The 72,089-nt window shown below is 37.4% G+C and overlaps 4 protein-coding genes across 5 annotated transcripts in view; 3 read left to right on the top strand and 1 right to left on the bottom strand.

Annotated features, from left to right (window-relative positions):
- Positions 1-12,677: 12,677 nt before the first annotated feature.
- LOC103453566 (protein HOTHEAD) lies at positions 12,678-19,759 on the top strand. Its single transcript, XM_008393107.4, has 7 exons — positions 12,678-12,935; positions 13,092-13,294; positions 13,903-14,278; positions 17,336-17,646; positions 17,945-18,330; positions 18,791-19,359; positions 19,503-19,759. The coding sequence occupies exons 2-7, from the start codon at positions 13,213-13,215 to the stop codon at positions 19,555-19,557; spliced, it is 1,779 nt and encodes a 592-aa protein (XP_008391329.1). The 5' UTR covers positions 12,678-12,935; positions 13,092-13,212; the 3' UTR covers positions 19,558-19,759.
- A 916-nt stretch (positions 19,760-20,675) lies between these two features.
- Positions 20,676-25,820, bottom strand: LOC103453567 (receptor-like serine/threonine-protein kinase ALE2). The gene is made up of 9 exons (XM_008393108.4): positions 25,049-25,820; positions 23,760-23,969; positions 23,587-23,679; positions 23,388-23,495; positions 22,929-23,300; positions 22,510-22,803; positions 22,006-22,398; positions 21,638-21,881; positions 20,676-21,494 (listed from the first exon to the last, which is right to left on the bottom strand). Exons 1-9 carry the CDS (start codon positions 25,122-25,124, stop codon positions 20,828-20,830), a joined length of 2,457 nt encoding a protein of 818 aa, XP_008391330.1. The 5' UTR covers positions 25,125-25,820; the 3' UTR covers positions 20,676-20,827.
- Positions 25,821-41,404: 15,584 nt separating this feature from the next.
- On the top strand, positions 41,405-44,384 carry LOC103453568 (NDR1/HIN1-like protein 13). 2 transcript variants are annotated; one of them, XM_008393110.4, is made up of 2 exons: positions 41,405-42,405; positions 43,918-44,384. In XM_008393110.4, the coding sequence occupies exon 1, from the start codon at positions 41,596-41,598 to the stop codon at positions 42,358-42,360; it is 765 nt and encodes a 254-aa protein (XP_008391332.1). In that variant the 5' UTR covers positions 41,405-41,595; the 3' UTR covers positions 42,361-42,405; positions 43,918-44,384. The 2 variants fall into 2 exon arrangements, with proteins under 2 accessions (XP_008391332.1, XP_070661323.1); XM_070805222.1 differs by having other exon boundaries at positions 43,748-44,384.
- Positions 44,385-70,194: 25,810 nt separating this feature from the next.
- The window catches only part of LOC103453565 (chaperonin CPN60-like 2, mitochondrial), a 5,403-nt gene continuing 3,508 nt past the window's right edge, over positions 70,195-72,089 (top strand). Inside the window, exons 1-4 of the mRNA XM_008393106.4 lie at positions 70,195-70,389; positions 70,798-70,929; positions 71,210-71,369; positions 71,493-71,668. Of these exons, the coding sequence (XP_008391328.1) occupies positions 70,330-70,389; positions 70,798-70,929; positions 71,210-71,369; positions 71,493-71,668 (528 nt within the window). The 5' untranslated portion in view covers positions 70,195-70,329. The remainder of the gene's footprint in view (positions 70,390-70,797; positions 70,930-71,209; positions 71,370-71,492; positions 71,669-72,089) is intronic.

Below are 72,089 nucleotides of genomic sequence, written 5' to 3'. Positions count from 1 at the left end.
ATAAATCACACAAAACACAAAAACATAGTAAATAGCTCAAAAATATAAGGAACTAACTAAGAAAAGACAAGTGAATTTTATGTAAAATATATATAAATATGAGCTTATCACACCTCAAACTCAATAATTTAGAAACACAAAAAAACTAATTTGTTTTGTATTGAGACGAAGGGAACAAAAAAAACTTCGGGTTTACAAATAGATAGATGATGAGTTTTGTTTCCCTTCTATCTGAATTTTTAAAGTGTTTTTTATTTCAATAGTAAGATGTTTTTTCTTATTAGCATATGGAACTAAAAAAACAATCATATATTTCGAGTCTTTAATTGATATGTATTAGCAATGAATAAGCACTAAAATTAAACTTACTATCAATAGACATACATACATTAATTTCTTGAAGGTTAATGCTAGGGATACCAGATTTATAACCATATGATGTAATTGTTGATGATTGGATTATTAGTTAAATGTTGATTAATGTGCTTTTCTCCTATTGGTGACACACCATATTGTTTGCAAATTTAGTCTAAAAACTTGGTCTATTCATTACTCTTTGTTGAAGTTAGACTTAAATTAGAATGAATGTCTAAAAACTACAATCCACATAGTTACTAGCTAGTAATTAAAAATAAATCAACAACCGAACATACATTCGTAAAAATTGGAAAGAATAAAAATGAACATAGCATTTCAAACTTAGGACCTCTCGTTAATTTTAAACATGAACAACTACTTTTGATCAAACCTCTTGATCATTTAACCAAATTTTATAAATATATACTCTTATGAAAATAAATTCGTAAAAATTGGAAGGTAAAAAAACGAACATGGAGTTTTGAAATCAAGACCTCATTGTTAATTTTAAACAGCATAAATCACCAATTCTAGTTAAATTTATAAATCATTTGACCAAATTTTATAAATTTATACTCTTACGAAATAAATTCGTAAAAGTTAGAAAATAAATAAATACATATAAAGTTTTGAACGAATGACCTTCTTGTTAATTTTAAACAACAAAAACCACCAATTCTAGGTAAACTTCTTGATTATTTAACCAAATTTTATAAATTTATACTCTTATGAAAATATTTATGAATATACCACCCTAATAATTTTGGTGCCTCCAATTTTTTTGAGCCCCGAGGTCGCCCAACTCGCACTGGGCCAAGGCGGGCCCTGGGTGTGTTATAAATAACAAATATAGAAAATGAAATACACAAAATATAATATTCATTCTAGGTTCTGTAATTTATCATATTGATGTTTTTTGTGTGTTTTTAAGAATAGTTTTCAAATTACAAAGTAAAACACAAGATTTACGCAATAAAGTTAAGAATTTTACTATCATCACAAACAATATCTCAACCAGTTGCTGCCGCCTCCACTACCACCACTATTACCACCGCTATCATCACCCCACCACCACCACCACATCACCACCATCGCCAACATATTTGTCATCACCATCTCCCACCATTACTACTGCCATCACTGCAATCGGTATCATAACCCCACCATCGTTGCTGTCACCACAACCACCACCAACCTCCTTGCCATCACCACCTTCCACCATTGCTACCACCGCTACCGCCACCACTAACACCATCACCATCACCACCACCAACATCACCGCTATGGCCACCATCTCCACCATATCCCCTGCCAGCTCTTAACCACCATTGCCACCACCACTACTCACCACATTGTTACCACAACCACTCACCGCAACCACCACCAGTACTCCTCGCTACACCACCACTCCCACCACCAATGCCTCGTCCCCACTCCGTGATTGCCACTAACCATACACCGTCAACACCATCACCCGTAACCACCATCTCTATCACCATCACCACCGTTTTATAATTATATAACACAAACAATACAAAAACACTAATTATTATTTTTTACATTTTAATATTTGTATCAAACACATTTTCAATGTTTACTTTCTCAAAAAAAAAAAAAACATTATGGGATTAATTCACCAAACGCATTTAATTGTATATATTGTTTTCATTTTACAAAACAGTTATTCATACATTGTTTTGTAATACATTACCAAACATGCCCCAACAGTCTTTTCAAATTTCAAGTAATGAATATTGTATCAGTGCTCATAGCATTTTTCATGTAGTTTTTTGCACAATCTTTTTGTAAGATCCCACATCGCTTAGGGGTGAGGATCCTGTAAGCCTTATATGTATATTCCCATCTCTACCTAGCACGAAGCTGTTTGGGAGCTCATTGGCTTCGGATTCCATCGGAACTCCGAAGTTAAGCGAGTTCAGGCGAGGTCAATCCCAGAATAGGTGACCTACTGGGAAGTTATTGTGTGAGTTTCCAGCAACAAACCATGAGGGCGTGGTCGGGCCCAAAGCGGACAATATCGTGCTACAATAAAGTTGAGCCTAGGATGTGGTAGGGGCCTGGGCCTAGATGTGACAAAATTTGGTATTAGAGCCAATCCCTGGCCGGAAGTGTGCTGACGAGGATGTCGGGCCCCTAAGGGGATGGATTGTAAGATCCCACATCGCCCAGGAGTGAGGATCATGTAAGCCTTATATGTATATTTACATCTCTACCTAGCACAAGGTTTTTTGGGAGCTCACTGGCTTCGAGTTCCATCGGAACTCCAAAGTTAAACGAGTTTGGGTAAGAGCAATCTCAGGATGGGTGACCCACTAGGAAGTTCTCGTGTGAGTTCTCAGAAACAAAACCGTGAGGGTGTGGTCGAGGCCCAAAGCGGACAATATCATGCTACGGCAGAGTCGAGCCTAGAATGTGGTGGGGGCCCAGGCCGGAATGTGACACTTCTATTTTTCTCGGCACTAATTCTTTGTATTTTTGTTTTTTTATTTTATTTTTTTCTGTCTTTCCCGAATTCTATAAAAGGTCTATATATAATGCATGTAGGAGCTTCTTCAGATCATACAATTAATTACAGGGACCAGCCCATATTGTGTCACAGACCATGCAAGCCTCACAATCCATTTTTCCATAAATACGAATGTCTCTAACTTCGTGCCTTTCCAGCCTCATCGATCATTGAATGTAGATGGTACGGATACATCGTCGACCGTTCAATCATTCAATGAAGAAGCAGTGGTCGATCAAGTTTTGTAAAGGAAATATGTAGGTGCCTCCTTAGAACACGGACACTTCAAAATTTGTTCTCATTTTTGCTTCTTTACGTGTGATTCAATCTCTTAGTTCATATGCTGATAAAGCTAGCTTGTTCATACCCGAAGCTTGCAGACAATTTACTCCCAACAGTTATGACTCTTATCTTCTCTGCGATGCATGGTTGCATGAGAAAGAAAAGATTAAGATCTGTAATCCTGTTGACGTCGACGTATTTAAACATACGCTTAGTTAACAGACTTGAGTCATGGTCAAATATTTTAATACGTTCGATGTACCATCTCATAACGTAACATGTTAGATTATCTCGCGAGAAAAAGAAAACATATACTCTCGTTTGATGAAAAAAGGGTAAGAAGCTGTATTTTATTATGTTGGTAGGGTACGCACATTTTGTTTTCGGAAAAAACAGGGCTAGCGGAGAGTTGATTTTTCCGATCAGTTTGAAAGATTAGAGTTCATTCCAACACTAGAAGCTGCTGGTTTGGTTAATGTGTGCAGACACATAGTTGGCTTGTCTATTGCAAAAATTTAGAGGTTGTTTGTCTGTTTGGTGAGCTGTTCTCAGCTAGAATGGAAGGCAGGCTTCACAGAGAGGCATATATTGTCATTGTGGGCAAAAACCAGCAGACCTAAATAGTAAAGAATAATTGAATAAATAATGAGATGAGCTATGTCCAAATTCACGGCTGTATACAGAAAGGCTTTGTCCTGGCTAGCTAAAACTCTTTAAAACTTATCAATGTGCATAACTAGTTAACCTGCACATTCATAACCCTAAATATTTAAGGCTCTTTCTTTCTTTTCCTCATTAAAATCAGCACTATTCCTTGTTAATAATACACTCCCCTAAAACTCAGTTATTAAGGAATGAACCACCACTGCATAATTGTGTCCAACAACGTCCTGTACGTACGCACAGATGAATGAATACAGAAAAAGATCGTGAATTAGAAGCTTCGACCTCAGAACCTCCTCCAACAAGAGTTCGATATCATTTTAATTAGACAGTCGTTCGAGTTGCTAGGAAACGAACAACCATGTCTATCACCACAGTAAGAAAAGGAATTAACGAAAGAGCAATGCTTATTTCTTGAGTATGTGCAAGATATCCTTTCAACAACAACCACCATATATTGTTGAAACCAGAAATTGACTAGACGAAGCGGGATCTTGGAATTGATGAAGGCAAATAGTAATCATCCTTAAATGGTCATTAATAGGGTACCTTAGAGCTGTTGTTGATTTTGAGCAAGAGCTACCAACTTCATGGACTTTATCTCGTGCCGTTTGCTAGCTGAATTTCTATATTCCCATGAACTTGTTTCCATTCCTTTGATGATAATCAAACTTGCTATACTAAAAGAGATCGATCGCTTTGATTACTATACTTCTTCTATATTAATTAGAGACTTCATCTTTCTAATAATGTCAGATAACCGCTAGCACAAAAAGCTATGTTGTTAAGAAATGAGGTAACAAATATAGCAAACTTAATTACATTATATCTTGATTTATGTTGTTAAGAAATGAGCTAATAAAGTATATCAAACCTAATTACATTATATCTTGCGTGCATAGTCATCATGCACGTGAATAGGCAAACAAATGAGAGAGAGAGAGAGAGAGAGAGAGACGATCGTATACGTGGAGTAACCTCACCTCATCTTACTGTATGGATGTAAGTATAAGTTCCAAATCGGAGAGTTAATTAAGAAATTCCTCACAAAGTTTATTAGGAGTTGTGCCATAACTCTTATTGCCAATTGATTTTGGGATTGAAACCTTAGCTTTCTTTATGGTACTAGAGCATATATGCTTACATGTTAAAGGAAGTTGAGTTTCAACCATAAAAATATTTGGTAATATGGGGAATAGTCCAACTTACTTATAAATCTACGTAAGGTTCGTTCTCCCATCAATGTGGGATTCGTTCTCAACACGCCCTTCCTGTGTGACAAATTTTCAAGCCAAATACGTGGACATCACAAATGGAATGACGTGGAGCGCGTGTAGCCATTTAGCTTCACATGTTAGACAACTTGCTTTGATACTATGAAAAAAGTCGAGGTTCCACCATAAAATCAATTGCCAATATAGAGAGTAGCTCAACTACTTATAAGCACATGCAAGGTCCTTCCTCTTATCAATATGAGATTCATTTTCAACACATCTGAAGTCCAACGACCACATTTGCTCAACATCACCAGTCCTAAAAGCTTAAGTTGTTAGGGAATTGACCAACGATAAATGTATGGCTAATACGTCCCTCATTCTTGGTAAGAAAGAACGTCCCTCATTCTCTTTATGATCTTCTAAAAATCATCTCTAATAAAACTCATTATGAGACTTTTTAGTCATCTGTATGAATAAAAGAAATTGACTGTCAACGGTCGTCATGAAAGATGCAACGTTAACATATGGATGGCTAAATGGTTTCATTATTGAATATTTTTTTTAGAGATGATCTTTAGATGATAATAAAGAGAATAAATGATTCTAATTATGATTTGAACGGTGAAATGATGTCACGTTAAATAGTGAGAAATTGAGAGCTTTCTTCTTTACTGGGAATGGTGGAAGTATTACCTTGTATATCAAGCTTCAGACGTAATCCATTACGAAAAATGTGATCAAACAATCTATTAAACCATGTGGTACGTACATTGCAGTGCTTATTTGCATATGAACCACAATCAGATGATTCCAACATCCAAGCAGTAATAAGCACATTTATACTGTCATGAAACTCGTGGATAACTTGAAAACCCTTCTAGTGGTTGACTTGATTAGGTGAAATTTGGTCCAGCAATGCATACAACCAAGATCTAGCTAGCTACAGCTGACCCTATATATACATCTTCAATTCATCCAAGCATCTTTTCGAAAAAAACATAAATAAAATTAAGGGATATTTTGGATGCGGTCCCTAATCCTTAACATTCTTTGATTAAAACCTTAATAGTATTCAAAGTTTGATCAAGGTCCCTTGACTTTGTACACTTCATTATATTACTATTAATATTTATATTTTTATAGTTTTGACATTAATTGTTTGATATTTTATGAGATTTATAATCCTATAAATTTAAAATCCCTCATTATAATACTATTAGAAACGGTTACAATAAAAAAATTTAAATATTTTGATTGAATAAATGGATAAAAACTATATAAAAATAAGAAATAATAAATGGCAAAAGAATGTATCCATAGTGTTAAAAAAATTGGTACATTTCACATATAACAAAGTGGTACATTAATAAAGAATAATGGGTACATTAGAAATAAATTAGAGTACAGATAAAAGATTAAAAATTATGAATACAAATGAATTTTTAAAAATATAGGCGCTAAAAGAAATTAATACATGGGTACAAAATAAAACTAAAAAGAAAATACTACAAATTTAAAAAAAAAATGTTGCAAATTAAAAGTGGGTACAAACTAAAAATATATATGATACAAAGTTTAGGCATAAAACATAAATATACCATATGTAATTTTTCTATCATTGATTAAATATACAATATCACGTGACGGTATACACATGGGTACAAACACAAATAAAACTTTAAAAAATATGGGGACAAAAAAAAACTAATATATGGGTACAAATTAAAAATGAAAAGAAAATTGGTACAAATTAAAAAATATTTGCAAATTAAAAATAGGTACAAACTAAAAATAAAAATATATGATAAAAAAATTTAGCCATAAATATAAATATACTAATTGTAACATTTTTAACATTAAAGAAATATATTTAAAACTAAAAATATTTTATTATTCAAATAATTAATGATGTTATTAATACCCAAGGACCTTGATCAAAAATTGAAAATGAATAGGATTTTAATCAATTGAGTAACAAAAAGAAGGATGTGAACCTAATTTTCCCTAAAATTAATTTGACACAGGTCCTTGGAGGAGAGAGTCAGAGCAGACCCAGGCCCTCCATGTTTCTCCTAATAGTATATTGGTGAGAGTATTAAAGATTCCAGGACACCTACAAGCCATGGTTGATGAGAACTTGAGAATGAATTCTTATAGGCATCTTTTGTTTGGTAGAGAAGATTGGTTTGAATAAGATTGTTCACTATATTGAAGGTATTCTAAACGTAGAAATGAATGACAACTTTTTTATTTTGTCCAAGTTAAATATTACTCATGAAAAAAAATAATCTTACCATTTTTGTGGGAATTAGTAGTGATAGAAACCCTCAATTTGAAAAAAAATATGAAAGTTGTCATTCATTTCTTCTTTCAAACTGGCTTCAATATAGTGAATATATATAGTCCTATCCACGCCACTCTTCTCTAACAAACAAGGCCATAAGGAGCTGCATGTGCGAATTAATTTAAACTTACTGTTTTCAAGCTCATACATACGTACATAAATACATACATACATACATACATATATATATTCGTTTTGAGATTTGAAGGACATTTTTGTTGTGAATAATATGTGGATGACCCACATGAATAGTCTGTTACTATTTATGCACAGTATTTTCACTATTCATTTGTGGAAATTTTGTAAAGTGAATATTGTTGCTACAGTAACTTTTTCCTATAAAATGAAAGTACGGGAAGAAGAGAAGAAGTGAGTGAGAGACTTACAGAAGAGGAAGAGAGAAAACAAAGAAAGAGAAGAGGAGATAATAGAGAGAGTTATCTTTGTACTCCTATTATTCCAAATTATAATGAAAGCACCACTGCTGCCCCGAGGACGTACTCCAGTCACACTGACTGTAGAGGAACCTCGTAAATTTTGTGTCTTTTTTCATTTATTCCACTGCACCCACCGTCGATTTTATAACACGTTATCAGCACGAGAAGCTCTCGTGTCAGTGGAAAGCACAACGTCACAAATCTTGTTCACCTCGGTTGCTTGGAATCTCATAGATAAGAAAATCTTTTCATTTCATCTTAAAATCTTTGTACTACTGATTTTCTTGAAGCAAATATATATATTGTTATATGACTGTATATCATCATTTGCAGAAGCAAAAGAGTACAAATTCAAAAATTCGTAAAGACTCTAACAGCCATGTAAACAGCCTCGGAACTCCAACTTGCAGATCTTGGATTGAAATATTTTCTTCTTAAAAGTTGTTCGTCCGCTCAGTATCTACAACATATCAAAATTTCAGAAAACTCTAACGGTGCGATCGTCGCAGAAGTTTGAAATACCAAACCAGTTTCTAATTTCCGCAGAAAACTGGACAGCCACCTTATGAGTACCACAACCCCATTTCTGTAGCTCAAATCGAAATTGTTTCTTCACGAAAGTTGTTTAGTATCCTCTTATCCATATCATACTAAATTTTGAACTAAAGCTAACGGTTTGATCTTCTCATAAGTTGCAGACACTCTTGACTCCAAAATTTATGGGAACCGTTTCGACTTTTTCGAAACTCACGGAGGAGGAACACCAATTGGAACTTATTGTTACTATTATTTACTGAGTAACCAAAATGACTTTAGAACTATGAAATAAAAATAAAAATAAAAGGAATCAAACAAAAGAAGTGGCAGACCAAGAAAAAGAAAAAGCAAAAGATGAGGACTTAATCATTGCATTTTCTGTTTTGGCATATTTATGTGTATGGTGTTGGTTTAAAGCCCATGTCACAAGTTCTATTTATTTAAAGCAATTTATTTATAGTGGGTAGAATTATTACCTTTTGCCTTAAAGCTTTGATATTTATGTGAATGGTGCTGAATCAAAGTCCTTGTCACAAACTTTATTTACTTTAAAGCAATTTATTTACCATGGACGGTTTTACCGCCTATTGTTTTAAGTTTTGATTTATGTGAACGATGTTGAATTAAAGCACTTGTCACAAGCTTTATTTATTTAAATGCAATTTATTCATTATGGCTGGAATTACCGCCTATTGCTTTAATTTATTTATTGTACTTATCTTTTGTTACAATGAGTATATATAGGACCTGAAGTTTCTTGATCAGATCAAAACCTGCAGTTTCTTGATTCTCATCATATAAAAAATGATTGGACCTGAAGTTCCATCATGCAAAAGGATCAGGCATGAAGTCCCTTGATCTTGAAGATCAAGACATGAAATTCCTTGATGAGTATCGCAAGTTTGAAATGTCACAGTGCCTTAACTTAATTGTAATAAAAGCCATAAGAGTCTCAGTCTACAGACTATTTAATAAGGACTAGAAGTTCCTTATGTCCATACTCAAAATGGTTTAGCAGAAGCATTTATTAAGAGGATGAAATTGATTACCCGCGCTCTGCTTATGAAAACGAAATTGCCAGTTTTGACATGGGGACATGTCATTTTACATAATTCACTATTAAGTTTGGTTGAGACCAGTTACCAACCATCAATATTTCTCAGTACAACTCGTGTTTAGGCACCAGCCAATCATTACAGGTTTATGAGTTTTTTGTTGTGTTCTATGTGCCTATTGCACTGCCACAACGTATTGAAATGAGGCATCATCGCGGATTAGGCATTGATGTTGAACACCATCTATCATTCAATATTTGGAATCCTTGACTGGGATATGTTTACCGCGTGGTTTGCGGACTATCATTTTGATAAGACAAATTTTCCGCCATTAGGGGGAGAAAATAACATTATTCCAGAAGAACGATGAGAAAATATCATTATAGAAGAATGATAAGAAAATACCGTTCCAGAAGAACGAAGAGAATTTGTCTTATTTTGATTCACGAAGCAATCAATGAGAAAATGAAATAGGAATAATTGAATGATGCAACGAAAGTGATGAAATTATATATACTTGCTGCAAATGTGCCTACAAGAATTGATGTCCTTGTTGGACAAAATAATGAGACAGTAAATGATTTATTTGTTGCACGCCTGAAGCGTGGCAGACTTTTAGACTCAAAAGGTTTAGTCATTTGAAAGAAGAAGAATATGGCACTACTGAACTATTACATTCCCGAAGCATAACTGTTGCATGCCAGAAGCATGACAGTCGCCGCTAGGGGTGGATCGGTATGGGATCCCGATCCGAAAATAGGATCCCGAATTCCAAACCGATTCTTTTTGGGATGGAAATCCAAATCCCGATCCCAAACCAAAATTTCGGTATTCCCGAATTTCGGGATTCCCGAAATATTTTCGGGATTTCGGTATGGTTTCGGGATTCCAATTCAATAGAAATTTGGCTTCTTGTTAATAGAAGAAGCTGATAAATTCATTTCAAACCTGCAGATCGAGCATGCAAAGCAGAAAAGAAATCGAACATGCATAGCAGAAATCGACCATGGAAATCCAGAAATCCAAATCTACCAAATCCACATAAAATTAATCCAGAAATCCCCATAAAATTAATCAAGAAATCCAAATCCAAATCCAAACAATTAAAAGCTCTAAATAGTAAATCCCTAATTTATAAATCCTAATTCAAAGCCTAATTCAGAAAAAGCTTCAGAGAGGATAGAGAAGATGGGTCGAGCTTCGAAGATTTGAGAGAGCTTTCGGCAGTAGCTCCTTCCTCTCTCTGCTTCTCAACACGAAGAGCTGCTCTCTGTCTCAGGAGTCAAAACCAAACTCAAGAGCTTTCGGCAGTAGCTACTAGCTCCTTCCTCTCTCTTCCCTTCTCTGCTTCTCAACCCCAAGAGAGCTGCTCTTTACGCCTTCTGTTAGTGGGAGCCAAAAGCCTCTGCTTTTGAGTTGGGAAGTGGGAGAACCGAAAGCCAAAAGCCAATTTTGTGCCTTTTCTTTTTTAATATTATTTTTCTACCTTCACTTATTTTTAATATTATTTGTGTGCCTTCCCTTATTTTTAATATTATTTGTGTGCTTCTGTTAATGGGAGCCAACCTACTTTTGAGTTGGAAAGTGTGAACCGACTTCTGTTATGGGAAGTGTGAATTGAAAGCTAAAGAAACAAAACGTTTCGGGATTTCGGGAATACCGAACGTATGGGATTTGAAAACCAATCCCATACCGAATACTTCGGTATTTTTCGGGATAGGAATACCGAACTTCTGGATGATTTTGGTTTGGGATTTTTTGGTTTGGGTTCGGGATTTTTTCGGTTTGGTTTGGGAATTTCGGGAATTTTTTCCAGCCCTAGTCGCCGCATGGATACACGTCCCAGATATGACAATCCACGAAAGGGACAAAATTAACCATTTTTGTTGACAAAATATGTCAATATCCTCATTAAGTGGAGGAGTTGGTTAGACAACAATACCCCAAAAAAGGTAATCGCGCGATTGCTCACATGACAATTTAACAGAATATTGACAAATTTCTCATGGAAGAACCAAAATGATGTACAATGGACAAACTCATGAATCACTTCTATCAAATTCCATTGTTAGGGCCAGAGTGACATTTTGGCTAAAAAGAGTTGGTTTGACAAAAATACCCTTAAAAAGGTGGTCAAGTGGTAGCTTACGTAACAATTTAACTATGATGTTGATAGATTTTTCACAAAATGATCAAAATGATTTACGATGGACAAATTCAATGACCACTTCTATCGATTTTCAATCTCATAAATTAAAATGAAGAGTTAGGCTAATCTCAAGATTATTTTGACTAAAAAAATCATAAACAAATAATTGATATCGGTATGGAGAAAGAGTTGAGGAAATAAATCATTAAATCTAATGGGGTTCATCATTAATTTTTAATTACTATAGGATTTGTTTTTGGTTATAATAATCGACTACTCAAGTATGAGTAGAAATTCCTATTCAAAATTCGTCATATTCAAATAACAAAATTTTGTACTTATGATTAAAATTGTTCATATTATGAATCTAAACATCATTTCTGCAAAAAAATGAATTAAAACTAAAATCGTTTAGCCAATCTATTGTAGTAAATACATAGATGGTTTGTAATGCTTTGACCAATTCCGTTCATTTGTTTTATACAGTTCGATGTTTAAACGACCTTAGTTTGATTTTTTTTTTTTTTTTTTTTTTTTGCAGAGATGATATTTATAAAGTAATTTATAATACGAATAGTTCTAATCATAAACACGAAATTTTGTGAATCGACAACGAACTATTTTAAGTAGATACTTTTATTCATCCTTTAAATGTCAATTGTTATTCTATTTTTTAAGCTAGCTTTCAGTTAGGAGTTACCCACAAACTGTAGTCCTTTTTCCAGGTACCCAAAATAGTAATTTTGTAGCACAGTTTCACTCTCTAAATGCAGATATTCAATCATGTAAATATGATTTTGAGTTTTTACTTCACCTTCACTATTAACTAACCTTTGGCTGAAGCATGAGAGGACTTACATAAAACGGATTCGTAGTCACAGTAATGTTTGTGTTGAACAATATAATGTTATGTGTAAATTTCTTTTTACATGATATTATATTATTTAATTAAAACATTATGCAGCGATGAACTTGTTTCATGTAAATTGCTCTTTCCGAAACAAAAGATGAAAAACACATAGAAGAAAGAAAGAAAGAAAGAAAAATAGAAAAAAACAGAGGTGTAGCTCCTAAAAGTAAAAAGGATAGATGGAGTGAGCTGTCGTACTGATGGAAGAACATGATGAGATAACAGAGGAAGATGTTTAATCTAACGGCCACGCCTTCCTAACTCAACCATGGCATTCATTTCACCATTAATGACTTTTCCAGTTGTGGTTGAAATGATCTGAACTACAGCTGGTCGAGCTGCTGCATTCCCTGTTGTATTATTTACTTTTATAGTAATAATATGTAATATTTTTTGAAAAAAATATTCTCATGGGAACAAATGTTATTATTTATTTATTTATTTCATGAACTTAGAGGTATTTTTTTCTAGGAAAAATTTGAAATATGTTTAATTTTATAGGTCTATTTTTGAAATATGTCCAACTTTTAGTGATTTTTGACTTCTGAAATAGGTCAAATTTTTAGTTGCTTTTAACTCGTGTCAAAATATCCTTCTTTCTTGGTATATATAGGTGTGCGCACACACAACAAGGCCAACCAGTGGAAGCCACATAGAGGTTGAAGAGGCAGCTTCTTCTTGGTGACCGAGTGAGAGAAGTGCTTTTCAGTGGCGTTTGTCTGCTGCCCTTTCAAATGGCCTTGGTTTGGGCGGTGAAGAAGCAGCTCCTTCTGCTTTTGGCTTTTTGGCTCGTCAACTTTCTCCCTTCTTCTCATGGTTCTTTTTCTTCCTCTCACTTCTCCTCCGCCACCTTATCTTATGCCTTCACTTCTCTCTGTTTTTACTTCCTCTGTTTCTCAAGGTTCTTTATGTTTGATTAATAGGGTCTACAAGTTTCGTACAACTCCATGAAATAAGAGTGGAATCACCGTATATAAGTTACCCTATTTTTATGTTTTTGAATTTTTTTTGTATTCATCTTTATGATCATGCATAAATATTGTCTTGGGGTGTTTTTTTCTTGCAGTAATCATGATGTTTGGATACAATAAGTAGAAAATGTGCCCATTTGGTAATCTCCTAATTAGATGGACAAACACTAATTAGGAGATGATCAAAGGAACGTTCAACTAGTTTGTTTTGGTTTTAACATTGTTGGTTATATGCACCATTTGTTGGTTCAGTTCACTCTTTTCCTTTCCCACTAGGAAAAGCAAATGCAAGAACTTAAGGGGTCGCTGGTATTCGATTTGAAAACAATTAATGGTTTCAAAAATGATGAACGTAACTAAATTACTCGGTATTCATGAGTTTCAAAAACAAAAAATTGGATCCAAGAGGACACTGAACGTAACTAAATTACATGCCCGTTTCTGTAACTGCAGGGAAGGGGAATTTCTATGAGTTCAGGTACCCATTCATCAAGAGAGCAAGCTCCTTCCCATCAGTATCATCATCTTCGTCCAGTGGGCACAACAATGGCTATGACTACATAGTTGTGGGAGGAGGCACAGCTGGGTGCCCATTGGCCGCAACCCTCTCAAAGAACTTCAATGTCTTGGTGCTTGAAAGAGGGGGAGTCCCTTTTTCCAATGCAAATGTCTCATTTCTTCAAAACTTCCACATTGCTTTGGCAGATACTTCACCTACTTCTGCATCCCAACCTTTCGTTTCAACAGATGGAGTCATCAATACTAGGGCTAGGGTTTTGGGTGGGGGCTCTTGCATCAATGCCGGCTTCTATACTAGAGCAAGCACAAGGTATGGTGAAAATCTATTCTCTTTTTGGAACAAAAGGAAGATAATTAGCCAATTGTTTCTTTTCATTTGATGGTTTAAGTGGGGGTGTTTAGTTGCTTAACCAATTGAGTTCAAGTAGATGAAGGACAAAATAAAGGAAAAAAAAAAAAGAGCTACTAGATCCATCCCATTGTCTTATTTTCCCACCCACGTTATAATCCCACCCACCTTAAAAAGTTAAAAAATTAAAATGTTATTTCCCCACCTACTATTTTCTCAAAATAACCTTTAATATATACATACATGTGAAATTATAAAATTGTCTCTTAAAAAATATAAACATATAATATGTAAATGAAAATCACTAAGATCTGCAAATTCAAATAGAAACAACAGAGGTATCCAAATTCAAAAGAATTCGACAGCGACAAATTCAAAAATACGATGGACAAATTCAAATGACCCACACACAAATTATTCTTCTACCTTTTCAATGGAAACATAATCTTCTACCTCTTCCGTTGAAGCGCCATCTTTCACCTCTTCAATGAAAAAGTCACCTTCTAAGTCCACTGATATTTTTTTACTTTCTTTGAATGAAAGGAGATGAAAATATGAGTTAGGGTTTAAGGTAGACAAATCGTCTCCCACGCCCAACCTTTTTATTTTTTTTAAATCAAGCAAAACAAGATAATTAATGTCATTTTCAGTCTGTCTACAAATGGACAAATTTGTAATTAAAAAATTTATTAAAAGGTAGGTGGGAAGATAAGACATTGGGGTCAGAATAACATGGTGAGTGTGTAAATTGCTTTTAAGCCTCAAGGATTCACCACCCTCATGGAAAAAGTGAGGAACAAAAAAAAAGAAGCCTTGGTTGCCCTTTCTTTCTTATATGCAAATCAGAGTTTGACATATGTTTAAAAAACTTTTCATTTTGTAGTTTTTTTGTATACGTGTCAATGTTTGATTTGCTGTTATAGAGGAACTAGTTTATTTTTACGTAACTTTATTTTTTTATTTTTAAGAAAAAGTGCAAGGCTAGGTAGTGCGTGTGGGTTTTTGATCTTGGTGTTTTTGTGTTTTTCATTTTTAATCTTTGATGTTAAAACATTACATTATGGTCATCTGAAAGTATATTACTTTTGATAGGTAAGCATTGATTTTTACAATTAATGGATGCCTCCCTTATTGTTGCTTCCTTGCCATGTTATGGGTATTATTATTGTCATGACTCCCACCACCCATTGTTGTTGTTTTTTTTCCCTTGTGCATTAACTTTAACAAAATACTTTATGCCCTTATTTTACAATAATTATCATCTACATTTAGAAAGAAAAAAGTCATTATCTACTAGAGTCCAACTAAATGAATCTTGTCTATAGGTATATTTGATGAAACTTAATGGTGTAACACATGAAAGCTTCAGTAAAAATGTGTGCCACTTAACTCATGGATCATTCTGCAGATCTGAGTTTAATCAAGTTGGTTAGAGAAGTTTGCTCCATTCTCTACACCTAAGTTTGAATCTTCATCCCGTAGTTTAGAGAAATTTAATATAATTATCCTTTTTTTTTTTCAAAAAATCATGGATCGCCCCAAAAACAGACACACATATATAATTTGGGTGCTATAATTGATTCATTAGGGGGCTTAACCCATGGATGGTGACCGTACGATTTTAGTTCATGACAATGCATGTACATTGTTAAACCATATCAAGGCATTTATCGTATAGTCTTTTCCTTTCTGTTTTCTTCTATAGACTAAATGCTAGTTGTGTGCCCCATGTTCTAAAACTTAGTAGCCATTTTTATGGAGGTAGACTAGGCAGTGAGATTGTTAGACCAAACAAGTGTAACATTTATAGCGTGTTTACCTAACGGGATTGAAGTGGGAAGCAACAGAATCGCACTCCTCTTAATTCTTAAAGCATTCCAGTGTTTACTAACATCTATTTCTCTGTTTGCCAACTCACACCTTGACGACTACCACGACACCACCCTTACAACTTCACGACAACACCAGCAAGACCACAAAAATCACAAGTTTTACTTAAAAGAAAAAAGAACTAGCATATAAAAATAGAGATTATTTGGAATAAGGACATTTTAATAATCACATTAGTTTTTATTCTGATCCATTTGAATTAGTAAACAGCTTATATAAATCAATACTATTCATACTCAAAGTTTTGACACAATTTTAATAAGAATTTGATTCTGAATCTACCTTATTTCAATTCCTCCTTAATTCAATTTCTCTACAATTTACTTTACCTCGTTTTTGTTACGGGTTAGTGAACGAGCATTAAGGCAACCCTAGTCATTAGTTAATGCTTGCATTTATTCAAAGTGGTCCGTGGTCTTACAAGCACGAAACAATGCATCCTATAACCTACCTGTATGATTTCTTCCCTCTAGTTTTATCCCCACCTACCAATATTTGACCATAGAAAAAACAAAGTGCAATTATTTTCTTTTCTTTTCTTTTCTGAGTTGGAAAAATAGTTAATTTAAAAAAAAATAGTTATTATTAATTCAATTCAAATATGAGGGGACCTAAAGTCTGATTCTGACTACAGTCATCATCTCATTAAGATTTAATGTGTGTGCTTAATTGCTTAATTTAATGTTCTCTGTTTTTTATAATGTTGAAGCCTGATTCTATGTGTGCTTAATATTGAATTAATGTATCCAAAAGTGAATACTCAAATGTGTATATCAAAATGTACATACCAAAATGCATTATATTGAGTTAATGTATATACCAAAATATTCAAATGTATTAATGTACCTAAATGAAGAACATACAAAATTGTTGTCGGAATGTATATTATAGAAAAAATTAGTTGCCTAAATGTAGACAATAAAATATATTATGATGAATGAAATGAAATGAAAATTTAAATGAAATTAATACATTAAAATAGGAATAAAAGGATAAATAAAACATCAAAATATAACTAATAAATGAGATGATTAAATGTACTAAAATTGGATTTGAATCTTACACAAAGTTATAGTCTAAAACTCATATTTTTTAAGAATTAAAATGAAGTTTTCTATATATATGCAGGTTTATAAAGAGAGTGGGATGGGATGCCAAGATAGTCAATGAGTCCTACCCATGGATTGAGAAGCAAATTGTTCACCAGCCTAAGCTTGAGCCGTGGCAGGTGGCCATAAGGGACAGTCTTTTGTCTGTTGGAGTTTCACCTTTCAATGGCTTCACTTATGATCACGTTTATGGAACCAAGGTTGGAGGAACCATTTACGACCGCTTTGGCCGCCGTCACACTTCTGCCGAGCTACTGTCGTCTGGGAACCCTCAGAAACTCACTGTCTTGGTCTATGCCACGGTTCAAAAAATTGTCTTTGACATATCAGGTAATATTTTGATAGCACAAAATAGGATTTAGAGCATTTAATTGGTTAAGAGCATTCACTATCGCACTCAAGGTCCTGAGTTTGGTTCCTTTTTTTTCCCTAATATCGCTCATTGAATAGAATCCACATTCCATCAACTTAAGCATAATTATTTTCTGACTTGGGAGCAGCCTCTCCATAAATGGGGGTAAGGCTAGCCAACATTCACCTCTTCCAGACCCTGCGTAAAGCGGAAGCCTTGTGCACTGGATACGAACTTTTTAGTGATTAAGCAACCAGATTATTTTGATTAATGCAGGGAAGAAACCAAGGGCAGTGGGAGTGATCTTTAAAGATGAAAAGGGGAATCAGCACCAGGCATTGCTTGCTGATAAGCCACAGAGTGAAGTGATATTGTCTACTGGAGCAATTGGAAGCCCTCAAATGCTATTGCTAAGTGGGATTGGACCAAAAGCTGATCTCCAAAAATTGAAAATTCCAGTGGTGCTTGATAACAAGTTTGTTGGGAAGGGCATGGCTGATAATCCAATGAATGCAGTGTTTGTCCCAAGCAGCAAGCCAGAAAAGCAGACACTAATTGAAACTGTAGGGATCACCAAGATGGGTGTCTACATTGAAGGCAGCAGTGGGTTTAGCCAGTCCAAGGATAGTATTCAGTGCCACCATGGAATTATGTCAGCTGAGGTAAGCTACTTATTGGTATTTAATGACGAAGCTGGAGAATTTTTTTTGTCTGACCGTAACACTGTCATGTGGTATTACTAATTAACATGTTATGTCAGGTAACATCATTGATGGTGTTACACTCGCACTAAAAAAAATTCTCATGACGCTCAGTCCATGTAATGTTCCCATGAGTATAATTTTTGTCCTATATATTTCATGAATTTCATTTTCATGTATTACCCTAATAAGTGGGGGTAAGGCTAGCCGACATTCACCTCTCCCAGACCCTGCGTAAAGCGGGAGCCTTGTGCACTGGGTACGACCTTTACCCTAATAAGTAATATATTACCTAGTATTACTAATCTCTGTCTTATAACTGATGGTAGTGTTACGGTCAGACTGAAAAATTTCTTGTGATGCTCAATCTTCATAAGATTCTCATGGATTTGATTTTCTTTTATTGTTATACAAATTGTAGATTGGGCAGCTATCTACTATTCCCCCAAAGCAAAGAACACCAGAAGCCATTCAAGCTTATATTAGGAGCAAGAAAAACTTGCCCCATGAGGCATTCAGAGGAGGCTTCATTTTAGAAAAAATTGCCAGCCCACTTTCCAAAGGTGATCTTAGCCTTGTCAACACCAATGTTGATGACAACCCCTCAGTCACCTTCAACTACTTCAGCCACCCATATGATCTTCAACGTTGCGTTGATGGAATCCGCATGGCCACGAAAGTTGTGCAGTCAGAACATTTCACAAACTACACAAAATGTGACAGGCAAACTGCGGAGAAGGTGCTTGACATGAGTGTGAAGGCTAATGTTAACCTTATACCAAAGCACACCAATGACACGAAGTCCTTGGAGCAGTTCTGCAAAGACACTGTGATCACTATTTGGCACTACCATGGAGGGTGTCATGTGGGAACTGTGGTTAGCCCCGAGCACAAGGTTCTCGGTGTAGACAGGGTCCGGGTTGTTGATGGCTCGACGTTTTCTGAATCCCCGGGGACTAATCCTCAAGCCACTGTCATGATGATGGGCAGGTATATATGATCACATGAGCATTAATATGTTTAGATGAAATCTCCTGCTCCTTCAGAAGAACTGAAACTTAATATATTTAGACGAATTTAGGTAGAACATCGCTCGTATAAAAACATAATATGTTGTGTTTGATATGGTGCAGGTACTTTGGAGTGAAGATTGTGAGAGAGAGATTGGGAACAGCAGCTGGTATATAATGTTAAGGAAATAAGGCCCAAGTAGCCAGTAGGATTTTAAGAGGTGACTCAGAGGGTTAGTTGAAAAAGTGTGTTGTGATGTAATTTTGGTTGTTTGATTCTTAGGAAGCTTTGATGTGTAAAAATTGCTTACCTCCCCTGGGAAATCCGTGTTATGATTATCTCTTAATTCTATAATCTTGACTAAGTGGCTTGGTATTAAGGCGAATGATCTCAGAAGTTCAGGTTTTAAGCTTTTGTATTCGGGCACAAACAAATTGAGAAATGGTGTTGAAAACATCGTCGATAAGCCTTTAGCAAAAGATGTTGTAGTTGTTAAGAGGATTAGGATCAGAATTATAGCAATCAAGATTTTGATAGAACAAGAAGAGTGATCACACGATACCCTCCATGTTCTCAACAGTTTTCATAGAGCATCCTTGGTACACCAGAATTGTGAACTTTGGTGGGTCTCTGTGCTGAAGGGGAAGGCTAGGGCTTTAGATGTAAAAACCTTAGTGGACTCAATTGTGAATTTGGGCTGGTTTGATATAGAAGATTGAATTAAAATGAATTAACCTTATAAATGCAAGACATTAAAGGTAGAATAGAATGATTTTTTATTTTTGGTGCGATGGCAAGTGCCTTCGCTCATGAGCGGTAGGTCTCGGGTTCGAGACTTGAGAGCAGCCTCTCCATAAATGGGGGTAAGGCTAGCCGACATTCACCTCTCCCAGACCCTGCGTAAAGCGGGAGCCTTGTGCACTGGGTACGACCGACGGAATTAAAAGGGAATTAGACACGAAGAAAACTTCTCACATCTAATCCTACTATTTTGGGGATGATTGGAATGGTTAAGTTTTTTCTTTAGAAATTTATTTCCTCCCTCCATAGTTGGTCACAATTTTTCATTTATTCTTTTTTTTTTGAAGGAAAATTTTCATTTATTCTTAGAGTAATTCATTTCTTACCTTAAAAAATTATCCATTTCAATACAATCTTCTTCGGCCTTGGTTTGAATATCTTTTTATCCTCCATATGTTTGGGTGATAAAATTTTAAATTCCAAGAAATTTAGGCGTTGTAACGAAGACATTGATGACAAAAGGTTACGTGGGAAGGATTAGATATTCACCAGCATTACAAAAGGCATGTGAGAATTATTTACAAATAACTACTTGAAATGAGTCATTTACAAATCCGATGTTCAAGGCATTGCACTAAAATTGAAAGGGATAAAGCAGATACCAATTTATATAGCTTGTAATTGAAGGGCAGTGCACTTAATATGTCTATGATAACCCATGTTCACTCATGCTGCCTCTAGACAAACTTCGTAGTCTCTGCCAAAACTTCACTTTTCTCCCTGTCCTCAGAGGTCCCGAACTAGAGTACCGCCTGAAAGACCCGAATTCCTGCCCTTCAACCTTGAGTCCCTCCACAGATGCACTTAGCAAATCCGATGTTGATGGTATCTTGGTGTCGTGGCCAGCACCAAATACAGCCGGCAGCTCCTGCTCATGCAGTGATCGTGATACTTCCAAGTTACCGCTATCTATATGAAGGGAAAGATCATCTTGACCACAACCTATTGAACCCCCCGGTTCTTGTGTTTCGTTGAACTCATTACATACTAGCTTTAAGGCCTGCACAACCTCACCCATGAAGGGGCGGTGAGATACTTCTGGTTGTATGCACATTGAAGCAATTGCTGCCACCTTGGTCACACTATCCCATGAGATATCGGATGGCTTTAAGGCTGGGTCTATAACTGTTTCTATCCCCTCCTTGCTTGTGAGAAGAGGCCGCGCCCAAGCAACAAGGTTTTCTTGGCCTGGAGGTTGTGACAGGTCCACTGGCTTTCTCCCTGATAGAAGCTCAAGAAGGACTACACCATAGCTGTAAACGTCGCTTTTCACTAACAAATGGCCGGTCATTGCATACTCTGGAGCCAAGTACCTGGAATATGAAACAAGATTAGTTATGTGCACACTAACCAAATTACATACATATTTATGAGAGGAGTAATGTTCTCCAAACATGTCAAAACTCAGGAAGTGAGGAAAATTACGATACATATTCGATGGTAAAAGAGTTCATACCCGAAAGTTCCCATGACATGTGTTGAAATATGTCTCTTCCCCTCCTCTAATGCTGCTCTAGCCAATCCAAAATCTGAAACCTTGGGTGTACAATCGTATTCCAACAAGATATTGCTGGCCTTGAAGTCACGATGTATAACACGAGGGTTTGAGTCTTCGTGGAGATAAGCTAAGCCCCGAGCTGCACCAAGGGCAATCTTTATTCTGGCATCCCAATCAAGCGGATCATTTTCCTTGTCAATGCCTGTGAGGACACGAAAAGAGGTCATTCACAATTCAAAGCAGTATCCAAGGATAAAAGCGTCTTAATCAACGAAGGAAATGTTGAATTATTGGCATAGAATTTAATTTTTTGAACTTGAATCTACCGTGTAAATGGGATTCAACACTCCCATTTGGAACGAGTTCATATACCAGGCAACGTGCATGGCCCTCTATGCAGATACCAATCAATTTAACCAAATTTCTATGGTGTAGACGGCCAAGCATCTCAACTTCTGCCAAGAATTCCCGGCTACCATGATGATCATCTCTCTTGAGAACCTTGACAGCCACCTCTCTTCCATCATCTAAAATTCCACCGTAAACAAGCCCAAACCCACCTTCTCCCAGTATTCTCGAGGCATCAAAAGTATTAGTTGCTCTCTCTATGTCATTCAAAGTGAATGTTTTAGCAGATCCAGTATAGTTCATGGTGCCGGAGCTCAAGGATGTTGATTCAGAACCACGCATGCTTCCAAACATCGCTGACCTTGGAGGCCCTGTGAAGTATATAATGTCATTATTTTAGTGTAACTGTGAAGAATGCCAGAAAATTTCGATTATAAAACAAAAATAATTTCTCAAACACATTCCCAAAACATTCTGAATACCTGAGAGTTTTGTAGGAGAGGATGATAAAGTTTGTGCAAAATTTTCCTGTTGTCGGGCACAAGGTCCACATTTCAACAACAAAATCCAAATACCTCCCACACATAAAAGAAAGGCTGTGAAGGATGATAGAGCAATCACAGCAATCATACTTCTTCCAAGTCCACCTTTTTTTCTCCTCGGCACATCAACACCTAAAGGTTTTATTGCCCTTCCATGGTTGTCATTTCCGATGTATGGCCCATCATCTATAGTAGAAATGGTTGACGGTGCTGAAGGGGGAGAAGGTGGGAGACCTGTACATGTGCAAGAATTTCAGAAGTAAGGGATCCAGATATAGGATTAAGAGGTACGTATTGGAAGTTTAACATATTAAGCTCGTCATTGAAGCCTTTCAAGAAGTCAAGGATCAATTTATAACCTGGATAGTGAACATACAAGACTTCATAATCTCCAAAGAGCGAAGGCTTTATGGAAACCTGTCTGCGCCAGAATTTTTCGTAGATTTGGAATGCAGTAGTGCCATCAAACGTTATTCCTGTGGGTACCAAGTTAATGAGGACAGCGCTTTTCTCTAGCTGCTGACTAGCTGCATCTGCTCCCATAATTCGAACTTGGCTACGGTTTATTGCCACACTGGCTGCAATTTCCTCAGCCAGCTCTGTAACTAAAGGGAAGAATGTGTATATTGCAACATCTAGTTGGAGTTTAACTTGAATTGGCCTCACACAACCACAGCTTGATCCAGGAGGTGTATAAGTCAACGGTTCTGTACATGTGATTGATGAACAATCTACAAAAACGATTAAACAGAGTTACTATATTTTGAAGATAAAAAATTGGGAACTATTTTAAATCAATAGAACGGCTGAGTATATACCTTCGTTGGGAGGTGGAGGTGGTAGTGCTAAAATTGGTGATGGTTGTGGAGCCCTTGTCGTCTTGAAGGAAGAATCGACGGGAGAAGCTGCAGGGGGGAAGATGGGCACTAGAAGAGACGAAAAAAATCACAATTTAGGTTAATGAAGTAAGGACTTTTTTTATTAATGCTACCAAAACTGAAGTGAGGCTTCCCATACTGTTATGGTGGCTTGTGAGAGTTGTCGGTGATGGTGCAGGTGCAACCCAGCTCCTTGACGGAGAGAGTGACTGAACAGGTGAGACTGAAGGGCCTACACATTTTTCATAAAATAAATAATATATGAATGATCTCATTCAAGAGTATAGAACACTTTTTGTTAGAGATTTGAACCTTGTCCATTGTAAGTGTTTGCATGAAACGGATAAGTTGGTCCTGGAGCAGAGCTGTGGAACTTTTTTCTACTGTGGTGATGTTTTTGATGTGAGACCAAAGGAGAAGATACGGGACCATGCACCCATTTCGTTGCAGGACCTCCGGAGGGTGACAGAGAAGGTGGAACTGCAATACTTGAAGGCCTTAAGGCATCGCGAGGATGGGTGGCTTCAACAAGAAAAATTATTTTGGTTATTGTTACATCATTACACAGACAGGAAAATTCAATTATCACTTCTTTGATTGAATTTTCATTCTGATATTTTCCTTCCAGATGAATACAACGGTTCAACTACATTAATTAGTGAACTATAACAATGAGGCGAAAATATAGACGGATGTTAAAACGTCAACCTAAATATGCAGTGATAAGTATACTAAAGGGGCGATCTAACTAATCGCTTCTTGATTTCTCATTTTCATAGGCTATATTTCTGGCAATGCAAGTTAAAACCAACATTTCGAATAACTGAGAACTAGAAATACATCGAGGTGGCTCTCAGATGGTGAACACGAAACAAGGTAAAGTCCAACCTAATGCACCTCAGATAAATGAATCATTATAAAGAGGCAACAAATCTTTACTCATATATATGGGGGAGGTAACCATGAAAGGGACTATGCATTTACAGAGGACTCCTTAGAGCGAATCGCTCTCGGAGTGGAATTTGGAAAACAACCGATATGGACGTGTAATTCGGTTGGAAAGGTATAAATCAAAATTCTGATTTTACAAATCGACACCATTTATGAAAATAACTATAATCTATAAATAAGTTGGTGCTCCCTTCACCATTACACTCACCGACTGCTGGAGCTACCACAAAACTGAATAGGTAAAGAACCAGTTGATCTCGCAATTTCGGTCATTTTTTGAAACTAACAATCACAAGAAATTCGAAAATGTCCTGCTGGAGTGGCCTAGAATTTCCTATTGAGCACATGGACTTCCAAGCTCAAGAATTAGAGTGGTGAATAAACCTGACAATTATCTAGTCAATAGAACACTCCAAATGCCATTGCAAAGGATCCATGCAATTGATCATTGTATTCCATGATCACATGCAAAAGAAATTATTGAAATCTATTTCTTGATCAAAGAAACACTCGTTTCAGAGAACCCAGATCCCAAAATTGATTCACACTTCAAAATTAATGAAAAAAAAATATGTAGTAAATCGTATTGCATAAACTTGATCAAATATAATTAAGTTTAAATACCAACACCAAAAAATCAAACTTGTTACCTGCAGATCCATGAAATGGTAGAGCACCAGCAATCAAACACATTTGCAGAAGCAGAAGATGCAGTTGCATGCCCATTTCACCACCAGAGGAGTTGGAGCTAAATTCTCAAGATCTCCCAGCTCTCGTGCAACCATAAAACTGAGGAGCAAAAAAAAGAAGAGAGAACAAACTTGCACACAGCACTCGGAAGCAAAACATGGATGTAACCTTAAGAAAGCAACCACCAAGGCATGTTTTGGACTACAGAAGCAGACCCACAAATAGTACCACAGAAGTAATGGGACACAATTTAGTCAAATTACTAGAACAATTAGGTGGGAAAAACCCAATTGCTGTTTTCTGGAGACTAATAATAAAAAGCTGTTGAATTTGGAAAGTTTGGAGAGTTCTAATGGAACTGTCTTTTTTTTCATGGGTGATTAAACTTTTGCTGCAAGTGATCAAGCAAAAAGCAGCACAGTCAGTGCTTACTTGAGTCCAGGTGAGAAACTTTTGTGAAATACGAGAGTGGGTGGAAATGTGGAACACAAGGAGAGAGAAAGGAGAGAGAGAGGGGGTGAGTTTTTGTTCCAAGATAATAAAATATTAAGAGATTGTTTAGAAAAGTATATAGAAGATTAGTGCATTGATTAATGTGCAAATTCTTGACTTATTTTTTCCACTAATTGCCCGCCAAGGATTCTTGATTGGATTCAGTCTTTCTGGAATGAAATAGGAAATGGGGTTTACGTGCAGTGTGGGAAGGCTTTGTTAGGTAAGAGTGCAACTTTCAACCGTGACTTATGTGAGCAATTGGCTACATTCTATATTGCTAGTGGTCTAATGGCATTTTCTTTTTGCTTCATTTTAAAGACCATAGTATTTTAACTAGATTGTATTTTCTTTTTTGTATATAAGCAATAAAAGATAAAGGAATCGAACACATATTTCAAGTGCAAGGTAAAGATTCTATAAGCTATGAGTTTTTCAAGATTACGTTTAATGTATTATTTCTTTTTTTTATATACAAGCAAGATTGGTGTTGAAAATCTCACAGTGGGAATTTGACAAAATAATTTACAACTTATAATTACATGGTTTAATTTCTAATTTATATCAAAACTTTGGGTGCAAGACAAATGATCTTTTACCTCGTGAACTAATCAAGCACAAAAAACTTCATCCACATGGTAAATGATTTTTCTATTAGACATGATAAATGATTTTTTATCAGACACGGTAAATCATCGTTTAACTACTTAAATTACGAGCTCCTAAAATTAAGTGTGTTTTGGGGCAGCTGAACACTCTCCTTGGCTTAAGTTCATTGATGAAACTCATGCCATAATAGTTGTTATTGGACCAAAATTTTGGTACATGCAAATAATGTGATGTACTATTATGTGGTGAAGAATTTATGTCCTACAAAACCCCACACCACATGCAAAATGTGACAAACTTGCATGCGATGCCAAATATTTGACAATCATGCATGATTTGTTTAAATTTCCAAAATTTAGGAACCAAAATTGAAATCCCTAAGCAACAAAATAATGACATCAGAATCATATAAAACATATTGGTATGTGCATTTAGATAGTAATGGATGGTGTTCCCATAAGCGACAAGCCCTAAGGGTTTGGTAGTTGTTTCGGACCATGTGATGGCCATGGCTCTGGCATATTTTCTATTACCCTCCAAGCAAACATGGGCAATCACCCACCAGAAAAGGTTGTCTCAGTCTCTCATGTGTCGGTGTAATTGACTGTCGGTGAAACCCCTTTTAATTTTTGATGGAGAAATATGCTAAGGAACTCTCTCACAAAGTAAAACTCTCTAACGTCTCACATTTTAACGTTAACTTTTGTGATAATATTATAAATTTTGTCAGGTAGTAGAGAATCCCACTTTTAACATTTCTGTTTTTCATGTAACCTTGTGTCATACAACTTATTTTCATAGAAAAAAGCATTATGAATGACAATAACAACACGTGATATAAGAATTACAATATGTACGAAGTTACGAATTTATATTTTAAAATATAAAAATTTACACGTGTTATAAAATAAAAGTGATTGAACATGCGTGTGCACGCGATATACAAGTTTCGTAAATAGTATGATTAACACCTAAATGATTATGGAAAGAATTTACATGCTGATAATGATATTGACATAGAAAATACATCAAACAGTTGTGTGACTTTGTCCATGATGCTTTAGCTTACACCTCAGTAAGACACTGTGGTTTGCCATTTTCTAGTGGTTGTCAAAATCAAAACTATATGTGGATTTGTATAACATAAATCAAATCTAGTTCTTGGCACTCACCCAAAATATCATGAATGTTTCTTTGGTGTTGACCTAAATGTTCTTGAAGTATAATTTTAATTTGGAGTTAGTTGGTTTGGATTGATGGGCTGGTTTTGAACTTATGTATTTTGTAAGCCAACTTGTGAATATCAATTTGATCCCAATCAAGTGGGTTTTCTTCTTAATTGGAGACCAATTGATTTTGGGCTCAAACCAACTTGATCAAACCCTTTTCTTTTTGGGTTAGGGTGATCATTTTAGAATCTTCATTTTAAAATATTTATTGAGTAGGAGTAGAAAAGGGTTTGAAAGGGAGATGAAAAAGTAGAGGTGACACATCAATGGGTACGAGTTCAGACTCGTTTAATTTGATATCACCATAGTATAAGGTGAAATTGGTATTGGTGATGATGATGTAAGGTGAAATTAAACTAAATAGATGTTATCGGGTACAATAACCAATGAATTGATTTGCCACCTCTTGAAAAAAGGCAGATCACTTCCTCAATGCAATGTTGTCTTGATAGAATGAAGAGGGGTTGATAGATGTTATCTTTACTTACATTTTGGGAGTATAAATAATATGGATAATGAGGGAATGATACGTAAATTGTTCAGGTATTGAGTATGGGTAATGATTTCTTGCTGAAATTGGAAATGGAACACATTTTTAAGACGAGACCCAATTATTCTTTTCATTTCTTTTTGTGTTAATAAAGGAATGATACGTTATGAAACTAATACTAATGTGTTGTATTATCATACATGATAAGTTAACGTGTGCCATTAGAGTTATGGTTGCTTGGATGAAAGTTTAAATGTCCAACAAAATTGGAGATTTAAAGTTAGCCAAGGACTTGTCTTACTACACTTTGTTTGAGGATGTATTGAGTTCAAATATCATGATGAATAAAAAAAAAAATGAAATGCACACCATAATAATCAAAGTGATAAATGATTTTTAGTTTTTTAGTCACAAAAGGTTTTGCAAGGAACGATTAATTCGAAAAATAATTGCATTGTAGAGTGAGCTCCCATTGAGTTGTGGAGGGGAGAAAGGAGAATGAAAAAGGAGTGGAGTGGAGGGATGTCTCACCACTTGGGTGGCAAATAAGTTGATGTGGCTGCCACTTGAGCAAATTAGGGCTTAGTTTGGTAATATTGTACTTTTAAAAATAAAAAAAAATTGTTTCTGCTATGCTGTGAGAATAAACAACTGCAAAATAAAATAACTGAGTGTTTGGTAAACCTTTTTGTTAAAATTACTTTTAACAAAAAAAAATGTTTGACAATTTGGTAAACTTTTATATAAAAATAGGGGTGGGCAAACAGGTCACAGACCTGCGGGTCGAGGCGGATCTAAATATATTAGATTTTGAGCGAGGTGGAGGAATTGATAAGGCAGGGCGGGTCCAAAAATTAAGAAAAAGGGGATCTTGGATCGGCCCGTTTCTAATATGGAAGTCTTCCCCTCTCCCACTCGAGTTGAGTCCTTGAAACACATCAGCCACCATTCGATCATCGAATCTCCGACTCCCACACTACACAATACAGACATGAAAAACGAAATCTAAAAAACCAATTGAAATAGTAGCATTTCAAACATTTCTAATTAATCTACAAGCCAAAGGAATTCTGATATGATTTTTACCACATGCAAAAGTATGGTTAAATCATGTTGAAATACTTGCAAGAGAACAAGATAATTGTAGTATGGATAGCTCAAGAAAAGTTGTTCTCCACAGAAATTGATGTGAATAGCTTGTATTTAAAACCAATTCTTAATTAACTATTCAAAACAAGATTTAGAAAAGATTTGAAATTTCGAATTTGAAATAGAAAGAATATAAAATAAAAATATCTAAATTGATAAGAATTAAAATCTACAGTAAAGAAAAAAAACAACGGTTTTGTAAATTCAAATCTAAAAAGGCACTAGTATTTAGCTGTCGCCATTAATAATCCTATATAATTCCACCAAATAACTTAGAAGGTTAGGTTTTTCTAATGCATATTGATATTCAAGCTAGAACGTTATTTAACATGCAATCCGTCTTTAATATTCAAATCAAATATGAACTTGCAAGACTCATTAAGTTTTGTGAAAAATCTTTTGAAAAATCATGCAACCCTTAAGAGCGTGATATTTGTCTTAAGTGAACTTATAATTATCAATCACAAGAAGCCCCTACTCATTTTCAGGGTGATATTCAAACAGAAATTGCATCAAATTACTTGTCTAAATATCCTAATGGTGATCAAGCATTAAGATATATAGGTAGTTTAAACACGGCGATTAATAATTCAAAGCAAGCAAGCATAGCATCATAAGCAAAATGATAAGAAACTTCATATTTATGCTAAGGTTCGTGACCTCGGCCTAACAAGAGGAAATTAATTACGCATATTCATAATTGAAAAGCAAAATATTATTAAGATGAAAGTTAAAGAAAACACCATTATAATTGAAGTACAAATTGTCCAAAGCTATGCCAAAAACGTTCTAGCCTTTAGGGCTCCAAAATCAGTATATAAATAGACCTAATGAATTCTACCTAAAATAGGTCTCCCAACAAATCTAGAAATCCAATTAAAATAATAAACTAGGAAACACAATCCTATTCTAATTTGGATAATCTGGGCAGCCACAAAGTCCACATGTTTTATGATCAAATATGTCTCAAATTAGGCTTGCAAGGTGGCATTGGAAAGAACAAAACACTACCTACACTTTTGCAGAAGGAAACCTTTCCCAAAAGAAACGTCATTTTATAACCTAAACAAGCCCAAAATGTCAAGCTACTAGCATTACGTGTCACATCCCGGCCCGAGCCCCTACCACATTCCGGGCTCGACTCCGCTGTAGCGCGATATTGTTCGCTTTGGGCCCCGACCACGCCCTCACAGTTTTGTTTCTAGGAACTCACACGAGACCTTTTGGGAGCTCACTGGCTTCAGGTTTCATCCGAAGTTAAGCAAGTTTGCGCGAGAACAATCCCAGGATAGGTGACCCACTGGAAAGTTCTTGTGTGAGTTCCTAGAAATAAAGCCGTGAGGGCGTGGGCCCCCACCACATCCCGGGTTCGACTCCGCTGTAGCACGGTATTGTCCGCTTTGGGCCCCGACCACGCCCTCACGGTTTTGTTTCTGGGAACTCACATAAGAACTTCCCAGTGGGTCACCTATCATGGGTAGTTCTCACGCGAACTCGCTTAACTTCGGAGTTACTATGGAACCTAAAGCCGGTGAGCTCCTAAAAGGCATCGTGTTAGGTAGAGATGGGAATATACATATAAGGCATAGAGGATCCACATCCTCCCCTTCACCACATCCCAGGCTCAACTCCGCCGTAACACGATATTGTCCGCTTTGGGCCCAACCACACCCTTACGGTTTTGTTTCTGGGAACTCACACGAGAAATTCCCAGTGGGTCACCCATCATGGGAATTTACATATAAGGCTTACATGATCCACTCCCCTGGGCAATGTAGGGTGTTACAATCCACCACTCATAGGGGCCCGACGTCCTCGTCGGCACACATCCGGCTAGGGATTGACTCTGATACCAAATTGTCACATCTCGGCCCGAGCGCCACTATATCCCGGGCTCGACTCCGTCGTAGCACGATATTGTCCGCTTTGGGCCTCGACCAGGCCCTCACAGTTTTGTTTCTGGGAACTCACATGAGACCTTTTGGGAGCTCACTGGCTTCAGGTTCCATAAGAACTCCAAAGTTAAGCGAGCTCGCACAAGAGCAATCTCAAGATGGGTGACCTACTGGGAAGTTCTCGTGTGAGTTCCTAGAAACAAAACCGTGAGGGCGTGGTCGGGGCCCAAAACGGATAATATCGTGCTACAGCGAAGTCGAGCCCGAGATGTCGTGAGGGCCCGGGCCAGGATGTGACATTGCGTGATTAACCTTCTTTTATTTTCCACAAACAAACGGCTAGGACATAAAGTCTGGAATTTTGATACAATCATATTGAAAGACTCACAGACTGTTTAGGACCAGACTTAGGGATGGTTTGGGAGTGATGTGCTTAAAAAAAAAACACCCATGAAAAAAAGCTGTGAGGGTTTTAGGTGTTTGGTAAACTGAAAAAAATGGCTTATTTTGGAAGCTGCTGTGAGAATAAGTTGAAATCAAAGGAAAAAGCTGAAGCTGCTATTTGCAGCTTTGGAAAACTGGCTTTTTTTTCAAAGCACATGGAGCTACAGTGCTCATTTAATGAAAAGACCCACTATCAGACTGCTTTTTTTTCCAAAAGCACTTTTACAAAAAAGTTTACCAAACACTTTGCTGATTTATTTCACAGCCGCTTATTCTCACAGCAGCTTTTTTTCAAAGTACAGCAATACCAAACCAGCCCTTAGAGATCGTGCAGAAGCAGATTAAGGCTGTGGAGTTTAAGGTCATATGCGCGATTTATGTCGAATCAAGCTCTTTCTACGCGTCTTCACCTCCGAGCTCAGTGTCTCCGCCTGCTTTTTAAGAAAGAAAAATCTTCGCCAGCTACTGCGACTTGATTTGGGGTAACCGTCGAGCATTTAAAAAAATCGAAACAAAAATAGTGGTTTCAGCTTTGTGATTTGGCAAGGCTGCTTGGATCCATGGATTCCCTGGTTCTGGAATTCTAGGAAAAGAGAATCCCAAATGCCCATGGAGACAAGAGTTGGAGATGGAGACCAGGCAGTGGCAGTGGTCAAGTAGTAACGGCGAGTAGTTGCTAATGACGATTGCAAGCCAAAAGCGAAGAAAGAAAATTATCCGTTTTTGGTTTTGAGATCCACAGATCGTTTGGGACCAGACCTAGAGACCGTGCATAAGCAGATTAAGGCTGCGAAGTTTAAGGTCATGGACGCGATTTATGTCGAATCAAGCTCTTTCTACGCGTCTTCACCTTCGAGCTCAATGTCGCCGCCTGCTTTTTAAGAAGGAAAAATCTTCGCTGGCTACTGTGACTCGATTTGGGGTGAGAGTCGGCCTTTCAAAAAAATTGAAAAAAAAAATAGTGGTTTCAGCTTGGTGATTTGGCAAGGCTGCTTGGATCTATAGATTCCCTGGTTCTGGAATTATAGGAAAAGAAAATCCCAAATACCCATGGAGACTAGAGTTGGAGATGGAGATCAGGCATTGGCAGTGGTAGTGGTCAAGCAGTAACGATGGGTCGTTGCTAGTGACCATTGCAAGCCAAAGGCAAAGAAAGAAAACGATCCGTTTTTGGTTTTGAGATCCACAGATTGTTTGGGACCAGACCTAGAGACTGTGCAGAAGCAGATTAAGGCTGTGAAGTTTAAGGTCATGGACATGATTTATGTCGAATTAAGCTCTTTCTAAGTGTCTTCGCCTCCGAGCTCAGTGCCGCAACTTGCTTTTTAAGAAAGAAAAATCTTCGCCGGCTACTGTGACTTGATTTGGGGTAAGCGTTGGGCGTTCAAAAAAATCGAAACAAAAATAGTGGTTTTAGCTTGGTGATTTGGCAAGGCTGCTTGGATCCATGGATTCCTTAGTTCTGGAATTCTAGGAAAAGAAAGTCCCAAATACCCATGGAGACTATAGTTGGAGATAGAGACTAGGCAGTGGCAGTGGTCAAGCAGTAACAACAAGTTGCAATGGAGACCAGAGCGGGAGACCAAAGTTGAGAGGAAGGAGAAAGAGAGGGTAAGATAGCCATTTTGAAAAATTGTTTAATTGGCACTGTTCACCCGTGTTTTGGGATATAGGTTTTCTAAAGATAAGTTTTGCTGCTTTGGCTTTTTGATTTTTTTTTTCACCCTATTGGTGTTCAGATAGACACAAACTTCTCATTAGTGTTCTTAATTTTGTACCCAAATCCCATTTTTCTTGTAGTGGAGCAGAAAAGTTGTTTTTGGGCTAAAAATTTTAGGTTTTAAGCTAAGGGTTAGAGATGGTCTAATGAACATAAAGAGTAATGCTACACTTACCATTTACTTGTATTATCTCTCTAATAGAAGTAGTGTTCGTCAACGAATGTGGATACATTATCTACAAATGATAGTATAAATAAATAATAAAATAGCATTTTTAGAACTTAAATATTAAGGTTTGGGTCCAATCGGCGTTGGTCATAATAAGCCACCGTTTTGTCTAGAAACCGTCTCATAATCTGCCAAGAAATAAATTATAACAAAAACAGTTTACCTACCGTATATGTCTCAGCTGGCACTAGTTGTCATCAGTTTGAGCTAAACCACTTGCTTAATTATGACTTAGTATACAATTAACAATGTCATTATTATAATATTATGTTAATCTCCATTGGATGCTCTCAAACTAACCATTAGTAGAAGAATTATTTTAGTCATTGTGCTTAAATTTCTAATTTATCTTCTAACTGCAAAAACATTATAGCTCAAATACTTAAGAACATCTAACTCTACACCAAAACTCTGTGTCCGAATCCATCTTCAACTAGCGAATATTTCATAAAGATTTGATTAGCATTATTGTTTTAGTTTGACGTTATCGACCATCCACGAGACAGGTAACCATGCCAACTAGAGTTTAGCTACAGATTACAAAACTTTAAGCAAACAGAAATGATAGAAAGCTATAATGACATGATAAAAAGGATATCTAGAAGTAATAAAGACATGATAAAAAGGATATCCAGAAGTTAGTCACTCTCTGGATGAGGTTACTTTTGAGCGTTATTTTATAAAGTAGTGCCTCTTTGCTTTGTGAACAGGAATCTGACATTTATTTATTTGGATAAATTACAAAAAAAACCACTTAAATTATAAATCGTATTACAATTTTATATCTCATATTTTAAACATTAAAATGACATACTTTAATTTACGAATCCATTGCAATGTCATACATCTGTTAAAAATTCTATCAATTTATCTGTTAAATGCTAACGTGTCAACAAATTAATAGCATAACATCAAATTTGTGTCACCTGGTAAAAAAATAATTTCAATCAAGTTTAATAATAATCTAGCAATTCCAAAAACAAGAAAATCTATTTAAATATAAAAAAGTTTAATCATTTTAAAAGAAAAAGTTGCAGACCTTCCCAGCACCCATCTTCCCCGACCAACCCCAACCCTCTCGACCCTCCGTTGCGCAATCCACGAGAATCATCCAGCCAAAACAACCCCCCCCCACCGAATCATCCACACCGCAATTACATTACTCCTAATTTTTGGGGTTTTGGTGATGAGAAAGGAGGTGGAGAACGGCGAGGTTTAGCGGCAGAGGAAGAAGTGAGAGTGGGTGAGTGGACTCACCAACGACTTGGCACTGATCGCAGTAGGCGGATCGTCTGGAGCGGGTGACTCCTCGTCCACCACGTCCAAGGGAAACACGGCGGTCTGGTCGCCAGCTCGTCGCTTGCAGCGTCGTCGGCGATCGGGTCTTCTCTCAGTTCTCTCTCCAGATCAGATGCGGCTATCGGGTCAACTCTTAAATATGGATCATACGACTATCTGGTGTAGAGGTCTGCAACTATAGCAGTGGATGCTGTCGGCTGATGTCGTCGGAAGTAGAGAGAGGATCGAAGAGAAAGAGGGGGCTATGGAGTGAATTTCATTAATTTAGGGCCCAAGTTGTAAATATATATTTTTAATTTTATAATACTTTTTATTATTTTCAAATATTTATAAATAATAACAATTTTAATTAGTTTTTTGTCCATGTGGCTTAAACTTGACATCTATATCAACAAAAATGTGGGCTTTACACTTGCCATGTCACATCACAGTCTCGATTCTACCGTAACACGATATTGTCCGCTTTGAACTTATTATTTCCTTATGGATTTGTTTTTTGGAACTCAGACGATAACTTCCCAGTGGGTCACCCATCCTAGGATTGCTCTCACCCGAGCTTGCTTAACTTTGAAGTTCCGATGAAATTCGAAGCTAGTGAGTTCCCAAAAATCCTCGTGCTATAGGAAGGAGAGCATGTACATATAAGGCACATCACCCCTTCTCCGTTGGTCGATGTGGGATGTTACATGCCACGTCATCATTTAACAGAAAATTTAACAAAGGTGTGACATTGTAATGAATTTCTAAGATGAGGTATGATATTGCAATGTTTAAAAGATGAGGTATGAGTTTGTTATGTGACCTAAAATTGAGGTAGTAAAATGTAATTTACCCTATTTATTTTTACAGTGGTGGGTTTTTGGATTTGAAAATGTTACGGAGTAGGATTCTCTCCCCTCTTATTCTCATCCTCTTTCTGTCCCTCATCTCAAACATTGTTTTTTGTCTTATTATTTCTATAAAAAAAAAATCACTATGAGATGTTGACATGGCTTAACCGAACCGTTCAAATAATAGGGGAGAGAATGAGAAAGAGATTAGAATAAGAGAAAATCATCCTTCAAATGTTACCCCCTACGTGCATGTAAGTCAATGATGCCTTTTTGACACTTCTAAACGAACATGCCAAATAATTAGAAAGAAATTGGTGTTATAAAATATACTGTTTATTAATAAATTTCGTTTTATCAACTAAAAGATGGTCAATAAAAATATTTAAAGAAATCATGAATATTAAGATAATTTCTTTCGCACAAATTTTTTTATTGATTTTTTTTTTCTTCCCTCACTCACATGTCACCCACATCTCTTTAAATCCCAAAATATCCCACCTCACATCTCTCTCCAAATCCCACGTTTTTTCTATCTCCTCTCCCAAATTGCTCTCCTCATTTGCTCCCATAAAATTTCAAATTTTCACACACATAATGTGTGGCATTTTCTTATATACATATATATATATATATATATATTATTCTTTAATTTGAGATCAGAATTAAAAATAAATTTCATTAATTAACAATAAGAAAAGTAATGGATAGAAAAAGTTGGGGTAGAGAAAGTGTTGCACAATCAAACCCAAACTTTTGCTTAAAGTTTTGGTCAATCACTAAAGGGAAAAGGCAAGGCAAACAAGAAGAGAAAAGTACTTCAATCCCTCGGTCATGAACGTACTGTCGGTCGAAGACTAGGCATATATCTTTTGATTGAAATTAGAATATTGTCCCAAATCCCAACCATAAGTGGAAAAATTATAAAAAAAATAGAGTGGTGTGTAAGTAAATGGGATTTTTGTTTTTGTGGAGGTTTGAAATAAATCTTCTTATTGTTTCTTATTTGGAGAGAAATCAATACAAACACCAAGGACAAGTTAAACAAAAGGAAATAAGTTACTCTAGCTAGGCAAGGTGATCAAGACATAATTAATTAATTGGGTAGTGCTTGACTTCCATTTTGTCAATGAGTTGTAGTATCAATACGTAAGTTGCAAGCATTGTTGTTGGGCTCCTTGGAGTTGTTAAGAGGTTATTAGACATTTTCAACACATTCATTAGACAATAAATCAGACTTTACACTATATAATGGGGACATATTGAGGTGGTAGTTCGACTTTGTGTGTCAATAACTTGATATGTCGCATTTACGTAAATATATATATATATATGTATATATATATATATATATGTTTGTATGTATGAGTTATGCTAGAGAGCTCAAATTCCTAAACCATCTTTTATAACCACATGATATGATGATTGATGGTTGGACTCCTTTAAATCATTAAAAATGAGTCAAACCATCAACTGCCACATTATGTAATCTAAAAAAGATGGTCTAAAATTTTGATCTCTATAGTATTTTCATATACATATGGCTATTGACTAATGAGTTGAAATATGCAGATCAACATCTGTATTTGAACAAGCATTACAGATTTTTTAGAGTTTGTTGAATCGTAAATAGAATGGTTGTTCTTGGTGTAATTTTGTTCATTATCTTAACAAAGGATTACAAAGATATTCATTATGATTAATCATGCATGGATGAATGCTTTCCCGTTATCGAATTTTTCGTAAGTGATTTTACGAGGGTAAAGTTTTAACCACGTTAGCTTGCCAGTTTGATGTATCATGTATGTGTTAGGTTTGATGAAGGAAAATTTATCTGTTCTCAACACTGCAAAAGCAAAAACATATACATGGTAAATTTATCCGATTCTCTACATTTAACATCGGTGCGGGTGATTTCAGTAAGAGGCTGGTGCAGGTGAGACTGACGAGGAAGGAGGGAGCAGAGGTTGGAGTTGGAGATGTTGGACTGTCGGAAAGAGAGTTGCAGCCATGGAAATCTGGAACAAGAATTTGTAAAGTGCGATAGGAGTCGTAGGGATGGTAAAAGGAAAACTGAATCATTAGGGTTTGTGAATTGGGATGGAACGGTGTAAGTGATACTGTACAGAAGGTGAATTTTCAATTTAATGATGACTACGTAGATGTGAGATAGTTGAATTCATTAAATAAATCAAATGGTTATGATTTTATTAAATGTAGATAAATGCATCGATGTTAAATGCACAAACATAGAATATTACACGTAAATATATGGAATATGCAGATGTGAGCAAGTGGTCCTTTTTTTATAGTGGTGGAAAAGAGTTAAGTCCTTCCATGAGGGCATGAGTTCGAACTCCCGTCGGTGACTAATCTAATACCTAATCTAACAAAATATGTTGTTTGACAAAAAAAAAATGATAGTGTTCGTCAATTTTTTTGAACTCAATTAAATGAATGATCTATGAGGTGCAACTTGAAAAATAGACAATTTGGATCGTTGAAATTCAATATGATGTAGGTGCCACAACTAATCCCAAAATTTGAACTCAAGTAGATGCCTCAAATATTTCCGATTTGGCTAATAACCTGTAATAATGATCTATGAGGTGCAACTTGAAAAATAGACTGTTTGAATCGTTGAAATTCGACATGATGTAGGCGCCACAACTAATCCCAAAATTTTTGAAAAAAAAAAAATGAGGATCCTTCCTTTTTTATTCTCGGTTCTCCCCTAAGTTTAATCTCAATTTTCCTTGACCCGAGTCTCATATATCCTGAGCTTCATGCCCCTTATCCGACATTTTTCACCTGCTGTTATTGTTTTGTCTTTTAATTTTCATTCCTCCCCTCCCTATCTGTGACCTGTGATACTTCATCCCCATCCTACCATGTGTTCGGATCGCGAGCTCCGATAAGAAATTAGATATCAGATCTACTTCTCTCCCTCAGTTCCCTTCCCCCAACTGGCATGCTGGATCCCCATCATGGCCAAGTGTTGAGTATTTTACATACCCCTATCCTCACTCCCTACACTTATGTTACTTTGTTTGTATATATTTGTAGGGTTTGTGAAGGAGACTTGGATATGGTGTCTACTTTCTTGGTTTGGAGTTTGGCTTCCTCCAAGAATGTGACGATGACGGCGACGACAGTGTGGTCTATGCTGCAAGAGAGTAGGGTTTTTATTAGGGGTGGAAAAAATTCCCAAAAATCCAGAACCGAACCGAAAAAATTCCAATCCCAAACCGAAATTCCTGAAATTTTTGGGATGCTATCCTGAACCGATCCTGAAATTTCGGTACGGGATTCGGGATTGGCTTCTCGATATTTCGGGAATCCCATATCGAACCGAAAATATATAATATTAATTATTATATACATATATATTTATACATATATATTATTCTTTTAAAATTGATGCTAGTAGTTTCTAATTCATACTCTGCAACCTGGAATGCCCTACACCTTGCATATTTTTCATGTTCTGTTTGATATTAATTTGGATTTTATTATTGCTGTTACCATGGCTAATAATTTCAGAAGACTTGATTTTTTTTGTCTCTCAATAGATTGCAAAAAGGGTTTAATTAATTTGAATTTTGACTCTAATAAAAACAGTCAGGCATGCCAGTGTTCGATTAAATGGTAGTGTGAATGAAATGACATTCCTAGTTCATGAATGTGTTCTTGAATTATACATTTGAAGAACAATTCATAATTTCATATTTCAATTTGGGATTCCCGATTTGTCCAGAAATCCCAAACATATTTCGAGATTCCCGAAATTTGGGATTCCCAAAAATTTGGTTTGGGAATGGTTTTCAAATTCCCGTCCCGAAAATTTTCAGTTTGGGATTCGGGATACTAGTTTCGGTATGGTATCCCATACCGAACCACCCCTAGTTTTTATTGCTTGTTTTTGCAGCCTTCAAGCCTAAACTTGTGTGAGCTTCCCGTTGTATCTTGAGTTCCACTCTCATTTTGCTTAGGCATTTTACTTTCTACATAGTTGTTTACCTGGTTCTTTTTAAGTATTGTACTAATTTTTAATATAATAAAAGTTATCTTTGTGATGAAAAAAAACATAAAGAAAAAGGTTGACCTTACCTGCTTATGATGACTGCTATATTTTCTATCTGTGTCGGTTGGATGGTAATGACTGTACTAGTTGCCAACAGGTTATACAGAAATATGATTACTATATACAAACAGGTAGACGATAAATCTGCGTCGTGGAGAATTTGTCCTCCACTTCCATGATAAACAGTGAACATCAACTTCACGCGTGCCCCACGCATACCCAGCTTTTTTGTGTGTGTGTGTGGGAGAGACCAATCCAAAGCAGGTAAAGTGGAAATATCTGTGCATACGTTTTCTTCACTTTATCCAGGCGCGTTAGGTGCACACCATAATTCCCAACCAATTTAACGTTGTGGCAAATAGATTAGTTAAATTGGCTTTTATCTCATATGTGATTTATTTTGGTTTGAAGGATCTCTCATTCGTGAACTCCTCTTATTTTAGTTTGAGAATAAATCTTATGTTAATGAGAGAATAAATTTTGCATAGATTTATAAGTAAGTTAAGATACTGTTTATATTGCTAATTAGTTTTATGGTATAACCTCAACTTTTCATGGTATTAGAAAAAGTTGTCCTGCGTGGGAAGCTCAACAACCCCATGGGCTCCACGTTATCCCTTTTGTGTTTTCCACGTATTAGATTTGAAAATTCGCCATACGTGATGGGGCGTGTTGAGAATGAATCTTACATTTATGGGATGAAGGACCTGTGGGTTATGTCTTATAAGTAAATTGACTACTCTCCATGTTGCAGATTAACTTTATGGTGGAATCTCAACTTTATTCATAAATTACTTTTACTTAAATAAAATATATATAAACACACACATGCTAGCATTCAATTTGTAAGTCAAACGTATACGCAAACTTACAAAGCTCTAAGAGGGTGTATATTCAATTGAGATTTTGAGAGATTTTAATTCATTTTACAAACCTAGAGGTATTCAATCAAGATTTTAAGTGATTATCTAAAAGTTTAGGTGCAATTCAACCATGATTTTAAAGGAGTTTATAACATTTCAGGTGTATGCAATTAGAAATTGATTTAAATTTTTTCAAAAGGCTGGGAATTTGAGAAATTTCACAGTGTATTTTAAGCAGTCTCAAGTTTCATCTCTCCCTTGAGAATTTGAGGGGAATTCAATTAAACTCCATCAAAATTTATGGATTTATAAATTCATTAAAATCCTTTTAAAATCTCAATTGAATTACATGTGTTGTAGGCCTTATCTCTATTAGAAAAGTGGCACAAATATGTATTAAAAATATGGTAAGCTAGACTTGTAGTCATGGGGAGGCTGAAATGCTTTTATAAGTCTTTTCGGTTCCCAAAAGAGGTGGATAACTGTGACTTGCTACCAGTTGTCTATTTAAAAAAAAACAATTCTTTAAAATATATAAGGGCATGTAAAGTTCCCCATCAAGAGAATGTAGAGCACTAGAAACGTGTGCAAAGCACATCATGTCATTGCAAAATCCAAAAGTACAGTTTTAACGAAAATTAAGTAAGTAAAAATATTATTTTTTAATTTTTATTCGGTGATACTTTACACATTATAAATTTTGATAGATTTGAGTTAATCTGTATTTACAATTGAAAAAAAATATCACAAAAAATTATCATTCACAAGTAAGTTCAACATAATAATGTGGTATCAAACTCATGATTCACATAATAGAGTATAAAACTTATTACTTACAATATGCGAATGAAGAAAAATATTTTTAAAAAAAATTACTTTTACATAATTTCTTCTCCACGCGCCGAGATAGAAGTGTGGGTATGATCTAAAGATTCTAATTAGGCTTTAGTTATAAAGTTGCTGCCACTGCCTTTTTCAATTGCGCTATTCCACCTTACATCACCCTACCCACCCCATCTCTCTCTCTCTCTCTCTCTCTCTCTCTCTCTCTCTCTCTCTCTCTCAAAATCCCTCTCTTTCTGAACCAAGCGAACATTTCGTCCCCCTATCTTTGAGTATTATCTATCAAAAACTATCGAACACCTTCCCATTCCTTCTCTCCCATAAACACACAATGGCTGACAGAGTCTACCCTGCAGCCAAACCCCCCACCGACGCCGTTCCCACCGCCACAAACCCCGCCTTCCCCGCCACAAAGGCCCAACTCTACAGCAACACGCGCCCAGCCTACCGTCCCCAACCACACCACCGCCGCCGCAGCCGCAGCCGCTGCTGCTCCTGCTGCCTCTGGATCATCTTCATCATCCTCCTCCAACTTGTCATTGCGGCCATCTTTGGCGCAGTCTTCTACGTCCTTTACCGCCCTCACCGCCCCACCTTCTCCGTCACCGCCCTCAAACTCCAAACCCTAAACATCACCACCAACAACCAGCTCACCTCCAGCTTCAACCTCAACATCACTGCTCGAAACCCTAACAAGAAACTCGTCTTCTTCTACAACCCCATCGCTGTCTCCATCTATTCTAACGACGTAGATGTCGCCGACGGAGTCATTCCCGCCTTCGTGCATGGGAAGAAGAACACGACGCTGCTGAAGGCTAAAATTTCTAGCAGCGGCAAAGACCTCGATAGCAGCGAAGTGAGCACTTTGAAGGCTGAAATGAAGAGCAAAAACGGGCTGCCGTTGAGGATGAGGTTGGACACCAGGGTAAGAGTGAAGGTTTTCGGGTTAAAGACTCCGAAAATGGGGATTAGGGTTAAGTGTGACGGGATTAGGGTCACTTCTCTTCCTACTGCTAAAGCTCCTGCCACTGCGTCTACCTCCAACGCCAAGTGTAAGGTTAATCTTCGAGTCAAGATCTGGAAATGGACTGTGTGAGGGGAAAGTGGTTAATTGAAAAATTAAAGAAAGAAAAAGGAAAAGGTGTGTGATATATTTTCTTTTATTTTTAATTTCAAAGTTTTTATTGTTCATGATTTTGTTATATATATTTCGAATTTATTTTCTCTGATTTTTGTTCTTACGTTTTGTTATTGGAAGAAATGAAGGTGGGGGTTGATATTGTACAGTGTGTTGAAAGCAAGTTGTTAAGTTTCTTATTATGTAAATGTTATTTTAAGAAAAAAAATTGGGTCTTATTAATTAGTATTGTCTGTTTGTTTGGAGAAGTATATGTTAGCTGATAATTAGTAATCTGTAGCTGTACAGTTTCCCTTTAGTCATACTATGAACTGTAAATGTGCTGTCAGCTGTGTTAGCAAAAGTCAAATATTCTTATTAAAAGTGAAAAAAAAAACCATAAAATAATGAATAATGCTAGGGGATCAAAATTTTAAACCAAATGATATATCATCAATCGAAAATAAGCACGTTAATCAACGGTTAAGTAATAATCTAATCATCAATAACCACATCATAATTGATTTAAAAAATTTGATCTTCTTAATATTATTCTAAAATAATTAGTGTGTTTGGACGAGAAATTTTAAAGTTTTAGAAAATGGGAGTAATTTGAAAATGACTAGATACATTACATTTAAGAGAATCCAAATTAATGACTCATTGAAAGGTGTCGTATAAAAGTCTTTTATTTAGTGTCTCCATGGTGTGTAAATGTATAGTGCATGAGATAGTCCATTGATAGTAATTTTGTTATTTTTATTATTATTAAGAAAAGCTGAGAGAGTTTTTGTTTTATCTTATTTTATTATTATTAAAGAAAGCTGTGAGAGTTGAAAGGATGCATAGATAGAAACTTCTATTTACTACAATATTGGACAACATGCACATAATTGATAGTACTTTTACAACATATTTTTGACATTTATGATTTTTTAGTACTTTGAAAATCCCTCGTCCAAAATATATAGGGTATAAGAAAATCCTTTCACACATAACTCTAACATTAGATGAGATCATGAAGTTTTTTTAGTGTCATGTATAAAAGTTAGAACCTATACATCATTTATATATATACCTACATATAGTTTCAAAATTTTGTTCTACTCGTTTTCTTCGTGTTTTGTGTATGGTACAATACAATTCATCAATTTTGTGAGTAATGGGAAAACCACGTTGGCAATTGAAAAATAAAAAAAATTGTGACAAAAAATTCGTCGGTGTCGGTGGACATGGCTTTAATAATTGAAGTTGAATTTAGAAGAGTTCAAGGTAGGGAGGGTAGGGCCCCGATAGTATTTTTTAATTTTGGCCTGCATGTGTTTGGAAACGTGGGAACCACTGACCTTCTGCTGCCAAATGACAGAGTTCCATATGTGCGACAAACATGTCATGGCTCATGATCCATCATGTATCCCTTAACCATTAACTGTAAACACTTGAGCACTTGCGGCTGAAGCTTTGGCTATTTTGCGGGTATGTCAGTTGGCTACGGATTTGGGCTACCAGTGTCTCATCATTGAATCTGATTCGCAGGCGTTGATTTCCTCTTTATCATCTTTCTTGGAAGCTGGCAGCTGGGAGACTGACCCTACTTTAACCGTCGCTAAACGGCTTGGGGAGGTCTTTCAGGATTGTCGTTGGTCTTGGATTTCAAGATTAACCAATATGGTGGTGCATTCCTTAGCGTCGTGTAGTTGTACAGAGATGTGCGATCTCGTTTGGGTCAGCAGGGCCCCATTTTCGTTGGTTCATGTTCTCAACAAAGACGGCTTACCTTGTTCCCATTGATTTTTTAGTTAGTTGTCGGGGTGACACTCGAACTTGGTTCGATTGTCTTTACTCTTAACCCCTCACTACTTTGCGTTTGTTGCTATCTAGTGTGTTGGTGTCTTTGGAGGCTTTCTTTGTACTTTCTTTGGCTTGTTCGCCCTGGTTATACATTTCTAGTTTCCAAAAAAAAAACCCTACTACTCAGTTGAGCACAAGATATTGTTTTAAAACTCCCATCGTCTACAAATTATTCCCTTCAAGCTCATCCAATTCCATCCAATAGCTGCTAGACTGTACGCTTAAGAGTTCTGCTCGGTAGTCACTTAATTTTACGATCTAACAATCTTATTTTCGACCTATAAGTGGTAAATTTGTTTTGTTCAAATCTTGTTTTTGACGAGTTCAATATTAATTTTTTTTTTTTGACCTATTATGTAGCTTAACTCAAATCTCTCATCCTCTTTATATAATTATAATTTTATTTCGTTATATTAAAAAAAAACAGTCTTGGTCGGTAACCTTTTCGATTATGTTTCTTAATTTTATGGGAGAATGAAAAAAGAGAAGGATGAAGAGCACGTGTTGAGGAAGGATGGTTGGCGAAAATATGTGTAAAAAAACTATAATTGAAGTGAACACTAAAAGTTAAATTCTAAAGACAATTACAAGTTCTTTCAATTTCTAAGTTTTTATTTCCTCAATCCATCCTTTTATGCCTCCCCCATAAGGAGATTATACACCAGACGATCCAATTAAGATAATAGGAATAACAATCGCTTTCCTATAAACGTTAACCGAGTTTATAAGTAATAAAAATGGTGTTCGGTGACAGATGCCAATCATAATCGTAACCTTGATTGTGATGTTATATCGAAGATGAAAGAAGCACTACCACAACTAATTGATTAAAGTTGTGCTTTATCTTATCAGGAAGACCAAAAGGATTGTTGGAACACAAATTATACATCATGCTGCATATAGATCCACATGATCCTTGTAGACTTGTCGATATGATGCGATAGTGCTTGTGCCACATGTCTAGGGATAAATATCTAACCTACGAGCATTTCTTTTTCTTATGGACACTCTCAACATATATATGGCAATCTTAATTATTTGACACTCCCTTTTACGATTAAGGGGTCACTACTCTTTTCATGCAATACTTCACGCGTAATATATATTTTTCTCTTATCTTATCATGTACGCTACGCAATCTGTGACGAAATTTTTTTTTTAAATTTTTTTATTTCCCCTTCAAGTCACAAATGGCATGGCATCGAAGTTGTATGTCTGTCACTTTCTTCTTCTTCTTCTTCTTCAAAAAAAAAAAAAAAAACAGAACGGTTTGTAATAGCCTGCATGATGGGCATGATCCTAGGGGGAGGGACTCTACCGAGTTTTGGTTATTACTTTAGGTGGTGTCGGGGCCTATTATTAAGGTTGTAACCTTAATTTGTATCACTTTAGAGAGCTTTAGCTAGTAGGTGGGTGATTAGAACTAATGAGTTAGTTAGTATTGTTGGTTAGTTCGGTTGTGATAAGAAGAGGTAGTTGAAGGGTATTTTTGTAATAGTACAGCTGATAAGAATACCATATATAATCTGAAATGTAAGACTAAGGATCATCTGTGTTGTGAATAAAGAAATATAATAAGTCCTTCTCTCTACCTTTCTTACTTCTTCGATAGCTTCTTCTTAGCTTTATAGTTTTCTCCATTGTTATAAGCTTTCTGTTTCCTCTAAGTCATCAGTGGGGACCGTATTGCTCATGATTTAGGCTTGTGATTTGTTTTAAAGCTTGTTGTTTGGAGTACTTGGGTTGAGATAAATCGTAAGTCTGATGCAATCATCTTCATTCTCTCACCGTTGGCTTATACAAGGACATACGAGAAATTGGTTAATCACTACTTCTTTCAGGAATTTGACTATAATATTTATATGTATTTAATATAATAATCATCTCGACGGTTCTAATGGTAATTGTATTAAACACATATATTCATATGAGTTACATACGATCATCAAATAATGATTGTATTAAATACATGAAGTATTGTAGCCAATGTAAGTTTAAATATAGTGGAAACGAAAGAACTCAACATATCCAATTAACCACTAACCTTGTGAATTCATAGTAGCAGAAAATAAAAGGTTTTTCTCCTCTCAACACTATCTGTATGCACTGTCAATCAATGGGGCTTGATATTTCTGTTTGCGCGTATTGTGCGAGAGTAGGGACCCTTTATTTATAATGTAAACAATGGTCTTTAATAAGGATACTTCCCATCATGTAATCCTTATCAAAGTCATCAATTTGATAACCCTTATCACTAATATCCAAAGCATCCATACCAGAATGGTTAACACCAATTGCACCGGGACTTCTTTAGGTTATATTTTAGTCTTTATACATTCCTTAATAACCAACAAGTATTGTCATATATAAACTCTTATGATCTCAATCCCTCATGCACGTGCTAAACAAGTGTGCAGCTCTCATTAGACTTACATTCTCCCACTATAGCCAACACTTGTTTAATACAAATACTTGTTGATATGAGAACATATTTAAATGGCCATGAGTTTAGTATTAACAAAATCCACGATTACAAGTTTCAGTAAAAACTAATATCCATGAAGAACTAAAGGGAATCATATCTTAATGCACAAATATTATCCCCAGAATTACAATCATAAAATCAGCAATCACAAGAAACTCCAACATGATATGAAAATAATGAAAGATATATAAAATGTAATGTTTATGTAGTACTGTTGACCCTAAAAACTACCAAACCTATGTAGCGCGAAGACCGAGTAACTAATGAGCTAACTATGTCTTTTGGTTATATGCGGGGCGTGCCAACTCGTCTGCCGAGCTCGGCCGGTGAGTAAAATTTGTTAATGTTGCATTGGGTGCACTACTGACTTCTGAATCTTGCGACTGTGGCCGAGGAAGGAACACGTCTCGGCCTTTAGGTTCTAGAGCCTTAAGACAAGACTGTTAGTTCTGCGAAGTTCACAAATCATCGGCGCCGAATTTGGTCACAGTGATTATATTCGTAAGAGTATAAGCACACCGAATCGACACCAGACTATATGGACACAAGTACTCAAAAGAGATGTATGTTTTAATGGTGAATGTGGTCCAGTCGTCAGAATGCTGAACTTTAAAACACACTTGCGAATATCTTATCATAAAACAACTTGGCGTTCAATGTGCCTAGCCTAGTAACTTGTAACACCTCACCCCGCCGAGAAGGCTAGTGAGATGACCTTTGCCAATAAGGATTTGAAAACCCTTCTCGACTGAGACTTGGATAGATAACCAGTCGGCCTTGACGCAATGCTGTTTATCCAAACTGAAGGTGCTTCGCGATCGGCTGATTCTACAGCAACAGTGCTTGATAGGAGCATATTTATGCGACTTAGTTAGCTTGTTTCTTGGCATTTATGTTGTTAGTTCATAGTTATTTTAGTATTTTAAGCTATTTTCGTGTGTTTGTAGGTCCAAAGGGTTAATGTGGCAAAGAAGTGCATTTTGGAGCATTTTTGGGCATGGAATGGATAACATATGCTTGGAGCAAAAGGAATGGACGAAATTTGAAGTTTGTGCATCATCCTCTCCCTATAAATAACCATTTTAGCACACTCATTTCACCCAACATATCCACTCATTACAACCACCCAACACATTCACCTACCACTACATCCACTCATTTCACCCAACACAACCATTCACCTACCACTACATCCACTCATTTCACCCAACACATCCACTCATTTCACCCAACACATCCACTCATTACAATCACCCAACACATTCACCTACCACACATCCACTCATTACAACCACCCAACACATTCACCTACCACTACATCCACTCATTTCACCCAACACATCCATTCACCTACCACTACATCCACTCATTTCACCCAACACATCCACTCATTTCCACCACCCACTACATCATCTCCCTAGCCTATAAATATATCCATCCAAACACCCATTTGGGGGGGATAGTTTAGGGAGAAGGGAGGAAGACACATTATGCCGCAAGGCAGAGTCTTTTCTTCTTAACCATTCTACACATTCCCATAATAAAAACACAATTCCATGCACCTTCATTTCTCTTTCCTTGCCGTGACCTCTATCCAACCTAAACACATTCAGCCATTCCCTTTCATATATCCATATGCATCCATCAAACCACACCTTGTGCCGCAACAAAGAGAAGAAGGATGACCCTTGGACGTGCTTGCCATTCAAGTTGGATTGTTGGAGCATTTTTAGGTGTTTTTATTCTTTTGTTTTCAATGTCTAAATTTGTTTATCTTTGCTTTGTGAGTATGAGGAACTAAACCCCCCTTAGCTAGGGGGGAATTCAAAGCCATGAACATACTTGCAATATGAATTGATTACCTTCAGTTGTGATTTCATAAGTTATGAATTCAATTTGTTTAACTGCTTGATTGATAACTTATTCGTGTATGTTTATTAAGAGTGCACACTTAGTTTGCATGCATGAATATGATGCTAGAGTATAAGGGAGTTTCACCTAATAGTTACAAACTTATATTCACAAGTAGTGGAGGTCGCTTATAAACGATTGCATTAAATGAATTCTTGGCAGGAGTTTCATGCTTATCATAGTAACGAATGCCTCGTCAATACTTATAGTTTTCATAATGCTTAATGATCTTTGATTGTTTCTTTATTGTGTTGTTCACGTAAAGGACTTTTGAAGAATGCTTGAATTGTTGTATGCGTTTTCCCATCCATTTCAATAACTTAAGGAGAACTTGAAGGTTAATTTAAGCAGACTTAATTAACCTGGGGTGTTGAGTTTCATGATTCATCGAAAGAACAACTGAAAATTGGTTTATGTGCAAGTGTGTCATGTGTGGAGAAGAACCCTCTAGCTAGCCCATCATCCATAGTTTACCCAAATTTGTCCAAAATCTGTTTTAGCTTACAATCTGTTTGTTTTGTTTTCAAATTCGTCAAAATCCAATCCCCCTTTACTTTAAAGTGTTTTATTAGTCAAAATCTGTTTTGATTTGTGTTTTTAAGTGTCTTGAGTCAAGTTAGAACCTAATTTCGTCCAAACCCATCCTTAGAGTCAGTTTAGAGTCTAATTCATTGTTTTAAGCTGTTTTGAGTCTTTTAAACTAGTTTTGAGTCTTTTTAGTTTGTATTGCATCTTTTGAGTCTAGTTTGGTGTTTTAAACTTAATTCTACATTTTTAAGTCAGTTTCAGGTGTTTTAGCAATCCTTCCTAATTCCCGGCCTAGAACGATCCCTACTTACATTCTTTACTACAATTGACAACAAGAGGGTTTAATTTGTGTGTTAAGTTAATTTTCGCATCAGTGCTGTTTATCCAAATCGAAGGTGTTCGCCGGTTGTCTTCACAGTGCTGTTTATCCAAACTGAAGATATGTTGGCGGAAAAAGAAAATAAAAATCTCAAGGTTGTTGAGAGGTTTCGCGTAGAGCAAGGGTTTGCGCAAGGTAGTTTGTGTGTTGAATTGGAGGGGCCTAAATGTGTGTTCATCCTCTGTATTTATAGGAGTGAACCTACTTCTGGCCGAGTTAGAACCTTACCCAGACTAGGACTCCTCATCCTGATCTAACTAAAACTTGGCCAATCCTACTTTAATTAGGACTTTGAACACATCTCCACAACGAACTAGATTCTTTTGTGGTCCTTAGTGCCTTTCGCTTTAACACTTATGGGGGTTTAAGGATTCATCTTTATCCAAATCAATCATTCTCACAAATGGACTCGATCGACAAACAATTGGACAACTCTCAGTACCCAGTCGGCCCATGATCCCCCTTACAACCGCAGGATCAAGAGTCTCGGCCCATTTGTTACCTTTTGCCCAAAATAATGTTTTAGACCCAAACATTGCCCCATCGCTTCTGAGGTCTTCGACCTAGAATTCCTTAGCTGAATTTCGACCTTGAAGAAGTGAAAACAAACCAAGGTATATTTTCTAAACAATTCGAATATTCTATCTATCCAGCTTATTTATGAAGCACAATTGCACGATCTTAATTTTGTCAGACACCCTGCCACGTGGCAACTTCCTAGCATGCTTGTCCGTACTTGAGACTAAAACACCTAGCCTTCCATACGCCATCATTGTAACCTTGATTTGTGAAATTGTAGTCTTTTTTAGATGTACAGATACCCGAACATCTCTTCATCATTAAACTCGCTGCAACACACCATCGTGCAACCTCGATACGTGAATTTCTCGGTTTGTTTGAGTCGTGCACATAATCAAACGTCTCTTCATCATTGAATACGTCGTCACATGTCATCGTGTAGCCTCGATCCGCGAATTTCTTGGCCTCTTCATATGGGTTTCCCAAATCTCCATAATGATTGTTAAACTATCTGACTAGTCTTATCCTTTATTCGAAACTTTAAATCATTGGGTTTTCAGCCCAAAACCCCTATAAATACCCATCTATTCTTCATTCAAACTCTACGCTTTACTAATTCGCGAACCTCTCTTGCTTCTGGCTTTCGGGTTCCCAGAAAACCCAGAAAACTCTCAACCCAGAAATTTTTCGATTCCTCATCAATAGTTTCATTCATTTCCAAGCTTTCTGATGAATGCAACAAATGCCAAGGCTTCATCGATCAAAGCGCCATCAAAACTCTGCGCTTCGAAGGTGATTTGACCGCCTCCCACCAGATATTGGGGCCACTTTTCAAGGATGTCATACCATCGTCCATCACCACTCTCCTCAAGGATCATTGACTGACACCCTTGTTGCAAGGGTTCGATTGGTCGAAGTGGGACCTGACCAAGCCCCAAGGAGCTTGGCCCTTAACCACCACAGCTTGGGTAGCTTGATTCGAACGGATGGAAAAAATCTTTGGCCAAGAATGGAAGACTCTTGGCATCTATGATGTCATTAAACTCTCGACCATGGAAATCGTCACGGACAAAGAACTTCTTATGGCAGCTTTGTGCTTTTGATGCTCGTCCACCAACACCATTGTTCTTCCCCTCGGCCCTATCGGCCCCACCATCCTCGACGTCTCAGCTATCCTCGGGACCTCTCATTTTGGCTTCTCTGTTAATGTCGCCCTATCTGGGAATCCGTCTATCCTCTACCTCAAAGCTCTATTCGACAAGCGGGCTATCGAAATGTTGAGTAAAGAGGGTCAAGAACCCTCAAAAGAAGAGATAAAAAAACTACACAAGAATTTCTTCAACTACAACACTCTCATCCTTCATTTTGCTGGCCGAAGAGAAGAAAACATTCGGAAGGGGGAGAAGAAAACCCTTACCCCAAAATCCAAAGAGACAGCTCAAGATATTTGTGTTCGTTTAACGTTCTCTTTTGGTCGTTTATTCAAACTCCATTTTGATTTGATTTTAGCTTTTTCAGGTATTCATACGTACGTGGCAGCCGCAGTTGTGGCTAAGAAAAAACCTGCTCATTCTTTAAAGAAAACTGCTACCACCTCACCGATCTTACCAAGTAAACGGTCTCGCCCAGAGGCCGAAACGGCTGGCGATGCTCCCCTTCCTAAAAGATGTGTCACGAAGTTGGTGAGAAAAGGGGAACGGAAGATTCATGTCATCTTCAGCCAGACCACAGGAGCCACCGCTGGGTCACATCGCGCTCCTGCCGTTCGAGCCTCGATGGATATGCAAATGAAACCCCCTACTGGTCAAGCTCCTGAGGTTCGTCTCGTTGAACAAGTGATGGTTGAGCCGACCGTTGATCAGGTGGTCGAGGAACCCGCAGCTTCAGGGTCTGCCGTTGCTATCTTGAAGGAAATGGCCACCTTGGCTGAGAAAACTCTATCCCCGAATCCAAAAACAAAAACAACTGTTGTTCTGGAGGAAGAGGTATGACTATGTTGCTGGTAACTTTTCCTTCCACTAGATTCTGAATCCTAAATAATTTATTTCAGGACGACGACAACGAAGAACTTCTGCTAACGAGTCGCCCTCGACTAATTAAACTTCCTACCAACAATCTTTCACCTGTAGGTGAGGCGACTGACCAGGTCAATCCTCATACAGTCGACCGTGGAAAAAGTCCCCTTGTCGAGCCTGAAGCGACGGCGGAGACACCAATCTATCAGCAAGATCAGGACCTTGGCATTTCTCCTCAAGAAGTTACTTCGGCTTTTGTAAAGCTCGATCCATTTCTTTCATTGATTTTACTATAAGAAGTTTGAACCGAGAATAATATTAAATGTCAGGTGCCCGATTATTCATTTCACCAAAAATTCTATACGCCGAAGGGTGTTATCTATATTTCCTGGCCACCTCAGTGGCTGTCGAACGTAGATAACCTTTATCGGCTGCGTGAATTGAGAAGCAGTCTTAAATACTGGGCTCGACCATTAAGCTCTCTAGGTTCGAGCAATATACCAGAGGACATGGCCGAAGTCTCTTCCTGGTAGGTTTAAAGTAAATTCTCTCTGTTATATTCTTTGCGATTTTCCTTTAGCCTAAAACCTTTTCATGTTCAGCCTTCATAGAAAGCCGAGCTCGACGTTCTCCTTTTGAATACTACTGGAGTAGCCAGATCATCTACTACGTCGGCCGAGCCTTCGACAACCGAGGTCGAATCCAATGCCCTCGCCAAGTTGCAAGAATTTTTATCCCTCTCTGCTTCACCAATCCTTCAATGCAAAGGCCTCGACTCTATAGGAGAGTGCTTGAACGCTTTTGCAGCTGGTGGTCTGCTGAGTACCGAGAATGTCGTCCACCTATCCGATATCCTGGAGCGAACTCGGCAGTTCTTTATTACATTTGAACGAGCTCTCTGGGCTGAAGATGACTTAAAGGCTGCCAAGACTGCTTACAAAGCCAGTCGACCGTAGGTTGAGGCCATTAAAGCAAAGAAAATGCAGTTGGCCGACTTTGATCATCAAATCGTTGAGTTACAATGTCAAATTGCCAAACTTCAATGGTAATGGTTGGCCGTTACTTCGGACCTCGAAAAGAATTTTGAAGCAAATAAGGCTCGACTAACGGATTTCTCGGCTGGCACAAGGCAGATCCAGCAACTTTAGCTTAATAGAAAAACGAGGCAAGCCGAAGTCACCATGGGTGAAGTAAGGTGGTTGAAACTGAAGGCCGCTCTTGAAGCCTTCATTCCTTCGACCCCTTAGGATTTTGGTCTTTAGGAATCTTTTGTAACTTCCCTTGTACGTCTCTTTGCACAATCAATGAAATGATATTTTATTCTCGCATTTCCCAAGTGACTAGATAATATTTCTTTAAAAATTTCCTGTTGATTGGCAACTTGTGAATTAAACCAGTTCGATCCTTAAAGTGGTATGCCCCCTTGCAAAGAACTTTATGATCAATGAACGTTCCTTCCCAATTCGGCGACCATTTGCCAAACCTGGGGTCTTTAATTCCTACGGGCATCATAGTTTGCCAAACCAACTCGCCTTTTCCGAGTGTTTTTTGTCTGACTTGCTGATTATAAGCTCGATTGGCAATCTTTTTCTATGCCACCAATAAATTATAAGCATTAAACCGATTTTCTTCCAAATCTTCTAACTCTTGTCTTATAGCCTGACTGTACTCGACACTGAACAAACTACTTTGTTCAATCACTTGCAACGAGTTTATACTTAGCTCAACTGGTAACATAGCATCGTGGCCATAGGTTAACGCGTATAAAGTCGTTCTAGTGGCCGATCGGGGTAAAGTTCGATAAGCCCATAACGCTTCGTTTAACTTTGAATGCCATATACTAGGCCTTTCTTTTACCATTTTCTCTAGAATACCGATTAAAACCTTATTACTTGCTTTGGCCTGTCCGTTTGCCTGTGGATAATACGGTGTAGACTGCTCGAGTCAAATTTTTAGATTTGTCGTATACTCCTGAAACCTACCGGATGTAAAGATCGTACCATTATCTGTTATGATTGCTTATGGTACGTCGAATCTAGTGATGATTTTTTCTTCTACAAAATTACAGACTTCTTTAGACGTTAACTCAACCTATGATTTAGCTTCAACCCATTTGGTAAAGTAATCCATTGCAACAAGTATCCACACATGCTTTACTGACCCAGAAGATGGTGCAATTTTGCCGATTACATCCATGGCCTATCCCCTGAACGACCATTTTTTGGTGACCGAATGGAGTGATTCGGCCAAAACTCTTTGTATAGGCCCATGAATTTGACATTGTACACATCCCTTTGTGTACTCGATACAATCCTTTAGAATGCTCGGCTAGAAATAACCGTGTTGTTGAAGCAGCCAACACATCTTTCGTCCAAATTGATGGGCCCCGCAAATTCCTTCATGGACCTCTATGATTGCTTGAGCAGCCTTCTGAAGGCCAAGGCATAACAATAATATATTGTCCCCACCCCTTTGATATAATTCATTTTGGTACATTACATAATTCGTGGCGTGAACCCTTGTCTTGCAGTCGTGTTTGCCATTGGGATTGTCAAGATACCACATAATTGACTTTCTCCAGTCATCTGGCATCGCCTTGACTGCGTAAACCTCTATAGGGTCATTCCGCTTTAACAACAATGGTAATGACATGTCATAGGTATTGTCAAGATCACGTACTCACGTTAGAGAACTTGCTGATTAACCAAGGCCGGGTATGCTTGTCATGTCATAGGTATTTTTCGGCCTAGTTTGCCCCCCAAGAGTTGTGCTCCAGAGGCTATTTGAGCTAATTTGTCGGCGTCGGTGTTTTGAACCCATGAAATGTGTTTGAAGGTAACGTTGTCAAAAAACTCAGCCAAATAGTTGGCAACCATATGATATAGCGCCAGAGTACAACTCATGCAATGAAAAGTCCCATTAAGTTAGTTAATTACAAGTTCCGAATCACCGAGAATAAGGACTCGAGTTGCCTGTAAATCGTGAAGGACACCAAGGCCGATGATGAAGGCTTAGTATTCGGCCTAATTATTCGTGCACTCAAACTCGAGCTTGAGAGAAAAATACCAGCGGTTGTGATTGGGGGATTGAATAACGATCCCAACACCAGCCAAGAAGGAAGTACTAAAACCATCAAAGTACATTGTCCAGTAATTGTCACGTGTTTGCACTATACTGATGTCCATGTCATTGCCCCTAAAATCACATGTTGAAGGATGTTAGGCCAAGAAATCGGCCAACGTTTGGCCCTTGACAGCTTCTGGGGCACATATTGCAAACTGAATTCAGATAACGCCATTGTCCATTTTCCAATTCGACCTTTTACTATCGGTCGAGTGAGCATGTAACGAATGACATTGGTCTAGGCAATGACTAGAGTGACCGACAGGTGCATGTAATGCCTGAGTTTGGATGCAGCGAAAAATAAGGCTAGGCAAAGCTTCTCGACAGCAGAATAACTAATCTCTGATAGGTTGAGATTTCGGCTAAGATAAAAAATGGCATGTTCTCGCCCAGCATCATTGTCTTGTGCAAGAAGGCATCCGATTAACTCATCGGCTACGCAGATGTATAGCTTGAGAGGTCTGCCACGTCGCGGTGGGAACATGATGGGTGGAGTTATGAGGGAGACCTTAATTTGTGTGAACGCCTTTTGATATTCAACACGCCATTCGAAGGTGTCTATATCCTTAAGTTTCAAGAGTGGAGAAAACTTTCATTTTCCCATCAAATTGGCAATGAATCGGTGGAGAAAGTTAATCTTGCCGAGCAACGATTGTAGTTGTTTCTTGGTAGTTGGGGTTGGAGCATTGATGATTGCTCGTGCCTTATTCTTGTCCACCTCAATGCCACGATGATGTACAAGGAATCCTAAAAAATTGCCAATTGATACGCCGAAAACACATTTGGCCGGATTCATTTTAAGGTTGTGTTGGCGCATGCGCAGGAAAGCCTGTCGGAGATTGTCTAGATGTGTCTGCCGACGCTCTGATTTGATTACAACATCGTCAATGTAGACTTCGACGGTGGTACCAATCAAATCATGGAATATAGTATTCATGGCTTGTTGGTATGTGGCACCGGTGTTCTTGAGGTCGAATGGCATGACGACCCATTCGTATGTGCTGAGTGCCCTAGGACAACGAAAAACGATCTTATTAACATCAGCCTCGGTGATGAAAATCTGGTTATAACCAGTATGTCCATCCATAAAGGATAAGATCTCATGGTTTGCTGCTGCATCGATTAACAAATTTGAAATTGGCATTAGATATTCATCTTTAGGAGTTGCCAGATTCAATTTGCGAAAATCAATATAGATATGTAGGGCACCACTTTTCTTTAAAATTGGGAGATGTTCGCCAACCATTCGACGTATCGAGCTGTCTGAATAAACCCAGCTTTTAAAAGTCGAACGAGTTCATCCTTTATGTCGAGTTGTACTTCGGTGGAGAATTGTCGAGGTGTTTGGCAGAATGGTTTGCACCCAGGTTTGATGTGTAATTCATGTTCAACCAGCTTTCGATCTAATCCAGGCATCTCATGGTAACTTCAAGCAAAATTACAAAGCTCAGTTTATACATGTTGGGGTAACGAAGTACTAATGAATAAGGGGCGTGGGTCTTCGGCCGTTCCAACATTTATTTCCTCTAAAGGATCATTGACTTGAGGTTGAGTATCGTCGAGCTCGACTGGTGCAACCTGAACTTTGTCTAGTGAAAGCATTGGGCCGTTGTCTCATTCGACCAAAAATTCGACTAAGTTGATGCCCGAATTTGGTTGTTTGGAGATAACATACCAATGGGCCAGCAGTCGTTCCATGGTAGATGAAACTGTAGCCCGTGGTCTATCCTGGCAGTCTTCAAACATCAATATCTGTGATTAGATCGGCCAATCTAAGCCTCGCCGAATCCTGATGTATAGTCTCAGCGCCTACCTCAATTGCTTTCTGTACCGAAATTCGAGTCGATTGTCATTCCTCGTTCAAACCCTGTAGGGTAATATAGCCGACCTGATCATCGTAATACCATGCTTAAATCATATTGGTTTCAAAAGGTTGATTGTCGGCCAGATGCACCATAACAGATTTATCGTCCTAAAAAATGAGAACCTAATATAGTGAAGAGGGAATGCAGTTTGTTTGATGGATCCAATCCCGACCGAGCAATGCATTGTACTTGGTCTTGGAGTCGATGATAAAGAATGCGATCATGTGATTACGACGTGTAACTCTTACCTCTAAAGGAAGCACTCATTTGGTTTGAGACTTGTCGCCGATGAAGTTGCTCATGGTTATTCCTAATGGGATGAGTTTGTCGTTGGACCGTCGTAGTGCCTTCATAACAGATACTAGGATGATATTGACTGTAGCCCCACAATCGATAAAGATTTTGGAGATTGGATAACCTTCGATGTGAGTAGTGACATACAACGACTTCAAATGTTGAAGATTAACTGAAGAAAAGAGGGGAAACAGTATGGCTAGAGCTGTTTTAAGTTTGTCAGCTTTATTCGTTTGCTCATCTTCTTCGGTAGCTAGAAAATCAACTTGTGTTGCTTCCTCAACAAACACATCCACATCCAAGGAATTTGGTTGGGGTGTAGTTGGTTGAAATTCAGCAGGTAGGACATTAGCCACGCTGATTTCCATATCGTCTGCTGGGTTATCGAGTACTGTATCATGCTTTGGAGCTTCCTCGACCTGATCATCTCTCGCCTCATCAGGTACATGCTCTTGTGGTGTGTCAACTGAACCTGTTTCATTCTGGTTATCACCTTCGAGCTCGGTCATTGCTGGTGCTTGGTTTTGTCCTTACAGTGCTCAAAACGAGCTTTCATCTCCCCGGGCCGAATGAGGAGTTTGATTCGCTTCTCGGATTCCTTAATGGTGGTTTCGAAGTCATGATCAATTACCTTTTTCCCTTGAAGTAATTCAGCGATGATTGCTGTAGTTTGTTGATCATTTCCACTTCCTGCTGCTTCCTTCAGCTACCATTTGGTAGCCGAAGTGGCTTGTGCTGCCTGCCGTTGAGCCTGCAGTCTATTCGCTGGCGTCGACGTTTCTGAGATTTGGATAATGCAGTATACACACCAGTAGGAGAATTGTAACTATACCAACGTTGGTCGCGTGGCTCAGATGGCTTGAAGGTTTTCTGATTCGCTTATGAACTCAAGCTGCTAGAGTTACATGAGTAATAGTCCTCATTATAAAATGGCGCGTCAAAATCAAGACGCCGTCTATCTAAAAAGGGGTCGTCTGTTTGTGTTTGAGGGCTGAGCCTATCGAACACCTTCTAGCGCTAGCCTCTGCCGAGTTTCTTTGAAGGTGTTGCCGCGACCTTGAATGGTTGTCATGGTGTCGGAGCCTGATGTAGTTTCTCATTTGGCTCGGTTCAGATGACGCATGCTTTACAACGGCTACACAAAACCATCGGTCCCTCAGCTTCCTCTGCACTGGTGTCTGACATGGATTCGACTATGGCTGGTCCCAAAAACTCTGTAGGTGGCTCATTTGAAAATAGATCAATCTTGAGTCACGGCCGATAGTTCTGCTTGGGACATGTTGTATTGGAATAAACTCGACATTCCCTTTTCCTTTGTTTTTGGGAAAATAAGCATATACCATGCCAACTGTCACTAAAGGAAAAGGATCAACGTCGACATTCATCTTTTTCTCAGGAAATTTTAGCTTGCCTTTATCGATCCAACTTTGAATAATGTCACGAAACACAACGCGGTTGTTTATGGTATGCTTATTCGAATTATGGTATTTGCAATACGTCTTTCCTTTCAACTCTTTAGACTTATAAATGTTGTGTTCTGGCCGAAGTTTGATGATCTTTGCCATTAGTAATTGGTCGAAGATTGCATCGGCCTTGGTGATATTGAAAGTGTAAACTTTTGATGTTTTAACCGTCTCTTTAGAAACCAAGAGGGTTTTAACATCCTTGGAGTTAATGTGAGCCAATGCCTTGCAAATGTACGGTTTATCTAACACTATTTCGGTCGCGTCCACACTGACATATTGGGGATCCTCGCCTTCGGCCGATGCATAGCTCATTGTGGGATTTTTGTAAATTGTTCCCCGGGATGAGGACTTCAAGAGCTTTTCCTCTTGGAGAAAATAATCATATTGCTTGAGATGTTGGGCCAGTTCGTACATATCTCAAAAGTTTGCCCCCAGGAATTTCTTTTTGTACTCCACATCTAGCCCATTCAAAGCAAGCCTAACAAATTCGACTTCGGGTAGAGGGACTCAACACCAATTCCTAGCCGATTTGAACCTTGTAAGGTAATCCATTGGTGACTCATCAGACGTTTGAGTCATCCTAGCCAACGAAGAAACTAACATTTCCATCCCCGGCCGATAGAACTGCTCGTGGAATTTCTCGACCAGTTCCTCCCAACTTTGGATGGAATTAGGTGGGAGATTGATGTACCATGCGAATGCCGAGCCCGTCAACGAAAAGTTGAATAGTCGCAGTTTATGGAAGTCACTATTGACATTTCCGCATTGCGTAGTGAACCGGGCTACATGTTCTAACAAGAACAGGGACGATTCTCCAATAAAAAGGCTAAAATTTGGGATCTTGAAACCTTTAGGATATTCAAACTTTTCTATATAAGTTGGGTATGGATGGATGAATTTCTGGAACTTTGGCCTTTTTTTCAAGGCCGAATCAATCATTCTTTGGACCTCGATCATATCGATTGACGTTGCTTCCACTTTCTGATCGAATCCGTTTGATCCATTGCTTAATCCTCATCTTTTTTCAAAGTCAATCGTTTTGAGCCGATTATATCTTGTTTCGACCTGTAGCGGATTACTTTTGAGTGGAAGCTGGCGGAACTGATCATCAGGCCCCCATTCGAAAACTCTGCTAACTAATAATTCGAGTACTTTTGGTGTGTGTGTATCACCATTACTTCGTATTACCTCGAGCAAACTGTTCATTTTTTGGATAACTATCTGTTCAACCTGTCGAGATTGCTCATCAAGTCGTCTTCGAATAAACGATCTCGTTTGAGGGTCAGACCTTTCATCACCATCTTCGTCGCAGTCCTCTACTATCCCTTTAATGAAAACACCTGTGGTTTTGTTGGGGACTTCTGTGTTCCGAGGCTGGGTACCAAGACAAACTTCTTTTTCTCGTTGTGTCACACTTGCAGCCTCAGGTGTCACATCAACAAGAGGATTTCATGCATGTCGCACTTCTTGTCCAGAATTCTGAACTGGCAAATCAATCGTTGACTTTCCCATTATTGTTTTCTTTTTAACCGATCGTGTTTCGATGGTCATGAACTTCATAGTTTTAGCACTTGGTCCCACTAGGTGTGCCAAAATGTTGACCCTAAAAACTACCAAGCCTATGTGGCGCGCATGCCGAATAACTAATGAGCTAACTACGTCATTCGGTTGTATGCGGGGAGTGCCAACTCGTCAGCCAAACTTGGCCGGTGAGTAAAATTTGTTAATGTTGCGTTAGGTGCGCTATTGACTTCTGAATCTCACAACTGTGATCGAGGAAAGAACATGTCTCGGCCTTCGGGTTCTAGAGCCTGAAGATAAGGTTGCTAGTTCTGCGAAGTTCACAAATCGTTGGCACCGGATTCAGTCACAATGATTATATTCGTAAGAATATAAGCACGCCCAATCGACACCAGACTATACGAACACAAGTACTTAAAAGAGATGTATGTCTTGATGATGAATGTAGTTCGGCCGTCAGAATGCCGAACTCTAAAACTCACTTGCGAATATCTTATCATAAAACAACTCGGCGTTCAATGTGCCGAGCCCAGTAACTTGTAACACCTCACCTCGCCAAGAAGGCTAGTGAGATGACATCTGCCAATAAGGATTCGAAAATCCTTCTCGATTAAGACTTGGATAGATAACCAGTCGGCCTCGACGCAATGCTATTTATCCAAACTGAAGGTATTCCACAGTCGGCTGATTCTACGGCAACAATGATGTTTATCCAAACTGAAGGTATTCGCCGGTTGCCTTCACAGTGCTGTTTATCCAAACTGAAGATGTGTCGGCGGAAAAAGAAAATAAAAATCTCAAGGTTGTTGAGAGGTTTCGCGTAGAACGAGGGTTTACGCAAGGTAGTTGAATTGGAAGGGCTTGAATGCGTGTTCATCCTCTGTATTTATATAAGCGAACCTACTTTCAACCGAGTTAGAACCTTACCTGGACTAGGACTCCTCATCCTGATCTAAGACTCGGCCAATCCTACTTTAATTAGGACTTTGAACACATCTCCACAAAGAACCAGATTATTTCCTTGTTCCTTAGTACCTTTAGCTTTAACACTTCTGGGGTTTTAAGGATTCATCTTTATCCAAATCAATCCTTATCACAAAGGGACTCAATCGAAAAACAACTAGACAACTCCCAGTACCCAGCCGGCCCATGATCCCCTTTACGACCGCCGGATCAAGAGTCTTTACCCATTTGTTACCTTCAGCCCAAAATAATGTTTTTGGACCCAAACAAGTACATCTTCCATTAAGGTATTCTTTAAGACTAGTATACTAGTCCTCCTTTATTGCTTCAAATTGAAGCCTTTAAGTTGCTTTCTTTCATAACAATTTAATGTACTACATCATAGCTAAAAACTGCATTTTTTCTGGGAAAACGTTTGCAACTAAGCAGCATGATACTTTATTAGCTAAGATAATTGAGCTACAAAGTCTTTATGCATGTAATATGAAAAACTAAAATACTGTAATCAGAGAACAAAATATAAAAACATTCACCTTCACTCCCACTATTCTTCGATATCAAAATCAGCCAATATCCCATCTTCTTCACATGTTTCTTGAACACCACAGCAGGGATAACCTTGTTTAATGGGTTTGCAATCATCAAACTTGTTTCCAAATAATCAATTTTCACCAAACCTTCCATCACCTTTTCACGAGCAACCATAAATTTGACATCCAAGTTTCTTGTCTCATTGGACCTTTTGTTATTCTTTATGAAAAAAGATTGTAGCGTTGTTGTCACAATAGAGTTGCACATGTCTTGAAATTGAGTCCACTACACGAAAGCCAGTGATGAAATTCTTTAACCAAATCGCTTGATTTACGGCTTCACAATAGGAAAGGTATTCAGCCACCATCGTGGAGGATGCCACTGTGTCCTACTTGACACTCCTCCATGATGATGCGAAATATATAAGCACACAAATTAAACCCTCTTTTTATCAATTGTAGCAAAATATGTAAGTAGGGATCGTTCTAGGCCGGGGATTAGGAGGGATTGCTAAATCACTTGAAAACTGACTCAAAACGTAAAAACAAAGTTTAAACACTAAACTAGACTCAAAAAATGCAAAACTAAACTATAAAACACCAAAACAAAGCAAAAGACTCAAAACAGCCCAGAAACACTCAAAACTGCCTTAAAAACACAATCTGGGCAGTTTTGAACACAAACACCAATTTGGACGAAAATAGGTTATAACTTGACTCAAGACACTTAAAAACACAAACTAAATTGATTTCTAACTAATCTAACACTTCAAAATAAATGGGGATTGAGTTTTGACGAAAATTGAAAACAAAAACAAAACTTTGTAAATTGAACAGATTCTAAAACGAATTTGGTAAAAGTGAATGGATGGGAAGCTAGCTAAGGGGTTCTTCTCCACACATGTCATACTTGCATACAAAACGATTTCCAATTGCTTCTCAATAAACCATGAATTCCCAACACCCCAAGTTAATTAGGTACGCTTAAATTAACTTTCAGATTTCCCTTTAATCATTGAATTGAATGGAAATAGCGCATCACAATCAAATTATTCCTTAAAAGTTACCTACATGAAAGCGCATAATAGATAAACAATCAAAGATCATTAAGTTCTATGGAAATCATAAGCATTGGCGAGGCACTTGTTACTATGAAAGCGCATGAAACTTATGCCAAGAATTTACTTAACACGATTGTGATCAACAACCTTTACTACTTGTGAATATAAGTTTATAACGATTAGGTGAAACTCCCTTATATCCTAGCATCAAACTTATGCATGAAAATCAAGCGTGCACTCTCAACCAACATACACAAATCAGTTTTAATTCTTGTAGATAAGCAAATTGAATTCACAACTTATGAAACGCAATTAGAAGTAATCAAATCATATAGCAGACATAAACATGGTTTCGAATCCCCCCCTAGCCAAGGGGGGTTTAGTTCCGCATACTCGCAAAGCAAAGATACATAAATTTAGACATTAAAATCCAAAGAAAGAAAACACATAGATGATCCAACTTGGACAGCTGGTGCATCCACGAGTCTTCCTTCCTCCTTGCTGCGACACTTGGTCTAAGAGCAGGGTTTGGGTGGTATTTGTATGGGAGAATGGGTAGGGAATGGTATGGAACGGTTTAGGATTGATGGGGGGTGCGGCAAGGTGTTTAGGGTCAGAAAATATGGAGTATGGTGAGTGAGGGTTGCGGCAGAGAGGGTAAATGAGTTTCTGGCGTGATTTATGAATATGGGAGGTGGTGAATTCGGCCAAGGGTTGATTATGAATATATATAGGCACTTAAAACCCTAGGTAAATCATATATGGACTTGGATAACCCAAATCCATCAGGAAATAGGCCTAGAAATCAAAATTAGAGAAGGAAAAAGTCCACAAGGTGCGGCAGATATGGATAGGCTAAGATAAGGCTTCTAGAAAGCCTTGCAAGGCAAGGAAAACAGATTCTAACAAGGGCTAGGTGCGGCATGGATTTAGGAATTAAGGATAGGGCTTCTAGAAAGCCCAAAACCAAGAGGAAATAAGCCCTAACCCACGGCAAGGATGAGGAAATATTCTAAAACCCTTCTTTGTGTCTTCCAACGCTTAGGAACCTTCTAATGTTGCTGAAACTCAAGGCCATCTAGGTTTAGGAAAGATCAACCCAAAGTAGAAACTTTTAGGCTTAACTTTCCTACTTCAAGTAGGAAACCTTGTTTGAGTAGGAATCTTCATTCTTCTAGGAATCCATCTTCAACTAGGAATCCCTCGTTGATTAGGAATCCTTCGTGGACTAGGATTCCTTCATGGACTAGGAATCCTCAAATCTTCAAATCTTCAATTTCGTCAAACCTTTTGTTCCAAGCATGTGCTATTCACTCTAAGATCACTTTTGCTCCAAAAAGCTCCAAATTGCATCTTTTTATGTAATATGCCCTTAAAACCTGAAAACACATGAAACTAGCTTAAAAGACTACTTAAACTAAGAAAACTTAACGAAAATGCATAAGAACTAGCTAACTAAGGCGCATAAATATGCTCCTATCACATGAAACAGCTCCTGCAGCCATCATGAAAACATATCCAAAGGTTGATTTTAAGTCATCCGAACACCTTGTAAAATCTGAATCACTATACCCTTCAAGCCCCAAATGATTAGTCTTCCTGTAAACTAACATATGGGACTTTATCTTCTGTAAATATCTTAAAACCTCTTCTTCCCAGAATTCCAACGTGCTTCTCCAGCGTTGGACTGAAATCTTCCCAAAACACTTATTGTAAATGCAAGGTCTAGTCTTGTACAAACCTATGCATACATTAGACTTCCTACTAATGATGCATATGGTTTATCTTTCATTGCATCTTTTTCAAATCATTCTTTGGACACTACTCTGTATTTAACTTATCACCCTTTGAAATAGGTAACTCAGTAGTGATGCAAGCCAACATGTTGAATCTCTTCATAACCTTCTCTATATATCCTTTTTGTGACAATCTAAGCAAGCTCATTTGTCTGTCGCTCTTGATTTCAATTCCCAACACATACCTTGCTTCACCTAAATCCTTCATCTCAAAGCTCATTTTCATGAAACACTTTGTGTCATCCAACATGCTAAGAGTGTTGGTAGTAAGCAAAAAAACATCAACGTAAAGCACCAAGATTACAAAATTGCTCCCACTGGTCTTTAAATAAATACAAGCATCAAATGGATTTTCCATAAAACGATGTTCTTTAACTACACGGTGAAACTTCAAATACCATTGTCATGACGCTTGTTTTAATCCATATATGGATTTCTTAAGCTTACATACCAAGTGCTCTTTCCCCTTTTCTTGAAACCCTTATGGTTGTTTCATATATATGTCCTCCTCCAAATCACCATTGAAGAAAGCCGTTTTAACATCCATTTGATGCAAAAACAAATTGAAATGTGCTACCATAGCCATTATCACTCTAAAAGCATCCTTAGTTGATACTGGACTAAAAGTCTCTTTATAATCCACACCCTTCTTTTGAGTAAATCTTTTCGCCACTAATCTCGGTTTGTACCTTTTGATATTACCATTGGAGTCTCTTCATCTTAAACACCCATTTTTAACCTATTGGTTTAACACCCTCAAAAGGTTCCACAAATTCCCATACACCATTGTCATACATCAAATTGAGTTCATTTTTCATGGCTTCAATCCACTTGTCTGAGTTGTCTCTCGAGATTGCATCCTTGAAGGTAGTAAGGTCATTAAACTCTGATAAATTTTCTTCACAATCAGCCAAGTATACAAAATCACTGAGAATAGTAGGCTTTCTTACCCTAGTAGACTTTCTCAAAGCAATGTCAACATGCTGCGCTAGGATTAAGGTTTGAACGGGCTGCTGCTTATTCCCATTTATGCCTCCATCAGAATTATTTGCTACAACATCATCTTGAACATGTTCATTTTGAAATTCTTCCACTTCACTTGTAATTACTGCTTCATGATCATCAATGTCTCTTTCTTCTTCTGCTTGCCCACTGATGTCGATCATTATTGTTTGTGGTCCAAGTTTCTCAACATTAGTTTTATTGGTGGCTATCTCTTCGAGAATAAAACCCTTCAAATATATTCCAGGATCTTCTTCTTGTAAATGCTTGAAGAATATGGCCCTTCCAGTCTCAACAATCTTGCTACTGTGATTAGGACAATAAAAGCGATCCCCATTTGATCTATCTACATACCCCACAAAATAACAACTTATGGTTTTGGCATCTAGCTTCTTGGCATTTGGGTTGTAAATCTTCACCTTTGCCTTGCATCCCCAGACGTGGAGATGGTTCAAACTGGGCTTCCTCCCTGCCCACAATTCAAACAGTGTTCCTTCCACTAATTTTGTAGGAACTCTATTGAGGACATAACTTGCAGTTTTCAAAGCCTTGCTCCATAGAAATTCTGGCAAGTTTACCTTGCATATCATACTTCTCACCATATCAAGTAATGTCCTATTTCTTCTCTCCGCTACCCCATTTTGCTCAGGGGTTCCTAGGGTAGTATATTAGGCAACAATCCCGTTATTTTGTAATAATGGCAAAGGGCCCTAGATGCCTACCTGCCATAGTATTTCCCTCCCCTATCGGACCTTACAATCTTTATTTTCCTTTCTAATTGGTTTTCAACTTCATTTTTATAAATTTTAAAATACTCAAGTGCCATAGATTTTTCAGAAATTAAGTATACATAACAAAACCTAGAACAATCGTCAATGAAGGTGATAAAATACTTGTTTCCTTCAATGGTTTTTGTTGGAAAATGACCACAAATATCCGTATGAATAATTTCCAAAATTTGATTACTACTAGTTGATCCCTCTTTTCTAGACTTGGTTAATTTTCCTTTGACACACTCCACACACAAATCAAAATCTTCAAAGTTTAACGAAAGCAAGATTTCATTTTTAACCAAAATTTCCATTCTTCCTTTTGAAATGTGACAAAGCCTTTTATTCCAAAATTTGAAGATTGTTGTGGCATAAATTTTTGGTCTTCCACATTTAAAACAATTTGATCAAGTTTTAATTTAAACTTAAACATCCCATCAACTAGTGAACCAGTGCAAACATGGGAAGAATTATAAAAAACGTTGAAGCCAATCTTATTTATAGTAAAATAAAAACCCAATAATACTAGTCTTGAAACTAAAACTAACTTCCTTTTCATAGAAGGTAAATAAACGACATTTTCCAAATCTAAATAAAAACCAAAATCAAACTTAAGCCTAACGGTGCCTATAACCTTGACTTCAACTCTTCTTCCATTGCCAACAGACACTTTGACTTCATCTTTAGTTGGAATTCTATTTGTTATGAAGTCCGACAATGAGTTCGTACCATGAACAGAAGAGTCAGAGTCAAGCCACCAAGCATCACTAGGCATATCAATTAAATTATTTGCAAAACAAGCAAAAATATTTTTACCTTTCTTGGCTCCTTGTTTTGATAGCCACGCCTTATACTTAGGGCACTTTATCTTCATGTGACCAAACTTTTTACAAAAAGAGCATTTGAAAACCGATAGGTTATTAGGTTTGAAAGTCCTCTTAGGGGGAGAAGGAGCATTTTTGGCATTGTATCTTTTGGCAGCATCGACAAGCACTAAAAAGGTTTTAGATATAGGTACCTCCAAAGCCTTCAACTTCCTAGCAATATCAATCAAATTCAGAATATACTCACGTACACTTTCAATGCCATCATACCTCAAAGTTGTGAGTGAATTCATTAAGTTGTCTGTCTCGGTTTCATCAAACTCTTTGTACTTCTATTCAATTAATTTCAAGAACTCATTAGCATTCGTGGCCTCTGGAAATCCATCATGCATGACATGAGTCATGGATCTCTTAATGATCATGAGAGAGATCTTGTTGGATTTTTGCCACTTCTCATACTTGGACCTTTGGTTCGAAGAGCATCCTTCAGCTGGCATGGGAGGCTCATCTGTTCTCAATGCAACATCCATATCCATGACTCCCAACACAATCTCCAAGTCCTGCTTCTAATTTTTGTAGTTCATTCTACTAAGTGGTTCCACCGTGTTGAGACTCATGGAGCTAGGGTTCATCACTGAATCACAACACATGCATGATTAATCTTTATACCCCAAAACCATGTCACAACCTTCAACTCTTTGGATTGAAGAAGACTGTGAACGAAGAACTTAATCATAATACTTTCGTAATCAAGATTGGATATTCTGTAGCCATATTAACAAGTCTTTGTGATTTAGATAACATGGTTTTTTATTCAATCAAGAATGTACGAATATTATGCCATTTAATATTCAGAACCTGAGCAACAATTTTCTCTAGATAATCATCATTCAGTTATTAACATTAAATGCAAATATTGATGACAAGATTAAGGCATAGTTTTAATGTGTGAAAAGCTTTAGCTGATACACATCAAACCATTCTTATTAATCCATTGTCAATTTGTAACATGCACAAGATTTGGTCTTCATGCTTTTGACATAAGGTTAAAGAGATATGCGATAGCTCTGATACCAAATGTAAGTTTAAATATAGCAGAAACAAAAGAACTCAACATATCCAATTAACCACTAACCTTGTGAAGTCATAGTAGCAGAAAATAAAGGTTATTCTCCTCTCAACACTATCTGTATGCACTGTCAATCAGTGAGGCTTGATATTTCTGTTTGCGCGTATTGTGCGAGAGTAGGGACCCTTTATTTATAATGTAAACAGTGGTCTTTGATAAGGATACTTCCAATCATGTAATCCTTATCAAAGTGATCAATTTGATAACCCTTATCACTAATATCCAAAGCATCCATATCAGAATGGTTAACACCAATTGCACCGGGACTTCTTTAGGTTATATTTTAGTTTTTATACATTCTTTAATAACCAACAAGTATTGTTATACATAAACTCTAATGATCTCAATCTATCATGCACGTGCTAAACAAGTGTGCATCTCTCATTAGACTTACAACCAGTCCTTTAAATTTAAGTAATAATTTTTTAGATTCTTTTTTATATTTTTGTAATGCGAAGTGCATTTCTAATCTCTTCTTGCATGAGGTAACACTCGCTTGAAGAAAAAAAACCCCATTAGTAAATTAAATTGTACCTACATTTAAGGAAATGGCGATAGAACAATGTTATTTAGCTTTTGTTTTTTTTTTAACAAACAATATTATCTACTCTAAGGGGGTGGAAGAGTGAGTTAAGCCTCACAATGGAATAGTAATAATGTGGTTCAAATTCGCCTTTACACGAGAATCGAACCTAAAACCTCTCACTTACAGGTAAAGATGAATATCACTAAACCGTAGTACTAAGTGGCATTTGGTTTTAAATTATCTCAGAAAATACTTGTCCTCGTTAGTTGGAGGCCTCCAGACGGACACAAGGTGAAGCTGAATTTTAATGGTTCAGTTGTTTACTTCTCACCAAGCTAATTTCTGCATTTGTGGTTCTAGTTCAAGTGGTATTCCCTGCAATTACTCCGCGGAGGATGGACAAATCAAATATTTCAAATATTCTTGTTGCAGAAGAGCAAGTCTTAGTTGATGGTCTTCAAGCGGCTCTTTTAAAGGGTTCATTTACTCAGTGGAGGGAGACTGCTCAAGGTCCCTTTGTGTTTAACGGGACCATTACCAACCCCTAGTGTTTGAGCACCCTAGTGTATAACATCCACAAGCTTGCTTGTAGATTCCAGGCCATCTCGTTTCATCATATCTATCTGAGGTCTAATTTTGTAGTGAATGAATTTGCGAACGTGGGGTAACGCTTCTCCACTAATGGTGTATGGTTACAAATCTTGCTATTAAGGCGAGCGCAGTGACATATAACATCATATGTTTGAACCAAATTATTTCTCTTCACTTACTACTACCATCTAGTGACAATTCTCTTCACTTTTCACTTGTAAGTGAAAGATCTTAGGTTCATTTCTCGTTAAAGACAAATTCGAACCAAATTATTACGTGGCCAGCCTATTGCCAGCTTAGCTCATTCCCCCACCCATAGTGTAGATAATATTGTTTATATTAAAAAAAAAGAGAGAGAAAAGATATTAGCGTAGTAATGAGACTTATAATATTTTTTTTTTTAACAAACAATATTATTTACATTGAGGGAGTAAATGAGTGGGTTAAGCGTCACACTAGGCTAGCCATAATAATGTGATTCAAATTCACTTTTGGTGAGAATCGAACCTAAAATCTCTCACCTACAACCGAAGAAGAATACCTCTAGACTGTAAACAAAATGGCATGGCTTATAATTTTAGCTGGCTGGTAGGTTTTCTTTGTAATTTTATTCTTTCCTAAAGGCCAAATACTCCTTTGAAAAAAGGGTTACAAAGCTCAATGACCAGCCCAAACCCATATTGACTCATCATCCTAAAAGGCTAAAACCCTACTAAATCCCCTCACTTTCAAACCCAAAGAGACTGAAGAACCCCTTACTCAACTCAGTTTCTCTGCAGAAGTGCAGTTCCTTCCGACCATGTATCGAATAGCTTCAAAATTAGCTTCCTCCGTCGCTTCCTCTACTTCCAGGAAACTGGTACCTGCACCCCATTCTCTTTTATTTTCTCACAAGATTTCAATTTTCCATTCCTTCTCCGTTTCGTATCGTTTGCTTTTCATTTCTTTCTTTTTCTTAAAACACCGTTTGGTTGCTGGGAAAGTTTGCTGAGAAAAAATGTTGCATTTTTAGTGTTCATGCTATACTTTTGGTTTCTGGGTTATGAAATTTGGCCACAAAGTTTATAACTTCAGTTTGATTTCTTCTTTTCCTGCATTTTCTTAGCAACCAAACGTATCATTTGGTCATTAATTGAATGGAGCGAATCAAAATGAAAGAATTCAAAATTTTGACGTTTTCTTTATTTACTGTACTGTTCTAGAAGGCTTTGTTAATTGATGTTCATAAACTTTTTGTTTTTGTTGGATGATGTTATGAATTGGAAAGGTGGGCAGTAGGGTTATAAGCAATAGGAATTATGTGGCAAAAGATATCAGTTTCGGGGTTGGGGCTCGTGCCGCTTTGTTGCAAGGTGTCTCTGAGGTTGCCGAGGCTGTCAAAGTTACAATGGGACCAAAGGTATTGGATTATGATTCTTAAATTTTTTGTGTGGTTATGTTGTCATACTTCATTACTAGAATGTCTACCAGCAGACCTCAATGTATAAGAAATTTCTTTACTAGTATATAAGTTGCAAGTACAAGGAGCAACGGTGGGAACGAAAATCTCAAAGTAGCGAAACGTTGATTTGGAATCCCTTTAGTCCTACATGTGCCTTTGATTTGTTTCAATAAAAGTGAACGAAATGGTACACTCACTAAGGTTTTATCTTCTATTTCTTGCTGGCTGATTGATTTAGGGTCGCTATGTGATTATTGAGAACACTCATAAGGATCCTCAGGTCACCAAGGATGGGGTTACTGTTGCAAAAAGCATTAGTTTCAAGGGGAAGTACAAGAATGTGGGTGCAGATCTTGTGAAACAGGTTGCTAAAGCTACTAATACTGCTGCAGGAGATGGTACTTATTTCTCAATTGAAAGCCTCGATACATGTTCTAAATTATTGACTTTGAAGAACAAATGTTGCTTCCATTTTGAAAATCCCTCAACTTCATGGCATGGTGTTAACCATCTGATTGCAGGTACGACTTGTGCAACTGTCCTGACCCAGGCAATTCTCATAGAAGGTTGCAAGTCAATAGCTGCTGGGGTAAATGCAATGGATTTGCGCATTGGTATCAATGCGGCAGTTGATGCTGTTGTTACCGATCTGAAAAGCAGAGCATTGATGATAAGCACACCGGATGAGATTACACAGGTGATGTGGGTTCTTGGATAAAAAATGTTGAATTGCTAAGTCATACTTTATAGACCTTACTATTCTGAATTGAGGGCAGGCAATAAATGGGATATACTTCATAAACCTCTTTGTTTTCGTAATTGATTGAATCTTCTTCCTATAAGTTTGTGAAAGTAGTGTTCTTTATCTAGTCTTCTTGCCCACATTTTCTCTCGTACGATGTTTCTTTCCAACAGTCCATAGCATTATGAGGGCAGAGTGAACTTTTGAGGCATGCTGAGGATCTTAATTGTTTTTCTATTGAATACCAGTTAATACATAGGTGGATGGTTTTCAGTGTTCTTATGCATGTTTGTTCATTGATGTGACTAGTTTTGATATGATAAATAAGTTGCACTGAATCTTTTCATTGGACATTTGTGTTTGAATATGTTATGAA

The sequence above is a fragment of the Malus domestica genome, chromosome 09 (assembly GCF_042453785.1).
Source record: "Malus domestica chromosome 09, GDT2T_hap1".
NCBI lineage: Eukaryota > Viridiplantae > Streptophyta > Magnoliopsida > Rosales > Rosaceae > Malus > Malus domestica.
Note: the sequence above shows the minus strand (reverse complement) of the source record. Positions and strands in the feature narration are given on the sequence as shown.

Excerpts from the sequence above, each read along its gene's own strand:
- LOC103453566 (XM_008393107.4), top strand. The coding sequence starts at position 13,213 with ATGGCCTTGGTTTGGGCGGTGAAGAAGCAGCTCCTTCTGCTTTTGGCT. Across the intron at positions 14,279-17,335 it reads TATACTAGAGCAAGCACAAG|GTTTATAAAGAGAGTGGGAT; the intron begins GTATGGTGAAAA and ends ATATATATGCAG. Across the intron at positions 17,647-17,944 it reads AATTGTCTTTGACATATCAG|GGAAGAAACCAAGGGCAGTG; the intron begins GTAATATTTTGA and ends TGATTAATGCAG.
- LOC103453567 (XM_008393108.4), bottom strand. The coding sequence starts at position 25,124 with ATGGGCATGCAACTGCATCTTCTGCTTCTGCAAATGTGTTTGATTGCT. Across the intron at positions 23,301-23,387 it reads ACCTCCACCTCCCAACGAAG|ATTGTTCATCAATCACATGT; the intron begins GTATATACTCAG and ends TCGTTTTTGTAG. Across the intron at positions 22,804-22,928 it reads CTTGTATGTTCACTATCCAG|GTCTCCCACCTTCTCCCCCT; the intron begins GTTATAAATTGA and ends GCACATGTACAG.
- LOC103453568 (XM_008393110.4), top strand. The coding sequence starts at position 41,596 with ATGGCTGACAGAGTCTACCCTGCAGCCAAACCCCCCACCGACGCCGTT.